Source organism: Varroa destructor, unplaced genomic scaffold (genome assembly GCF_002443255.2).
Source record: "Varroa destructor unplaced genomic scaffold, Vdes_3.0 BEIS01000004.1, whole genome shotgun sequence".
In the NCBI taxonomy this organism is placed as follows: domain Eukaryota; kingdom Metazoa; phylum Arthropoda; class Arachnida; order Mesostigmata; family Varroidae; genus Varroa; species Varroa destructor.
In genome coordinates this window covers 2727332-2799420 of record NW_019211457.1, presented here as the reverse complement: position 1 = coordinate 2799420, position 72089 = coordinate 2727332, and the positions used below count along the sequence as shown (strand labels likewise).

At 40.1% G+C, this 72089-nt stretch overlaps 2 protein-coding genes and 2 long non-coding RNA genes across 8 annotated transcripts; 3 read left to right on the top strand and 1 right to left on the bottom strand.

Moving 5' to 3' along the window:
- Positions 1-21030: 21030 nt before the first annotated feature.
- Positions 21031-28040, bottom strand: LOC147755740 (uncharacterized). Its single transcript, XR_015326498.1, has 2 exons — positions 22883-28040; positions 21031-21736 (listed from the first exon to the last, which is right to left on the bottom strand). It is a non-coding gene; the product is annotated as an uncharacterized LOC147755740 (long non-coding RNA).
- A 10048-nt stretch (positions 28041-38088) lies between these two features.
- Positions 38089-45621, top strand: LOC147755739 (uncharacterized). Its single transcript, XR_015326499.1, has 3 exons — positions 38089-38557; positions 44745-44915; positions 45086-45621. It is a non-coding gene; the product is annotated as an uncharacterized LOC147755739 (long non-coding RNA).
- Positions 45622-48271: 2650 nt separating this feature from the next.
- Positions 48272-52246, top strand: LOC111249499 (uncharacterized). Of its 3 annotated transcripts, none has more exons than XM_022803431.2 (5): positions 48272-48435; positions 49672-50035; positions 50413-50612; positions 51154-51373; positions 52011-52246. In XM_022803431.2, exons 1-5 carry the CDS (start codon positions 48422-48424, stop codon positions 52203-52205), a joined length of 993 nt encoding a protein of 330 aa, XP_022659166.1. In that variant the 5' UTR covers positions 48272-48421; the 3' UTR covers positions 52206-52246. The 3 variants fall into 3 exon arrangements, with proteins under 3 accessions (XP_022659166.1, XP_022659167.1, XP_086843354.1); XM_022803432.2 differs by having other exon boundaries at positions 48278-48435; positions 49743-50035; XM_086987228.1 differs by lacking the exon at positions 48272-48435 and adding an exon at positions 48823-49111.
- A 2521-nt stretch (positions 52247-54767) lies between these two features.
- Positions 54768-57978, top strand: LOC111249581 (uncharacterized). 3 transcript variants are annotated; one of them, XR_002672988.2, is made up of 5 exons: positions 54768-54940; positions 55873-55974; positions 56241-56300; positions 57015-57203; positions 57800-57978. XR_002672988.2 is itself a non-coding variant. In XM_022803598.2 (5 exons), the coding sequence occupies exons 1-4, from the start codon at positions 54894-54896 to the stop codon at positions 57112-57114; spliced, it is 309 nt and encodes a 102-aa protein (XP_022659333.1). In that variant the 5' UTR covers positions 54768-54893; the 3' UTR covers positions 57115-57145; positions 57800-57978. The 3 variants fall into 3 exon arrangements, 2 of the variants coding, with proteins under 2 accessions (XP_022659333.1, XP_022659332.1); XM_022803598.2 differs by having other exon boundaries at positions 57015-57145; XM_022803597.2 differs by having other exon boundaries at positions 54772-54940; positions 57015-57148.
- Positions 57979-72089: the final 14111 nt, after the last annotated feature.

The following is a 72089-nucleotide window of genomic DNA, read 5'->3' as shown; positions in this document are numbered from 1 at the left end:
GCGCACACAATAAATAGTATAGTATTTGTAAAGATGGAAGTTGAGTCAAACTTTAGTTCCCTCTATTACTATACTGAATGTATTTGCTATTGCTAGTAGCTATTGCTGTTCGTTCGACTTCTGAGACGTGTTCTTTTATCTAGACTTTTTAGGCGCCTTTTTATGGGAATGTCTTATCTTCTATAGGGAAAAGTTGAAGGGGCTAAGGTGAACTGCATCTTAGCAGAATTCGTTTTAGCGGGAGTTTTTGTCTTGGCAAAATAGCATTTAAATGCTTACATAAAGATCTGCATGGTAAGATAGTTGTTGATGTCTATAAAAAATTTTCCACGAGCTAAATTTAAATGCTGTACATGTTCCTTACTTAGATTTGTTAGATCGAGTTGAGAATACCCCTTAAAGGGTCAAACCATAACATGGTGCTTCCTCTAAAAGGGTTTTCCTTGCTGACAATGCTAGGTAGATCTCGACGAGTTAAACAAACATACGATACAGGCTCTTATATCTAAAATTAACTATTTTGAAATGGAAATGGTGAACACCTGACTTGTGGCCAGTTTTGACAAAACGAAGAAAATCTCTCGTACAGCAGCGTTGAACCAATCTTTGAGCAAAGCCTCTAGATGTCATGAAAAGGATGCGAAGGCCTTTTATCGTTTTGTTAGCGGGGAAAATTTCTAAAATGTCAGATTTTTGATACCAAATTAGATATTCTTAAATTTAAAAGTGACATTTTAGAGTAGGAAGAACAAGCAGATTATTCGTACTCTTCTCTGGAAACTCAGACGATCTTCAGACTTCGGTACGTTCAGCGGTCCTGAAATTAGGTTACGAATAACACAACAGCCTTTCCGGATTCAACGAAATGGATCTAGTAATAACGTATATTTGATTTATACGTTACTGTACATATATGTGTAAAAACCGAAAACTATAAACGTTGATTATTATACATTATTCCAGATGCATCATACGAGAAGACGTTACTATGCATATTATACGCGTAAAGATGTATATATTTGCATCGTCACTTAAGAAAATCATATATCACTATACAGAATTATAAAAGAAATGCCAAAAAACTCGCAAAACTCCGGTGACATAGGACCACGGTAAATAGTTTGACCTGTTCAGCAAGAGGCAACGTATACTAGGTATATTAGTCGAAGGCCAACTGAATCCGTAAATATTTACTCGTCAGTAACAAAATTTTTAAAACGCAATATCACGAAAAGTATATGGACGTAAAACGCTCTACGGTAATTATCGTAATTGCTGCAATGTTGACGTATACAGGGTACTAAACATATTAGACTGTCTGCATGTCATTTTCATATTGTTGGACGTAAATGCACTGCAATTTATAAAGAGAACTGAGCCTAGACGACAAAACAGACCACTTCTGGTTTATAACATAGGGTTTGCCGATCAATACACAGTTAAAGTTAAGCAAGGGTACATGTGTAAGTTGTTCTCCAGGCGCAATTCTGCGAGAGACTCAGATAAAATGCATACTATTATTGCTTCTTGTATTATTGAGTCTGACTGAACAGCACCTTTAGTTACACCAAGCTGGGTTTCTAGAACGTCAAAAAAAATTATATGCACGTATATAAATAAATCACCATTAATTTAGAAGTAGTATCAGAACGGTTATAACGGTTACTCAATGTTTGTTACGGGTCGAAAACGTCGGAAACGAATATTGAGCTTACGCCAATGAATCACTTAACTCTCCAACGACCTCGATAAAATTTTGCTATAGGTACGTTGTTTTCGTTAATGTGAGACTCAGGCCCGAATGCGCTTGTTTCGAGTCAACTTCAGTTAATCATATGGGACAGGAGGTTTTCCGAAATTACTAACGTTGGATTTTTAGTGTAGTTCAATATTCAGCGAAGCTTTTCCGGAAAGCTAGCGTCTGCACGGAAAGTGGTACACTGTAGAGAAGGTAGATTTTAATGACCCACCAGGACGCAATAAGGCATCGACGAAAATGGTTACTAAATATTTCAGCTGCGAGCGGTGACGAATCAAGACGTCCCGCAGTCCGACCACCGTACCGAGCGCCTATTACTGCCCATCTCCGGCATCGGGAAATATCTCCGGCTTCAGTCCTCACTCGTTCTCAGCGTCCTGCTATAAAAACATCTACGTTTATATCCAACGTCTCTAGGTATGTATTCGTGGAACTGAGCAGTACCCTCGGCCTCGACGAAAGAACGACCGATAGGAAATCGTTAAGAAATGCGCGACCCCCTAATTCTTTCCCCAGCGGACAGAGCGAGGGATATGGACTCGCACCTCACAAAGGCAGTCATAGAGTACGAAATGTCATAATTTGCAGTCTTCGACGCACCCGTCATGCTATGATCAATTAGCGTACGTGATAGAAGGTGATCGGCTGGCGAGTATGCTCATGCTAGAGTATGTACGTGTGACATTCTGTGAGTGTTCTTTGTGAAATATATGTACGTTTTGCAAGCTAAAAGAATAACTATGTTTCTTCTTTATTTTAATCCATAATATTTGCGACCTTTCAGCAGAACCTACGGTTATACGATGATAATAGTAGACGATAAATTTGTTCGAAAGGAGTTTTGCTGAGCAAGTAAGTGGCATCTAGTTGATTCAGCGATTACTGAACAATCAATGAATAGGGTCTTTACCAATATGATCAGGATAGTGTTCCTATGAATTGGTTGTTAGACGATGGCGAATCTCGAAGCTTCACAAAACAATATTTATGAACAGATTTAAGTTTGTAACAACATTAACACTTTTTAGTACACTTAGCGCCAAAAAGCTAAAAGATATATATATTCCTGATAGGTGCTTCGGATTTTCACGTGCGGTACCGCCAGGACGAATTGTCTCAAACAGCCTAATATATAATCTGCTTCGCTCGCTTTTACTTAATTGACCTACGATACACAAAAATTTTTTGATCCAGCTTGATCTCTTGCAATATATATATATAAAGTGAAGGTCACTTGACGACAGCTTGAGTAAAATGTATTGAAATTAAGTGTAAAAAAGAAAGTGAACACTTTCAAACTGTCAAATAATTTTCTTCAAGTTAGGTGACTTTTACCCCACCTTGTACATGTATGCTGTACTTGCACGATTTAGTGTTAAATAGCGAAAATCAGGCCAAAAGATTCCCTAGGCATTCAAGGTCAGTCGCATGAAGGCATGCGAAAGCAGATTACCGTACGCCACGGTGAAAACGGCCATCGCTGTTGGGCTCAAAGCGATCGGGTTAGCAGGCCACGCAATAGCCAGCTGACGCTGTACCTTTGACTGGCAAGATGAACACGCGCTTAACTGAGACGGAAAACTTCCCCCCCCCCCCCCCGGTGTTGGCTGGTAGAACACGCTATCTTGCCCTCAATCAAATATACCCTATGGCGGGAAGTTCCAAGTATTCTTTTTAATCTCATCATCTTTCGAAAAGACCTTTGACTTCTTTGTTTTTCAAGCTGCAAAGCGATAACGCATCGGCCCGCAAGGCTGTTCCCTCTAGCGAGTGGACATAGTGTCCTTCGCTGCGACGCGCTCCGAGAGACGGTACGCAAACGCAACTTTCCTTTGCATTATATTCCTCGGTTTTCAAGTGTGCTACCAAAAGATAAAGCGTATTCTTCTGCGGTGAAAAGGAAAGTTGGCTTTAATTCATGAATCACTTTCAATAATTGGCTGTGGTAAGGGGACGAATTTTCTTCGTTATATAACTTGGAGAATTTTTTAACTTCGGCCCACGTATCATATCGTCTTGTGAACATTGCTCTGTTGGGACCTCATTCAACCGCTAATTTATAAGCCTATCTATTCTACTTCGCGTTGATGCTTCAAACATTGATATGTTAGATATAGAAAAAGCGCATATGTAACAAACATGGTCACAGATCAAAATCCATTTACACCAGCTTCACTGAAGTGTACACGTTCGTCGATGTCACATAAAACGCTAAAAGTTCAACAAGAAGTTATTCAGCATGAAGTTTTGTAAAAGCGAGTAATCATAAATAATGTGCGGGTGCGAAGATTGAACGCGAACGGAACTCATCTATTTATGCTACGTCACGTAGTCAATTGGTGTATCCGGACACGTATGCCTACCTACCTTTGCCCCATCCCTCAAACAGACCATTAGTCGTATTTATACACAGTCTCAGTTCAAATCGGCTAAAGGATAGAAGTCGGATCGCTTTGTATTGGCAGCGACTGCGAACGTTTGGCTCGAAAGCGAAAGGCAAATTTCCCATTCCTCCGCTTAGTTTCCTATGCCGCTTATCGCATCATCGGCCGCTCTCTTTCAGAGCGTTCTTTGCCGACGCATATCATCCTCAACGGCGCTCCCACGCCACCCAAACCCAAAGCATAAATGTGTGTGCTCCAGAATTGCTGAACGCGTACGTACGTGCGGCTTCATTCGGCGTTTTCCCGTATTCGGGTGTACTTCAGTATAGATGTTGTGTATCTAAAAGTAAATGTTCGAGCGTCTGACTACCCTGAACTAGAAGGCGAACCGTTTCAGCAGTGTTCCTTTTTGTTTCCGAACAGATCAATAAGACCAGGAACCACTGGGCCAATTGTATAATCCTGCGGGGATCCTTTAAGTTATTCCCTGCACGAGGTGAATTGAATTTGTGATAATTTTTTGTAATAAATTATAAATAAATTTGTAATCCCGTTCGTCCGGTCGCCATCAGTGTAAGAACTGAGGTACCGACAAAGTAAACATAAACCATCAAGAAGACACATGTGAGGATAAGTAACGGCCATAAGTAGAAAGAGGCTCGGACTCAGGTATACGCTTCCTGTATTCACTGAATAAAATTTACGAGTTTCAAACTTTTCACTCATGCCGAGAGAGAGAGAGAGAGAGAGAGAGAGAGACTAAGGCAAAAAGTGGAACGTGATGGCGATTCACATAAAAATATTATGTATATTTAGATTTTCTGGAAGGGTTTATCGCAGCCTAGCTTTTTGCTTGTGGTGATTGACTTGAGGTCGTCTAGGAACAGCCTGAAAATGGCGGAAAAAAATTCGGGTATAGGCACCAACAATTCTATTCGTGAATAAACAGGTGTTCGTATTGATCTATTGGGGAAAATAAGCCTTATAGAAGCTGCGTCAGGGAAACGTTTTGACACAGAGATAGAAAATAAATTTAATCGACTATCGAATATCTGAATGACCACTAAAATCTGAATGCGTTCCTGTTGCGTTGGTCTGCATCAATCGTTTCGCGGGCGGACATTGAGGGAGTCTCTTGGACGGGATTAATCTATTTTGAAACGGCTAACCTAACATAGGTCACACCTGTACATATATAATCTACAATGTGTATGTGTTAGTTAGGTATAATTATTTAAAAATAATATAATAATATAAATAATTTAATAATAAAATAGGTACAAACATGTCTGCGTAGTTAATGCTTTTCCCCTTTCGATATCCACACGTTACTGACCTGTGTAAATACTTATTCGCTGATTAAAATTACAAAGCAGCCTATCAGCGTTCGAGTTTATAAAGCGATAGACATTAAAGGTAGACCTAGATTTTGATTAGGAGGTACCCGTGAAGACGAACTGTGTACTACACGTTAAGCTGACGACTTGTTCGGTAAAGGAACAGGCATATATGCTTGTGAATACCATGGTAATGAGCGCTAGACGGTTACCCCATCAACGAGAAAGCCATTAATTACAATTTGTTGCGTACTGATCCCAATCAGGCCGTGTCAAAACGGCCCATTCTCAAAAGTGTTATCGTTTTTATAGTTGAATGTTCGAGCCTCTTTCAATAACTGTTTGACAACGTTGAAATATATATATATATATATATATATATATATATATATATATATATATTTCAACATGTTCGTGAAGATACCAGGGGTACCAGGTGTCAGGAAGGATGTCATCGAAGTGTGAGATTAGCCCCATCATTCTGTTCACGAGAACTTTAAAGCCTGCTAAAACAGTTTTCAATGCAGCAGGAATGAAATTGTTTCGACATTAGACTAATATATCCGATCTTCGGCGATTCTCTGTTATGTTGACCATAATAAACGCTGGTAAAATTCATTTGTATCTTCACGTACGATAGTCGCAGCTGTTCGTGGTGTTATGCAACTCGAGAAAAAGTTACATCGAAGTTGAAAGGTCTCTCTGTAAAAGCTCGACGCTTTTTCTAGGTAATAATGAACTATCTGAAGATACTGTTGACAAAAGCAGCCTAGTAGAATCATTACTTGTGGCTAGGATTTTCCATCTATATTGTATCAATTCTCCATTCTTGTCCGCCCCCAATATATGTTAAACATCTATTAAATAATGCTAATACCGAGTAACTGCTAAACATCGCCTATTGTTGATTTACACTACTCGTTTATATAGTACTAAATAAACAATTTATGTCTGCTTATATTTTACGAGCTCTAGCAGCTTGTTTCCCCTTGGTTTGTTCGTTTATTCAGCGGTAGTTTAACCGTTTACTCGTTAGGCTACTGGGCTAGACTGACGACGCGCCCCCTGACGCCCATGCCCCCCTGTTCAAAGTAAACGGCTGGCGTCCGCGTAATCAATTCGCTTTGTCAGAATGTCGCCAACGCAACTGAGTCTGAACAAGCATCGAAAAGGTAACGTGCTCAGAATATCTGAAGTAGAACCAAATTAGGATTTTCGAACTAACCAAAGTACCTTCAATAAAATAAGAATTGTGCACGTCATTTTTGCTAACAATTGTTTAGTTCAGGGACTATAGATAAGGAACAGTAATATTTATATTGGCACTACCTAGAAAAGGACAGAAATAGATTATTTTCTTACCGTTTTGTAGATATTCTATTATTACTATTGTTATTATAGGAGAAGCGCCGCCAACATGTTTAAGTTTGTTGAAACTTCAACATGTCACCAAGTAGACCTTCCGTAAGCTGAAACAGTTGTGTTTCTGTTGTACAAACACATCTTGGGACCAGCAGTACTGCTGATTTTATTATTATTGCTTATTGCTCAATGTATAACATTGTAAACCGGGCGTCGTTCCCAATATTTACAAGCCGGTGAGATTTAGAATAACACTTATTTATGGAATATAGACTGTACCCCTTCCGAAAATATACTCAGACGCCAACGCTTTAATACGCTACATAAAAAGTACCATTGCGATACGGCCAAACGAAGAGTGTTTGAGCGAGAGACTAAGAAGTGAATATGAATTCACTTAAAAAAGCTGCTTGGTGAAGGTAAAACTCAACGTGTTCGTTCATTTGTTATTAAGTGGTAACTGCACACCATTTAGAAACATTGCCAATGATATTTCACAACAGCCTTTTGGCCTCTACTGTATTTATATATAAAAGGACTAACATTGGAGGTTGTACGCATGACATTTGCAAATACGTAAAACGCAACGACGCAGGATACATCAGGTTATGTTGACGTATTCAGATGACGAATTCACTTAAACGGCCAATTCAAAAGGCAAAATATTACACAAAGGCTGAAATAACTATAATAATCGGCATTTTCTCTCTAGTAGAAGCCGAGTTGAAGCTTCCATGTTGTTTGCTCAACGGTACGCATCGTTCGCCTTTTGCATCCGCAGCTATTTCTCATCTCATTGACTGCGCCTCGTATATTTTATATAACATCTCGTGTAACCTTCGATGGATGCTTTTCACGAAATACTCTTGTGATTGTCGTTCTCTGTGGCTGAGAGGTCGCCCAACTTAGACCGACAACAATCATAAAGCTTTTGTGGAAAACACCTTCCGCATCTTGCTCTCTTTTACCATATCCCGAATTTCCTTATGTGTTTAATTAATAATTCTTAAAGTGTGCGCATGCGCTTGCGCGTTGTTGATCTTTGTGCTCAGTAGCGGCTAAAATATGAGAAAACGTGACTGATAACATCCTCTTGCCCTCTTTTTATTTATGAAAAATGTTTATTATCTGTTCACCGGCAGTTCACGAGTAGCTTTTCTAGACAGCGAATACCAAATTGCCGCGTAAGTTGGCCAACTTCCTTTTGAGGCCTTTTGCAGACCCCTCTACCACCGCCCGCTCTCCCGGTTTTCATACGTCCTTGCTCCCACACAAGTCTCGTCTGTGTGATGCCACACCGCGGTACACCGTTAGAGCTATCACTGTCGAAACTCAGCTGTCAAGGTCGACCATATACCTTGGCTAGTGCCAGCTCAAGCAGAAGCGAGTCAAACATATGTAGTCCTGCATTTTTTTGCTGTAGGTGTCCGCCTCTGTGAGTACACGCACAGAACCTATGTGAATATATTCACAAAAGAATACTTTGTTCTAGAAAGGAATCTTTTTTCTTCATGTCTCTCGCTATATTCATCTTTCTTCGCTTTATTTTTTTTCTCTGTTTCCTTTCTCCTTCATTTTTCTCTCAGACCGACACGCTAGAGGATATCAGCTCTGCCTCGATCGTCCTGTCATTCTCCCATCGCTTCGTTGATTTTCAAAACCAAGCGCGACAATGAGAGTAGACGACTGGGCCAAAGATGGGGTGCACATGCTGAGACTTACTAGCCCTACAGTTCGGTACGCGATCCTGCAGCCTATCTTTTGGCAGGAATTGTTGCGGCGGCTGGTCCAATTGCTAGCGGTGTCGGTCTGGACAGCTCATAGCGGAAACAACAACTATAAAGGCAGCTGTTGTGAACGACTTTGAGCGAGGGCGATACACGTATCGTATGGATGGGCATTCGCGTACGAAAAGCAGGGGTGACGAACACATTGACTAAAATGCAGCCCTCTGCCACACTCGAATCTTTGGCATATTTCCACGCTGAACCGTTGTTGTCTATCTACAATGTACTGTGGACGAGCCTTGCAAGCATGAATTTAGCAAAAAAAAAAAAAGAAAGATCCCTTGTCTAGGTTCAGTCTGCTAACCGATTAGTGTTTCAACCATTATTGCTATTAGTATCCTGAATATGCAGGAACTATCCATCCAGAAATGTGTCAGTAGCATACGCTTTAGCCAACAAACACCAAAAAGACTCAAAGTTACTTGAATGGTGAAGGAATGCGAAAAAAAAATAGTTTGCGCCATATATGCGCATATTCTTTTGACTTACGCCGGCTGAGAAGGAGTTTCATTATATCAGAAATGTCCTTTTTGGGGAGTACCAACTAAGGTACGGGGTGGGGGGGGGGGGATGACGTAAGGACCAGTCGGAGAAATAATTATGAGTAACACTCAGCCTGATGTTGCCTGTATAGGTGCGGTCATGCAGGATGGAAGCAAATTAGCTAGATTACGTGAGGCTCGTATAGAAAAGCTGTGGGCGTTGCGTACTCGTCATATGTGTTACGTACAAGGTTTCAGGTTTTAGACGTAAAGATATAGCATTGCGCTGATGGCGGGGTAGCTTAGATGATTCAAACTGTGTAGCATCGCTTGTATGTAGATGGGAGACAATGGTGGAAACGGAGCTAGTTTATTGTTGATAGTTTTGTAAGCCATATTTGGCGGGGTTTGGATCGCCAGATAGGTTCGAGATAATCTTTTTAAGATATTGCGAGTACAGCCATTCATATTCAGATAAAGCGAACTTCTCCGCGGAGGGACAATGCCAAGTAATATGATGATACATAGGTATGTAGTTGCTTTATTTACTATTTTACGCTAATTCTTACCCAATGTATTCTAATAACTGGTAATTCCATTCGAAACTGCAAGAATGACAAGGAATATTGAGAGGATCTGCCCAAACAGTATACACCTTTAAATGCGTTTCTGCAGATAATAGTCTATGCGTTCTTAATTAGCTGGTTAGACATGTTACATATATTTATATCTATGAAACAGTTACTAATTGTGTTCATTAACCAAACAGGTACAGTGTATATAGGCAGATGAAACGAAGACTTTTCATCCGTCTCTGTCACCTTACAAGATCCCATTCCAAAGGTCAGCGATGACTTCAATCGCCTCTTCACCCATCGTTCCAGAGGTGTACATGTGACAAACTGCACGATCAACTGCCCCTGATGCTTTTTGTATTTCCCAGCATTTATGGCGCTTTTCTGCGTTCGCCGCGGCTCCCGAGACTATTATCGAGTATCTTAAATTTGTCGCTGTTTTTTGCAGAACACAGACTACACCCCATCCTACGTAACGGGCTTGCTGCTGGGTCTGCGAAGCGATGCTGTCCGGTCAATATGTAGAGCCCTTAATATAGTACCACCGCTCCAGCTAAGAAGACACGCAGCCGCTGATAAAAGCATAACTAAGCGATGACCCTCGCTATTCTTGCAGCATCGTCTGTGTCCCCCTGTGGAGATAACAAAAGCTGTATAAAGGGGACATTAATGAAGGTGGTTGATTGTAACGATATGTTCGAAGCTGGAAGCATTGCGAATTTAGTTTTTATTTAATTTCGTGTACGCATATGACAGGTTATTTACCATTCCTTGGAATGGAAACTGGTTTCAACAGTGGTCTGGGCGGTTACATTGTGTGTTTCCTAGGAATTAATTTTGCTCTATTTGGATGGTATTGGCATCAAGCTGATGTTCTATTGTTTACTCAGATGCAATGTCTTACTTAACGCAGCTGCTCCTAACGCTCCTTTCCTAATCACTTAGCCACCTCGATATCTGACGCTATTTCGGTGAAGCGTACGGCTTTAGTGGAGCGTTTCAGGCCTATGCTGATCCCAGATTGACTTTCGACTCGGTGTTCTGCAGTTCTTGTGCCAATACTTCCTCCACAGACAGGCATAATAACCTGAGTATATGCCGTTTCGAGAGCTGAATTATTAAGCAGTGTTTCAGGACGCTGACTGAGGAGCGAGTCTGTCCTGTGCGAGTTGTCCTAAGTGGGAATGGTAATCTTCAGAACGTGTATCGTAATCAAGATGTCAAAAGACTACGCAGGTATAAGGCTTGATGTGTATCCATCAGGCACAGGCTGAAAATCACGCTCTTTAGCCCGGCAAATTTTGTAACACTTCCTCAAACGGAACTGTGTTCTTAAGGGTGTCAGTTCCTTCTCGATGGGTACGGCTGCAAATGCTAATGCTTGTGATAATGATACTGTAACCGACTTGAACATAAGGCGGTTGCTTTCATCAGTATGTGAGATTTAGAATAAGGGTCGATTTGGCAGAGAGCTGCTTTACACTCTTGGTGCCCTGCAGTGCAATCTCGGCCAAATTTGCCGACTATTTATCGCGGAAGCACCACACTTCACTCTCAGGCATCGCTAAAAGTCCGCACATGGCTATGGGAAAAGCTATAAATCCAATAAGGTCGCCCCATTGAAACTCCGATGGTGATAGCATTCGTTAAAACTTCACAGCCTTAGAAAAGGTTTGTTAAGTAATCGTACGTCTAATAAACCATCAGATACATAAGTGGTACCCTTGGCTATACCTCCTCGAATAGGTGATTACGCGAAGCACAGCTGAATGCATTTGCAGAATTCACACTTCGTTCAAAATTCAAGTGACTTTCGCCCATTTTTTTTTCTGAGGTCTGCCTGGGTCCCTTACGCGGATATTTGATATAGTCCTCAGGCTGGCTGTGTACCAGGCCCACCACGGTTTCAGGAGCCTTCCTCATAAGGTTTTTGCTTGCTAGGCTTCGCAATGCCAAGCCATATTCGATTCGTTGCATGCAACCCTTCTTCTTTTCAAGGACGAATAGATTGGCATCATAAAATAGCTGGACGGCATGACGTCGAAGGGGCCCATTAATGACAATTTCGTAGAACTCAACTAGTACTTGAAGAAGAGCGTTAAAGCCTTTATCTCTTGTCTGTTCGTTGCTGGGGGAGGCATAATCTGTCAGGGCCTTTGTGGAGTCCGTTCGGGAATGAAAGACGAGGACTTTCCAAGGCTCTGCGAGGATATTTGAATGTGACCTGCTTCGGGCTGTACGACTGTCGCAGAGTCTTTCTAGGCCTGATCGGATTAGAATGAAAATTATATAGTCTTTGATTCTACGGAACGGATTTGGTAGGACGATAGTATAGAAACAAAGTTCTCGATAAGGATGCTGCTTATCCCAATGGTGTATTCGTCGATCGTAATCATTAGCAATTAACGCGGCATCATTTATGAGAAATGTAGGCGAGTAAAATGACGAACTCGGCGTTCAGTGTGTGTTATTGGCGCAATTTGTGAGGTCCGTACAAATCTTGAACAAAAGCTGTCAAAGTCTAGGTAGTCGTAACCACTGGGTAATGCACCGTGGAGATATTATGATTTTGTTATGGCCGATTGAAGGTCGTAATATTGAAATAGTCTAGTCTAGCAGTATCGAATATTGTCATCATTGCTATTAAAGTATTCGTTCGGAAACTAGTCCTTCCTCTAGTCTATATGCCCAGTTGCAAAACCCACCATTCGCTGTATTCAAGCTCAAAAACTTGGCAAATGCCATCAATCAACCTACAGACTACAGTAATTTACGGTTTCGAAAGCTATGGAGGCTCAAGCATTGTATCAACACACCTGAACCGCCCTCGCAATGGCTTTTTCTAATCAAATCGGATTTTTCTGATAACAACACCGCAGAACTGTAGATGTGTAAATCAGGCCGGAAAGCCTACAAGCATAAAGGAATGTTCGTGTCATAATCAAATGCTTGAACTCGACTCTCACTAGAGTTGTTTTCGAAATATCAGCCATTACCTGTAACTTGGTCTAATTTAGATTAATTAATTAATTACTAGTTAAGTACAGCCAACAGAATTCTAAGGATTAAGTAGTACTGAACTAATTAGGATTGGCTCATTTTACGCCACACGGAGGCATCCATGGATGAGCTGAGCTTTGTAAAATTGAGTATAATTTTTCTGTGTCCTGGTCCATTGGTACGTGTAAAGGGTTCTCCCGTGAAGTCGTTTCATCCAATTTACTAGCCATGGCTAGTTTGATTTGCTCATTTTAGGACAATTTCTCTTTGGCGCGCCGTAGTTCTCTTAGCATCGCACGCCGTCAATTTTCATTTCTTGACGCTCTACATTCGTCCGGTTGGTTAACGGCATTCATTTATTCAGTCTACGGTTTATTACCACCCGGTGTACTAGCTTACAGCACGTCGCGCCCTTGGACGGTCAATTTTTTTTTTATCTTGGCCATGTCGTCGTTGAACGAATTTGTCATGTATTGTTCGTCTGCAAATTTTAAGATGGTCGTTACAGAGATAGAATGAAACCCGGAGCAACATCAGCTCATCAGACTCATGACTTCCGCTGGTGAGAGGAACGTTACTTTGCCCCCTCTACTTCGCGCTTTTTCGTTTTCGAACGAACAGTCAGCAGCATGGGCACTTAAATAATAAGCGCACAACCAATGTAACGCCTTCGACGATAGAGACGTAAAAAAACCTCGCTCGACGCCGAGTGTGGGCCGTTAGGCAGGCGGCTGTCTCGACTAGTAAAACGTCTCCAAGAATTTCAGCATACAGAGAGGTCTAAAAAAAGGCCAGCTTCGCGTAAACAAAACGGCGGAATCAGGTCCGCTATGCAATGACAACTGAGCCTAATGGAATACATACTTCTCATAGAGAGGTGACTTGGATCCTGCTAAATTGTACGGATTAGACAATGCAAAAAACAAGCCGGCAAAAACGAGGAATAGTAAGAACGGTACACATATGTAATGACTATGTACGGTAGAATAACGAGTTGAAAATGAACGGACTTGAAAGTAAACTCTGTGCTATAGAACGGCTCTAATGAGAGTTTTTTTTGCCTTCAAGTCAGACGATGAATATTTTTGCGTTTTGTATCCCTATTTTACTTAATCCAACTTTTACCTTACCGCCCGCTGAAGACTTGTTATATATCAACTAGCGCACTGCAGCAGAACATGCTGGCAAAGCATACCGATGCTATTAACGTACCTGAGGTAAGTTACTATCTAAAGTTGTGCTAATCTATATTTCTATTGTTCCAGCTGTCATGAATTGCAAAAATAGAATACTAAATAGTGTTGCAATATAAAGACAAATAGCTCAAAAAGGCTTAAGCAGTAAATATTATGTTCATGTAAAAGAAGGTTACAATCAGGTCAGGGCATAGTGCGTTATGTTACAGTGTGTATATATATTGCCAGCACTGTAAAGTCTGGCATTGATGTGGCTATTGCATCTTGTTTTGCTGCATGTGGCCATAAGTGTTCCACCATGTTGAAATTTGTCTATTTTTGTCCGGTTGGCAAATATGGATAAACGATTATGTTACCGTGACCTTATCTCCAGCGGCATATGTGTCATATGGGCCACCTGATTTTGGTTTTTGAAAAAAGTAATTGTTTTGCAGCCTCAAATCATATCTATAATAGATCGATCGCAACATTAATACTAAGGTTAACTACAAAGTAAGTTACAAATATGTATGCGCATTTCTACGTTTAATTAATCTGCATTTCTAGTACGTAATTTGCTATATATATATATATATATATATACAACAGCTTTGCATTATATTTATATTATATTACAAAAATTCTCTTTATGCCTTATTCATACGATAGTCCACTGTATCTAATTATTGAAGTAACGGCATCTTCTATTCTGTTTTCTTCGCTCATACTACCTATAGGGAAGTCAGTATCCGTGATAAGTGGGCCTGGACAATATCCAAATATCGTTGGTCTCTGGCGAGCGAACAGTATAGGACGACTTCACGAACGACTACCTGTAGGCCCAGAATTATGTGCCAACCAAGTAGATAGCTTTGATCTTATTCTGTAGACAAATTTCATATGACCGGTTTGTTCCCGAGCAGTGTACGTTAGAGAGTTTACATACATACATATATATATATATATATATATATATATATATAAAGGGTACGGCACCTGCATTAGGACGTTTTCTTATGCTTTATTTTTAAGGCTGCATCTAAATAGAAACAGATATTTCAACAGAAATTTCTTATGTATGCTGGACGTATCATTTTTGATCATGTACACCTATAATTAATTTGTGCCCCTTTCAAATGTTCCCTTTGCAATTCTGTGAATGCCTTCTTAGTATCACAAGTCAGCGAGTCGACGCTAACATACCGATTCTCGCTCAGTAAGGCTCCATATACAGTAATTCAACGGGTCACAATCTGGACTGTTCCATGGTTACATGGGTTAATCCCAGAACAGGCTTAGATTTTAAGGCAACCGGTCCTGCGCTAATCCGTTTGTATTAGTCTGTGAGAGAAGTATAGTTTTCCGTTAAACACTTCAGCTGTCCGCGGTTGTACGACAATTTGTAGAACATGCAGATAAAAGTTTTTAGTGATGCGTTCGCCTCTCTTGAAAAAAAGGTCTGATGGCATAACGTTTGTTTCACCGAACGTTTGTTTTCAGAATTTTGACTGAAAATTTGCTCCTACCCATACTAGGCACATTTTCTGAACCGTGATAATTTCTGCGGTTCATATTATCGCCAAAGACGTACGATTTCTCGTCAAAAAAAAAGACCTGCTGTTTTATTGTTGAGAGAACTGAGTAGCAAACAACGTCGGTGAAATTTTTTGACTACACTGCTCTCAGAGTGCATCATTTTAGGACATACGACCTGCGACTGAGGTTTTTATGAACAAATGTAACATTGTATCTTCACTCTATTTTGCCTACCAGTGCCCTGATCGTGATAGAAGGATCACTGGAAATTGATTTTTGCATGGCAGGGATTAACCTAACCGTTTCCACTCTTTTTTTTTTTCTCTGTCGTGGACTTTCCGCTGTGCCATAGTGGAACCTACTTCTGCCTTTTCTGCAACCGCATAATGATTTGGGATGCTGTACACTGCCGATTTAGGGAGACCTGAAAAGTTTATAACCTCGACGGAAGTTCGGCCAGCTCTTGGGGATCGGATCATAGCGGATTTTCGCTTAAATCCTGAAAATGATAAAAGTACTGTTTGGCGTCAGCAGTTTGTTTCTTCTTTTTGTAGAAAGGATCTGATCTGATCTTTGGGGTAACAGATGGATTCATATCTTTATGACACACAGCCCGCTTATTTACCAGAGAGCGTTTACTTGAAATTTAATATCTCTTAAACTTTCACGATCTTTTAAATGCATACAGGTCATAAATTTTTACTGGGCTTTTTCATTGTCTAGATTTCAAAAGGTAAGGCTATGTAGGAAGTTCTATTGAACGATAACGAAGCAAGGTAGCCAACCCATCATTCAATCACAGTTGTTTGCCCCGAAGCTACATATTCAATGGCAAACTGTAAGCAAGCTCCATTTCATCAAAAGCATTACATTAAGGTATATTATATAGTCACCTCTATGAACCAGTATGAGATGGCCATACGGACTAGTACATCTAGAAAATATATTAAATTAAATACCTGCACAAGTAAGCATATAGCAGTCTAGTAGACATGCGTCAATGTGTACATTAAACTAAAAGCGTGCTTAGCCACGCTTAGTGTAGCATTCTCAGCTTATCCCATGTGAGCTAGACGTTGGAGGCCCCTCTTTTTAGATAAAGCATGAAAACTTGCCCTTGCTAGGAGTTCGACTGGCATAGATTTTGCAGGACTTATCGAGCGTTTTTCCAACGGACCTAACAAACGACATGGCAGTCGTGCAAGCAGCCATTACCGACAGTATTATTTTTTTTTTTATATTCCCTTAATCCCATATTATATCCCTAATGCCTTACTTTTCCGCCTACGCAATTGCGGTAGTAGTTTCTGCCGAGGCTGATATTTGTACTACTATGGTAGTATGCTTGTCAACTGCGACTACCATAACAGTCCACTCAAAAAGACGCGCATCAGGCACCCAGGTTATGCCACCTTATGCCCATAGCAGTTATATAAGTTTTAGTGCAATCGAATTGGCTTTGCAAAACTGTGCACACATTATCACTGTTCCTGCTCACTTCTCGAACAAAATTCTTCGACGTGTCGATACTTGGGCCATTCAAAACGTAGTTTCATATACTGTAGCAGAAGTTCGTATCGACCTGTGCTAGATATATCATAATCTTTGACCTATTTAACTTGACCGTAAATGATTTTACAGCCTTTCCCCAAGAAAAAAAAAAAGAGCTTTGTTAAGGTCTGACTTCCTTTCATGTAATCTTACCTTGATTTATGTAATGTAAAGGACTATAGAGGCCAACGACACAAATGTCTTCAATTAATATTTAATCGGAAATGGGTGAGTTATCGTGAGCCCCTTTTTATCACATAAGAGAATAGTTTTCTACAAATTTACTGATATAATTTTTTTTCCCCTACAATTTACAAATAGAAAATATTTCCTACAACTAGAAAAAAAATTCAAAAGAACTTTACACCCTTCTATATATATTGTGGGCCTGGTGATAACCGGATCGACTATTGTGTTGTTTCTACTAGACCAGTAAAAGCGACTGACCCCTGAGTAATGATGTTTCTGCTATCTTCTATGATAAGTTAGTCACGAGGAAGGTCCACGCACAAATGAGGACCCAACTTGGCCTTACTAACAGCAGCCTGCCAACATGAGCCAACCTTATAAACCAATCAGCTATAACACGTCAGCCTGGTGAACCTTGCAGGCCAAATAATGTTTGTCGACTGGTATGGGGTCTTCATGCAGACAAACGTTACAGCGAGATTTACGATGGCGTGCGCCATGCAAACGCACGTACATATGCATGTGGGGTAATGTCTTATGACGACGTTAAAATGAGCGGTCACCTGAGGAAGCCGTGTATTACATGCGTGTATGGTTACACCACAGATCAGTAGAGAATCCTGGATGTTGTCAATGGATATAGTCCATGTTATGTATGACACTGAGGCCGTCAACGACGTTCGCAACGAACTTCAGGTGCGATTTGTTTGATTTCGAGAGAGAATATTGTATTGCAAATCACTTGCTAGCATAGTAGCGTTCACAACGCTTGTTTTCTGCTTCTGCTGAATATATATATATATATATATATATGTATATTTAATAGTAAAGATCTGTACATACATAAATAGTAAATAAATCCATATTAGTTCTGTTCCAAATGATAGCCATTTCGAAAAAAAAAAAATACTTTGGGAAGTTGGAAATTGGACCGAAGCAGTCAACGAATATCTCAACGGGTCATCACAATTGATAGCCAGTCAGCTCTTCCAATCGTGTCAAGAAATCTCAAGTGAAATATGTAAAACGTTCCAGATCGTAGCATAAATTGCTCACGAAGGATGATAAAAGCTTTGCCGTTCCTACAGCCCCGTGCTGTCTGGTGTTGTAGTTGTGAAGCTCAAACGACAGCTTTCTGGACCCGACATCACGGAAATATGTGTTTCTCTCGTGCAGTATTAACATCACTGTCGGTGTATTTTTGAGTTTAACAAATTAACACAAGTAAACAAATGGACAGTTATGCAAACATCTCATGCTTATAAAATTGTAATAATTTCTTCTCTAACTGAAAATCGTGCAACTTTGAAGGGTGCAAAAGTTAGACGATTGAAGCGAGTTCGGGGAAACATTACTAATACCAATCAACGCGTACATGTATTCACGTTGGCCAGCGAAAGACGCAAGACATCTGATCATTTTTCCCTAGCCTGTAATAGTCTGTAATTTCAAACGATACAAAACCTGCCCTGAAATCCTAATTAAATTTTCCAACTAAAAGGAGCTATTAGATAGGCGGGCCTAACAGAATCGACCTTCTACACTTCGATATATATATATATATTGACGACCTGTTTATCGAGCTTGAGCTTCAGCAGCCGCGTAAAACCTCCTTTTCACCGCGGAATTTTCAACGACGATCCCCTACATTCGAATTGATCCGAATCTCATTCATTGGTTTACACATTGTAAATTCTCCATTAGTCCCTTCTCTTTTCTCCCAGTGGAAGTGCGACTCGTTGATGTTCTAGGAGGGGAATCGATCACTGTCGTTGCTGCTCGCTGCCATTCTTCCTGTGGCGCATGGAGGTTTCCGCGCGAAATGCGACGCGCTGTAGCCGCTGCTCGAAAGTCGTTAACGTCCCCACGCTACTACCACTGCTATTGGTACTTCGATTTTTTTGTTGTGTGTCAGCCCACCGAGTGGCTTGCTTGGCCTGACATGTTCGTTACTTGTTCAAACGAGCGATAAAGAGAGTGATAACGGCGTGAATTCGACAGGCCTTTCTTGCTTTTTTGGCGCTGTCTCTGTAATGCAGACCCGTAGAAGTTAGCACCAACCGACCGAAACTGGTCTTTATAGTTCCCTGAGGTCGTCGCCGACGCCAGGCCACTTTACCTGATACACGAACGCTAGTAAGCAGCTAGGCGCGCACGTAACAGCTCTTGGCAAAAAGGCTGCGCCTTTTACTGGCCTTATCCCTGGCCTGCAGGCCGGTCCTAGCCGGTTCTGCCCCGTAGTCCCGCCTCCAACGTGAACAGAAGCAACTGTTTCTTGCTGTTTCTACAGCTCCGATGTACGTGTTGCTGCTGTTCAATGCTCCCCAGTTCTTCCTTTTGTGTAGCACTGCTTTTTCTTCGCCGTCGCCCATTCGTCGTCAGCGCTCAGGCAAAGTGCTACATTCGTGGCACCCGTAAACCATGGACAAGGCCTGAAACCAGTAGGGCCACTGTTCGCCTGAGCCTGCTACATCTACGGAAAGTTTGTGGTATTCGATTCTACACAGCCAAACAGCTAAGACAGTCCATGAAAATAAGTTGCAAGAGCAAAAGGAAGGATGAATTGCGTGTAATGAGCGTGCTTAATCGTGAAATGCTATTGTGTCTTAACGTGCGGTTTTTGCTTCGGAATACGTTTCTGTAACGGTACACAATGAGTGTACTTCGAACGCTTTGACTGAGTTTTTGCACAGGACCAAGCGGATCAAGTAAGGACGCTAACAGGAATTAGATTTGCCACGGAAGTTCACCGTCACAAGGTCTTCCCACGTGCATTTCCTTGAAGAGAACTGAAATTATGTTTTAAATACGTGGCCTATTCCACTATTGCATCCTTGCAGGCGGAAAGAAGTAGGGAAGAAATTCGAAAAAATGGTTGCGAATTGGAAGGCCTTGCTAGAATATACCAACCCAGATACGAAGTCTTGTAGACGCTGCTGGTACACAAAGAAGAAATAGAACCCAACTCTGAAAAAGACATGTTACAGGAATTTACAGGTGTCACCGATACGGTTTTTGCTTTCTGGTTGTAGCGTCGACGCAGAAAGGAAAATAAGTATGTAAGAAGAAAGTCATCCGAAGCATGTGTTAGAGTTTACGTGTCAAATTCATTCTGGAGAAATACATTTATAAAATAAGACATGGTAGGCATCCTGGTAGAACTATCAATCACCTGCACAGTCCGGGTAGTCGAAAGAAGGCGAAAAGAAAAAGTGCCACCGTACAAGGGGAGGGTGGGGGGGGGTAGTCGAAATATTATCCGAGTACGTAGTACTGAAATTTCCCTTCCACATTTAACATATGATTACCTTTCACTATATGTTTTGGACCGTTTTTTCAGGAAGTTTTTTAGGACGTTTTTCGTATTTGATTGCACTACCCCTTTAGACCGTTTCAAAAACGGTTAGCTAGATTGACTAGTTGCTGGTTCTCATCTTTTTTAATCGCATTCTGCCTATCTGGTTCCTGGGCTATCTTACATGGCCAGGATCCGGATCCCTCTTAACAACAGCGGTGTCTTCAAACCCCCATATCCCCTGATAGATACTGAGAGATCGACGCCCGGCTTTCTGGAAAACAGCTGAGTACGGAAAGCGACAGACACGTCCGAGACTTCTCTCGCTGCCGTATACACAGATACTTGCTCCATTACTTAATTAATCTTTTTTTGCTCCTCATTAATAACTATCGCTCTTCATTAACTAATGATAATTATTCAATAAATAATTCTAATTCAGACGATCAGAATGGAGAACGCAACAGGTACATTTTGGCCCTTGTACGTGTATGTGCATATCGCATTTTGGTCAGAACAGATAGGAGTGTTTCTTAATAGTCACTTAATTGGCCTTAATAGTCATAAACCACCGTTTTAACTAAGAGTATCGTCAAAATTTGTGACAAGAAAATGCAGTGTTTTATTTGTATTGTTGTTACATAATTGTTTTAAGCTTTTTTTCGTTTCTTCTCTCGGTTTCTATATCATTTCATAATAACGGAGAAAATTGCCAGTCGATAGCAACGCAAAACAGAGAATTCATAGAGTTTGATACAATTGTAAACGTTGACGTTATTTTGTCAATATTAATATTATAGTATACTAACGGTCACATCTATTCTTGCTGGAACGACGTTAGCGTACTTGGGAAGAGCCACCGATTCGCGAAACAGCCCACCATGATTATGGTATACAATACGTGCTATTTTACGAGTATTGTTTATGTTATTATTGTTTTATTTACGAGTATTGTTTATGGAAAAAAACGGCCAGAATTAATGTCGACCCTTGATTGTGGTAGAAGAAAACACAGGCTCCATGGAACACGTACAACAAAAAGGTCTTTGCTTCTTGATACAGGGCAGATGTTTCGTCAAGCTGATTGGCAGCGGCTTGAATTGTTTACTGAGTAAAGGTATATTGACGTTTACTCAATAAGTTAAATTTTTCTCTGATGAACAAAAAGTCATCGGCATTTCCTTGCAGATGTGAGTACATACTTCCACGAAACCTTCTTCATGATGTCCTGCTAATCCCTACGTATAAGGGAAAAGTCAAGCTCTTCTATAGATCCTTACGGATTATATTGATGTCCTGTCCCGCTGAAAATATCGGCAAATAGAATTGTTATTGGAGTACAACAGTATGAATAAGCAAGCAACCAATTCTATAAACAATGTATTATTACTTGACGCTGCAGCAGACAGGTACTTTCAGCTAGATTATGGCAGTCCTACAGTCTGGCTTAATATATGCGTAGCACCCCTCCCATTAGTCGCTATTAGATAGACTGTTATGGAGGCGCTAGTTCTAAGGGGTTTTTCATGTCACAAGAAAAATGCATCTATTAAACACCGTGTACATCGGCACTGGGCCTAAAAAATCTCTCAACGATCGACAAACATAATTAAGGATTACCGAACAAATTATTGACAAGACAAATTATTCTTCGATATTAATGAACAGTATATTTTTTTCTACTACCACAGTGATTATATTTCTGTCCACATAATGTCAATAGGTAAAAATATCTAAGTTAAACAGGATTATTCTTGCTAGGAGATGTCTGCGAGCATAAACCCTTCATTATCTGTCCAGCCAATTTGGACAAGCATAATAAACTTCCCCGCTAAAATGTCATCGTCCATACATGTGAGTATTGAAAGTGTGATGAACTTTGCAATCGATGTATGTTGAGCTATCGTTAAAGACTAGAGCGAGGGCATAAATCGTGGACGCTAAATGGCTTTATCTAGGCTTCTACGACCACTACGGCGATAATTCTTTAATCGAAGAGTATTGATAGAACAGCGAGGCGTAGAGGTTCGAAATAAGCACAGCTGAGGACTACATGTAGGGTTATATATGTATGTAACTATGCGCGACCATATGTATAACCGTTCACTACCAGAGGGTCCTTCTACATCGATTACATTTACTTCATCGTTTCTAATATGTAACCTCTTGATTCGTAACTAGAACCCATACAGTCGTTAGCCTTAGCGAAGGCTTGCCCAGGCTTATGTGCTCTGCAACTAACCAATTATAAATGGCACCTCTAAATTACAAAATGGTAGTGGGGAGCGAACACCGCTATAGTGTAACAATGTACTACGATACAAAATTAACGCGCCTGCAGATACCATTAACGTGACGTCTTTTATGAACTATATTGCAGCGGATTATACGAAAAGCCTGGTTGTATAACAAGTTTTTAGTGATCATAACATATGTCCATGAATACTTACACGGCAAAGTAACGCAGCCATTGCAAAAATGGCGTAGTCTGGCTGTTACTTCGGCTCGTCTCGTCCAGCTGCGTCCTTCTTCCGTTTTATGATACCTTATTTATTCAGCTATGCGCTCAGCGCTCCCATCAGATTTTTTCGATAGATACACTCACACTCTCATTTATCCCACTCTCAGTACTTCTTCTAATCGAGATTTCACCAAGTCTTTTTTAAGTCTTTTGAATTTGTAATCTACAAAGCCGTGCAGCCATCTTCAATCAGCGTCGTTGCCTAAAACTTTCTCTCTGTTTATTGATAACACTTATTTTCATGGGTGACCGTATGAAGGATCAGCAAGCCGTAAATCTCCGCATGTACCGGAGCACAATAGAGCTAAAGGGAGCAAAGAGCGGCCTTGGAATTCTTACGGGTTGAGCAAATCTTTTGTTTGTTGGCCTCGAGGCTGCGAGGCATGGGTAAAGCAAACGAGACGGATGAACAGATGTTTTTGTCGTGTATGACAAAGCCGCTTTGTAAATATATTTTCAATTAGCTCGATGCAGTTCGGATCTTCCATGTCCCATCTTCCTCAGGAACCATTCGAGCAATATGGCCGAGTGTAGGGCCTTTGATTGCAGTATTACCAATGGTCAACGGAAATGCCCACTATTGATTTGTATTAGATATTGAGGGCAAGTTCTCAGTAGTCTGGAACCACTTTGAAAAATATACGTCTTATTTTTATTCATTATGCGCACCTGTTATCAGCTAGATCGTACATAGAATTTAGAAAATACAAACATACGACGTAACCGTAAAAACATGATATTAAAATAAGCATAGTTTATCATGTATCGTTTATATCTTGCTTAACATAGGCGACAAAGCTGTTTGGATAATTTACAGCCGCAACTGTTTCCGGGATCGTGATAATTAGGACTCAGAGAGATAATGTCGTGGAGGCGTACACAGGTACTAAATGATACACTTAAGGTCAGTGGGCAAAAAACGGAAAATCAATACTTTGAACAGAAAGTTGAAGTTAGATCAGTAGTTAGGTTTAGGTAGCTTATGTAGAACAAAGCAAAAAAAAAAAAAGAGATGTATCGAATTTATAAGCCGATTAGTCTGTGCGTATGCTCCTCGATCCTTGTGCATTTTCTGGGAGCCCCACTGAGCCGCCCCAGGTGTGCTATGTTCCAATCGAACCATCTGCATTCCATGTGACCCAAGATATGGAAAATATCTGGTATTCTTTGGAATCTATAGGTGGAAAGTTCCTTTTCGAGAACGCGCTGATCAACTCCGCAAGAACAGTTACGCACTTCTTTTCCTATTTGGAAGAGTGAAGGGCAGTGCTATGAAATACACATTCGGATAATTCTTAGTCAACGGCACAGCGGCTATCACGTCGGATCAGGCGCAACATCAATAGAGCCAGCAAACGCAAGCCCCCTGTACGGGCATTCTAGCAGACTCAAAAACAATGACAGCAGCAAGCGACGTACACCTGAAGACGGCCGCATTCTCCATCACAATCATTCATCGACTAAGCAGTGTTAAAATCTTCGCCCTAGGTGCACGCAAGGCGTATTCAAGGCGTAACACGGTAATACATGTTGCCTATAAGATTAGTGATAAAGCTGATCCGACAATCGTTCCAGCAGACAAATGGCGTAGTATATGCTTAATGCTAGTATCAGCAAAACAGTTCTATAAAACGTTTGGATATTTGTACACTACAAATGAACGAGTGGGTCTTGTGACGTCCCTATTTTATCAAGTCATAAAGCTGAAAAGTAAGCATCGAACTTACAAGCGAAACAGACGCATATCGCGCCAGTGATGCTGGCTGACCATAAAGTACAAGACTTCTTTGAGATATTCTCTGATGGCCTGACCCCTCTTGCGCAACAAAAAACAGCGCTAGCGTTGAACGAAGCCACTTGGTGCAGCCCTTTGAGTTGGCGCTCAATGATACTGTTTCAAAGAAACATCAGTGACTTTTCGTCGTCGAAAATGTAAAGCAAACAAATATACTAACAGCATTAATAAGCCAGTTCCTGTGTTTTTACAAGCTGGTTATCATAAATGCCTGGAATTTGAAAAATATCAGCAAGATGGAGAACTTTTTGAAGACGTTGATGTCTTCCAACCCGGATAAAAAGCGTATGTGCTCTCTATTTTTGCAGTTAGGCAGGACTGCATAACTGTCTATTTGCAAGATTGATATTATTGCGAAAAAAACAGGTACAGAGAATTTTGGCTTCTTCGCTCTCCATAGCGCTCCACAGGGTGCATTCGTTGAAAATGAACAACATCGCTATGACAAATGATTGGCCGGGAAGATTGCCAGGAAAATTAAGACTTTCTTAGACGTGAGAATTCTGACAGCCCAGAGTTGCAGCACCCAGAACGTCCTTACATAAAAGCCACCTCGACCGGACGGTCGAGAACTTCGTTAAATAGGTTCTAATAGCGCTAACAACTATAAGGCTGGCTCCAGTATGCGACATCTTGAGTCACTGCAACCGCTCGCGAGGACGATCACGGAGCTTGCTGTGAGGCTCAACCTTGAAAAGACGCTAAGAATTCCACAGTGGAACTATGAGAATGCTGCAACTCTGGTACTCCACTTTCCGGAAGCTTTGGACAGTACAGACATTTCCGCGCTAACGCAGACTTGGGCAACTAGCCTTTTTAACTTATTGCATTTCTATTCTATGCACTGTCGTGCAATAAAAAGAAATGGACTAGACCCTCCCCCTACCCCAGTAGAGGCATCGAGGCATCTTCGTTTTCTACAGTTATAAGATAGGCAACCTTACGCCGTGCCTAATGAAGAAAAATATCGTTATTTTACGTGGCCAGGGACTAAGTCTGGTAGCAGCCCGGCTTCAGCACCTGCCTTGACCAGCCGGAATCGAGCCGCACCACGGCCCCTCTAGGCACGCTAGTGAATTTTAGTTGCTGGGTCCCCAATCAATTCCCAATTCAAAAGATGCAGAAAAAACATCGATCCTTTCACGATAAACGTAACTAGAGAAAGGGTAACGGTTTTGGATAAAACCCATTCTCTGTCAGAGAGCACAAGTATTCCTGCTGACATACCAATGGCAACAGACCTCACTATTTAAGTTGCACCTGCACGAAGTTTTAAGCGCCAAGTTCCGCCGCAACGCTTAGAGGTAAACAACCTCCTGGAACGTACCTACGATGTTCTCCCAATCTCTAACGCGATGAATGCTGAAACTTATGCGCGGCGTCTGGTTGAAATTTTCTAGTCTATAGTACAGACTTTCCATCTCCCTGAAGGCGTGAGGTTCAAGAATACTTTGCCTAGTGGGCCCAGGTGGCCCTCAGGCTTATGGCCGAGGTACAGCCGGAGTTCTACTTTTTAGCGTTCGTTTTTAAGACCATCTATTGAGAAATATAATTCATTACAAATGCAGCAGTATTCTGAAAAACTGGAAATCCGTTGGATCGCCGATGCAGAGCATGACCATGGTAATGGCTTACGCACCATGCCAGCTTGCCCAGTTAGCTACTTGGCCCTCATAGATCATCTCTCGGAAAGGTTTGCATTAAGGGATATAATAACATACACAGTGCTCTTTTCGCTGCAGCATGGGAAGAGAGCCCATCAATACAACACAGTCCCCTTTAGCAAGACTTCATAGTGAGGAAACTAAAAGTAGCCGCCGCATCTGCAACGACAACCTCAGATGCACCGTCGTTTTAGCACCATGGTGGACGGCATTATTAAATAATTTTTTGTATATTGATATATTTCCACCGCAGCGGAGAAATGCTACCCTGTTAGTAATCTGTAAAGAAAAAAGCAACTTGAAGGCGCCGTCTTCATGGAGGAGAATAGCAAACAAAAGTGTTTGCGATGAGCTGTTCTCTGGCTTGCAGTCTAAGAGACCGAAAAGCTACTTATGCCATTGCAACAGAGTAGGGTGGATTCCGCTAAGAACGCTACACAGGAACAACGTGCAGGATCCTGATGGCCGACGCCAAGACAGTATTGGCCACGACAGGCAATCCTCTGTATGCGATGTTTGTCGATTTCGAAGCAGCCTTCTGCTCGGCGCCCAAAGAAGAGATCATGTTCCCGCTGGCTGAGATGGGCGTTCTTAGAAATGTGCTCTACTTCTTGTTGCGGTTCTCCAGAAGAAGAGCGTAATTATTGATGACGACACAGACAACTGACCCGGTTCAGGAAGACAACCTGAGTGCACTCTTATTCTCGATCTTGCTAAAAAGCCTCCTTGGATCAATAATAAGGCCAAGAAAGTCAGCTGAAGTCATTGAGTATGTAGACGAGTTAGTGTTATACGGGTCGAAAAGGTTCTAAATGCAGCGAGCCCTAGCCCGACTCCACGCGGCACTTAGGAGGTTGACTCTAAATCTGACATGGATGGAGCCGAACAACTTAGAAGGGGAAATACACTGACACTTTTTATTTCATAGGTTTTTTCTTGCCTATTTTAACAGTACTTGGGGCAGCTTTTTCCTGTAAATGGCAGAACTTTCATTGCGCACGCAAGGATGCAATAAAACAGTGTTGGCCGCATAGGCGATCAGATCGGTTCATCGCTTATCCTTGGCGATCGCTCTCAGCTTGTTCCATTTCAAAGTAGCTACAACGTATGCGATACGCGCCATTTAGGAAAATTTTGAACAGTAAAAAATCTCAAACAGCTGAATCGTTCCTCTGTAAAATAAAACCTCTTTCCTTAAAAAAAACAGTGGGTCGAAGTCGTGACACGGAATCGTCTCGCGTATCTCCTAGCCGGGCTTTTCGAGAACTTACGTTGTCGCTTCGAGGTGTCAGCAACAGAAGCCGTTAAGACAAGTTTCAGGAACCGGGAGAAAAAAACCCAAACTCTTTGTCTCGTATGTGATGAGAAACAACGAGGGGGGCGGGGGGGGGGGGACCGGTTAAACAGACATGTCGTTACTTGCTTTGCCGCGCATTAATTCCACCATAGACCTTGTAAGGAAGCAGGCTTTCACGATCCCAGAGATACAAATGTTACAGATTCGAAAGAAGTTGTGCTGCACATGATACCGTTCATTGTCCCGTGGTACTATCATTGAGACACTTGGCAAATCTCTCAAATTAGTTTTGTAAATACAGCGGGATTCGTTTAACCCTTATATGTGTGTTTCAAATGATTCAACAAAAACCTGACATATATACATATATATATATATATATATGATCGCTATCTAAGTTTGGAAACACTATCTGGGTAATGGTGGCGCCTTTAACATTACGGTACTATGTTTGAAAATATATGCAATGGCTTCTAAGAAAATTAAGAAAATGCATGAAAAGTATTATAGAAAGATGTATGTAACTCGTAGTTCGTTCTCTATTAACAATGACGGCTTCTAATCAAATAAGGTAAAGCTGAAGGTTAGGCACGGGACGGCATACATCTGCAGATAGCTTTATTTTAGACAGCTGTGAAGTATATTACATTATTAGGTTTATATATCCGTGTGCTAAAAACAATAGAGTAACCCCAATGTATTTATAAAAACAGTACTTATAACTAAAACTCGCAAGTCGATAATCTCGAACACGAGACCACAGATTCACTGCTATGTTCCGTCTTCCCATATCGAAATCTAAACCTTGTTCATTATCACACGGATCATCAGACAATTCAAAAAATATCATTGCATAACACGTTACAATTGCAGTAGACGCACTGATACGGAAATAAGGCATTTCTGCAAAGCAAAATGGCCATCTATATAAACGGAGTGCTTTAAGCAAACCTGCCCTTTACCATCGCCATTTTTTCATAGAGCATATACAGCCTCTGATTCTACCATTGATCAAAAACAACGAAATACGCTATTGATTATTCCAATCTTGTTATTGCAAAAACGTCGAACACACATCGTTGCTTCTGTCCAAACTAAGTGTTATCTATGAATTAAAAGTGGCATTTAATCAACTATCTTTTTATAGGCCTTCAGCCGAAGCTCTCGTTCGCTTGCACAGCCTCGTAAAATCATTGTGGAACGACACTGCACAATTCTGGGCTATGTTACTAGCGTTAAACCTCAGTCTGCTAAAGAATATGTTGTGGTTGCTATTTGTTCGAGTTCGAGAAAGGACGCGTTTAAGTGACGAAGTGCCTCAGGTGCCGCTTCTTCGATTGAAAATAGTCACGTTTTGTCCTAATACAGGACGACACCTTAGTTAGGGCTTGTGCCACACGGGAAGTTTATGAATGATTTGAAAGCGGACCTTTTTCAGGAGAGTCCGGATGAACTTCGTTACAATGTTCTGATAACGAACGCATGCCTCACAAGATTCGCTCTATAACTGTCAGAGGAGTACCATGAAATTAACAATAAGGTAATTTTTATGACAGGTTCTTATTTTCGAAATATAAAGTAGGCTAGAAGAGATAGACGCGAGCGGGTAGCCGCATCCTAAGCTTAAATAGTTTAGGCAGGTACAACATAATCTACTGAAAGCCATACAGTGACATATTATCGATTTAGATCTTAACCCTAGAAAGCCAAACAAGGGTGTAAAAACTACGCGTCAGTAAGCAGGCTGGCTTTAGTAAGTTTTTGCGTGTGCGTGTGTTTTCGACAATTGGGAAGTTCCATTATACTCATACATCTCTTGGTTGTCGTAGGCCTCCGCGGACGCCGTTCCTCATCTTAGGAGGTCTCTGAGATCGCAAAGCTAAGCCGGACAGCGATGGAACATTAATTAGTAATAAGTGGTCCCTAGCAGAACGCTGTGCTATTGCGGCTGTGAACATTGGATCGCTAACTTCTATGTAGGGAAAAAGGCTTGCGTTCCACTTATTTTTCTGTCTGTCATTCTCAAAATAACACGGGAAATGGATCTATAATTAGGAGCCGGCTGGATGAGTCTATATGGCCGTATGCTCATGCATGTATATGTACAGGGAACGGTCGAGCTCTGTTCCACTTTTTCCCTTGTGTGGACTCTTGACGGGAGCCACAAGTTGGTTAATTAGTGCACAGCTTAGTGGCTTGTCACGTCGAGGGGTGACGGCGCTGTTCATAAGCTGACCTATGAGCTAGATAAAAGCAGGTGTCACTAGGCGTGCCGCTAGATCTCGTGACCGGGTCAACCAGGGGAGTTAAGTTGCTGTCGGCTGAGCCTGAAACCTTATGGTAATTTCGTACTCTAGCTTGCGACTCACGGGTGTTAGGCCCGTCGAGGCGGCACTAACAGTAGCCGGCGTCCCTTAAGGACAGAATCAAGGAGAATTTTTTTTATAGAGAGGGATTCGGAATGCATTAGTGTACGCTAGCAGGTTCGCATAATCCGTAGGATCCCGAGCCACTGTGGTCCTCTTTCCTAGACGGATGAATATGGTTCGTCGATATCACATCTACTCCGTTTAATCTATACCTTGCCTGTTTCAGCGGCGGTTGTCTGCCAACCTGTTATAAGTTATTTAATACTGTATCTCATTTATTAGTGCTACGGTTGAATAGGAGGCTACTTATTACGGAATTATTTTGGTTTGGTTTCTCAGTACGGTAAACGCGTTTTCTTCCAATTGGTAGACTAAGGTCCTCTCCGTTTGTTCATTTCAATGCATCTGGTTCGAAAGATACGTCATTTGTATGGACAAGCTCTGCCTAATTCTGATCTGTTATTCAGTAAGTCTGCATCAACCTGGGCTGCTCTAAGTTCTCCCGCACGTTTCGCCAAATCACCGAAGTTACCTAACATATTGTACTATCGCTCTTCTCTTAAGGTATTTCACATTTAATCTATTTAAGTTCTTGCGAAAGGGTCTTTTACTCTGGAGCAATCTGCCTGTTGACCGTTCCTTAAACCTTTGATTTATGCACAGTGCTGAGTTTCGTTAGATGCTTTTCTAGGAATGCCTCATTTTTTCCGGTCCTCGCTGCAGAGGTAAAATAGACCGGTGAACCGGACGGGATGATAGATGCCGCCGCTGATATAGAAAGCCTGGTTTAAGCATCTTACGAATCTTGAGTGTTTAGTATGATTCTTGCAAGTTCGTTACCCTCAACGTTTTCGCCTCAGCTGTTCTCATCTTTGGTTTGTCTCATCTGCTTGTTGATATAGGCCTTTAGGTACCTAACCACGTAAGCAACTTTTCCGTTTAGAAACAGTTTGACCTCTGACCTTACTTGAACCCCGTTGAGCCAAAATTTCAAGGGCTCCGGCGTACAAGTGTACAATAGTCGCCGGATCGTAAGCATGTGTGACCAGTTCTAAAATCTGTTAAAAGATTTTTCAGTTCTTAGACACCGGCATAGGCCAAGCTTTATAATTAAAGACTTAGCTTAAGCTTGTGATTACTTCGGAAAAAGATTTCTAGTTAACGTCCCTAGAATTGTTTTAAGGTAAACTATTAAGGACGCTCTTAACGGTCAAAAAAACGATCAGGAACAAGTATTTACTCTCTGGCGGGGAAGTTCTAGCGCTTTTTGCCCCTTACGCAGATTCCTTAAATACTATTATGAGCGAACATTATGAGCCAAGACTGATGGCAGCAGATCGTACTATTCGACAAAATCCCATCGTCTTATTTGTATTATTGACCTTATGCTGTTTTCTAGTGAATCCAAGAGGCATACATGCCCGTTAAAGTTCCCTGCTTTCAGAATCGACTCCACCTGGACTTTTTCCGCTTCATCGAAAATGTTCTTTTTATTCTTGCTCTCATCACAACTTCGGCCACCATTACGGGAAACTCCTCAAACAATGCCACCCGACTCTTGCGTTTTGCTCTTGCACACTGTTCTAATCTTATTAATCGTCCATGAGAATATTTTTTAAGGTTTTTACGAGAATCTCGTCCTGTCGAGAATCTGATGTTCTGAGGTAAGTATTCTGATGGTTTTCTCACCTTTCGCGTGTGTTAATATTGATTCGCTTTTTTCCCCGCCCTAAAAGCCCTAGTCTTTGACATCTCAAACAGGTTAGTATCGTCACGTGTTTTGTCACTAGGTGTTAAGCCCATATATTCAGGAGACGTTTGGCAGTCCCCGGCTGAACGGGAAGGGCATATAGCCAATCGCTTATAGCGGGCCAGTAGCCTGTGAATCCTTTTTGCTCTTGTGGTTTTCTCCGACGCCTGGCCATTTGTCCAGAGTGATCGTAACCTTTTGGTTCGTCGTGCCTGGCATTAGATTGCAGATGGTAAGCTTCCAGGGACGTGGAATAAGTGTGTAGGTCTTAGTCTGTCGTTCCTTCATCAAAGCAAGAAGCTATTTCAACGACTGTGTTTTGATCACCACCGTTTCCCCATTCCTGACTTATTCAGCCCTAAACACAGCAATGTAATGCTTTTAGGGGTTGGCTTTTTGCTCTAGTTTTTTCTTCAAAACTCCCGCATAGGTGTCGTTCTTTCTTTCTTTTCTTTTTTTTAACAGTGTTAGATATTCTTCAGGCTGAAAAATCTACCGTTATAAATGTCTTCGTTTCTTGTTTTCAACTTCTTTTATTGGTCGTGACCGTAAACTAAAGCGTTCAAGCATTTTTGCCACGGACTGTTTTCCTACTGTCTCTGCCACTTTACTGAATTTAAAAACCGTTCTCGTTCCTTTCTCCTTTTTATCAGCCAGGCGACCTTTAGAAGCTCTCCGATCAAACGGAAGTTTATCACGTACAAAACCCCTTTAGTTAGTAGAATAGCAATCAGCATGTGGGTGCTGAGCTCTTTGCTTTTATTTCGTGAGCGATCTTGCCGTTTCTACTAGCCGCCTTTTCCCTGGAGCCACGAAACTCGATTGTCATACTTCTTCATGCCATTTTGACTCTGGCCGCTCCTTCCTGGAAGACGAAAAAGAACGGTGGCAAGGGCCCTGCACACCAGAGCTGCCTGCCAGAGCTGAAGTAACACTGCCAAACTCGCTAGGATGGAAGAGAGCTCGGAAGATAAAAAAAGCGCATGAGTATTAATGACATGACATCAGCTGGAACAGAGAAGCTGCTACAGTTGCGCAATCCCTCTAAGGGCTGAGTAAGGCCTGGCCTGAGGGTGGCACTAAAAGGCAAATTAGGGGGAAAGTCAAATGATGAAGCGTTTTGAGATCGTTCTCAGCAACCAGTCTCACATACACATAGTGTTCTAGAGAGAACACGACGATAGTTTGAGGGCACGAGATCCTGAACTCAAAAATAGATAAAGGAAATTGCATGAAATGAGGTAAAAAAAAAAGGCTTCAATATAAGAGAATTTGCCGAGATTGACATCTAGTTCCCTTTTAGCACTAAGTTTTTGATACTCTTGGCGAATTCGCATGCGTTTATTGTTATTTATTGTTTATTGTTGAAACAGGATCTGCACAAGTCTATGGGGCTAGATATTATTATGTTTTACTCTTTTACAATAAAAATACGTTCCTATATTGGTTACAAGCAAAGTACGAAATTATTCACCGACGAATCGTTAATAATGGACTTCACTAGGTATATATTTAAATGAATGAATTTTAGGGCTGAAGAAGCACAGAGTTAGATGATACGGCCTCGCTAATGCTGGTAGGAGCACTCATTTATCATGGTTTTAATTTTGCGGCATAGTATTTTGTTGGAAAGAAGCCAGGCATAACAAAATAAGCTAAGCGTGCGTACAAACCAAACCTGCTTTGCAGAGTGTATCCAATTCGAAATTTGGTTTCCAATTCTCGAATCATTCTATTATGTACCAATAAGATCCATTTTATTTAAGAGGTAAGATAATGGCACATTTTTGCTAAAACAGAGTTTTTGTTATTCACAGCTGTGTCACCTCAGCACACATTTGGTGCGTGGGTTATCACTGGGCCACAACTGGGCATTTCAACCCGGAATCCTCGCTTGTAAGTTGATGACCAGTCTATTGAATACGTGATCATGCGGCCTGCAGTCCTTTTATCTGCGGTGCTCTCTTTAGAGGCCACCGCCTTCGCCACGTTCGTTTCAAAGGGTTTTTTGGAGGGACGGAGTGATTTCATGATGTTAAACCATTTGCTAGCGACTCACGGACACGTTCAAAGCGTCCTGCGTCATAATCTAGTCTTGCAGTGCTAAGTACATTGCACCAACAGCAATTAGCAGCGAAGCAAAAACCAATACGCGGACGTATTGCAATGCCAAACACACGGTTTATGCAATTCGTAAGCATACGTATGTAGTGATAGGAGGTTACTAATTCAAATGTTTAACTTTGAATAATTTATTAAGCAAATAATGCCGACAAATTTTCAAAAGAATATACGCTTAAAATTGTGTGCACATCTTTTACATCTCTGTACTTTCAAACTGACTTAAATAAATGAATATTTTAAGAAAAAAAAAATGGCAAACGAAGTAAGTAAAGTTGTTTCGACGCTGATTGTCAGCGTGAACTGCCTCACAGTTCCCGGGTCTGGGATATCACTACGCAAGCTGTGAGGTACGCAGTTCGACTTCGCAGCTGTTGGAATAACCTCGATAAGACTAAAACGCCGGGTCCGGGACTGAGTCGCAATTGTTGCTCCGCCTATGCGCAGATGATAGCAATGTGTGCGCCTTGTACTTGGCTTCTTGGAAATGATAGATGTGGTACTTTTGCCATCACATTACAGTTCTTCAGAATAGTTTTTTGGATATAAAAATGAAGTTTTCCAGAGTTTTCACTATCAAGTTCTCGCTCCTGGCTAAACCTTCTTATTAAATAATCAAAGTTCATAGATTCATTTTCATTTATCATATTTCATTTATGATATTTGGGGCATATACAGATAGATGTATGCCTAAACTTTCATGTTTTATATACAATTATATTTTGTATTCTACCTACTGTATGCTAAGAAATATTATATACTCAACCCTTACTCAAAACTTACTATATATTTCCTAACTGAAAAATACCTTTTCGCTTTGTTTTCCTTTTTTTTCCGAATGTCTGCATGTAATATTATATTTATGTTTCTATAATAAGATCTTCTACTATATTTAAATTTGCTAAAGCCATACCATTCCGCTCAAAATTGGTGCAGCTTCGGGCATATAGAAATAGATGCACGTGTACAATACGTTCTTGCCTGATTCGTATTGCCTATATAAACACGCAAAGTGCTATATGATGCTTTCTATAATAATGCTTTCATGTTAAACGTTGCACCCGTGAATGTTTACATTGCCTAAAATAATCATATAACCGACGGAGTTTTGCAATTATTTGAATTTATACCAGTCTGTTTCCTGTAGATCTCTCTAGCTGATGCTAGCGAGCGACAGAAAAAAGGCCGATTTCCAGACGTCACTACGCTATATATTCTTTATTTATTAGTATACGACTCTTCGCACATGATCTCCTTTGTACAATGTATAGAGAAAGGCGCCGATCTTCTTTGGTTGATTTTAAGTGAACCCTCCTTAAAAGCAATAAGCAAATACTGCCTATTTATTTAGTTTAAATGCTACTTTGACACGAAGAACTGGCCCCTGCCTTTGTTTCTAGACAGTACCTAATCTCTGTCACATATAAGGTAGGCCGTGGTTTTAACTTCAACATCCTTTTAGTTTTCTACCTCAACTGGCGTAGCTTGACTCTGCATATACAGAAACCAACGTATGAATACAAGTTAACGATAGTAGCTACGCGAGAACTTCATGCGAACAACTAAACTTGCAAATGCGGTCTTACACTAAAGAAATACGTGTGTTTAATGTTAAGAAACATCTCTATACACAACTAAAAACAAACACATTCATAGTTCAAGTAAATAGGATCTACTTGGACTTCGAACATACTTCTACCCTAGCATGTACCATAGATGACTATTTCATGTAATTGAGCGTTATTTCAAGTTTTTTCAGCACGCAACGAAGTGTGTCTACGACCGGTTTCGAACCTGAATCATCTCACCTGCTATCCCTAAGCTCGGTAAGCATATACGTTGTCACCACACAATCACTGGCCGTATGTTAATAAAGACGTTGTAGATTAACTACTAATATTGTTCGTTTTGTCATTTTTTCTTTACCTCACTAACCAATCAAAGAAAATGTGATCTGTTTTCGAAGTTTTCAATTAACTGCAAACGGGATTAGTTCTAGATTATGTCTAGATATAATTTTGCTATGATACGAGCTACTAGAAACTGTCTGTAGATGAAAGCGAATGGGAAAATACGGGTGTCTTCGTGCCCAACGCGACAGTTAAAACTGTGTATAACAAGGCGCTCGGCTGTATTCCCTCCCCTCAGCCCAAATGCCGCCTTCTTTCTATTTACTTTAGTTCTCCGAAAATGTTACTATATTTGATATTTTATCGTATAATTTACGACGCGACACCGCCACCGTAAGCCGCGTTACTTCAATAATGACCTTCTGACGGTTATCGACAGTGAATAATTTTTTATTATATAACAGAACAGGAATTGAAAAGACACTTTAGCTTTCCAGTAATTCTAAAGCAGCTTGTCTGCAGGAGAGTTGACGGCTTCTACGTCATCGGTTCGCCAAGTGACGCCGACGTCAAAGACAACATTTCTAGCAAGCCTGTAAAGGGTGAAAGGGGGTGGATATCGATAATTTTGAGCTGAGTACACACCCCGTGTCATGCAAATATGTTAAAACTTTTAACCTGATAATACCCGCCTCCTATTTACGTAGTTTATCACGTCCGTCGAACAAACGATATGAATATTGAGCCAAGGAATATCTGAAATAAAGGCGCTAGAGATAAGACCTCACTGAAGAAACAGCCTAATAGGCGTAACCTTAGCGAGTCTTCCCTTTCGTTCTTATTATATTCGTAACTCCACGCGAGATTGTGGAAGCTGTTCTACTTCGGGCGTACAGAAACGAACCTTATACTCTAGTGGCAACCTTGAATAACTTAAGAACGTCGAAATTATCTTCCAAAAAACAGTAAAAAGAATAATTTGTTTTCTCTATAGGTATCAGAACACGCTATTATAGTACCGTACTTGCCTGTGGTATTAACTTTATTAGGTGGACAAAACAGCCTTCAATAGCTATGGTAGACGTAAGGGTCGTATGCGTTTCTCAAAAAATGCAATCTGAAGAGCCGAGCGGCTACCCGCATCTTATGTATTTGGTTACAAAATACCCAACGGGAAAGTCCGATTCTGAGTGCTGAATTAATCGGCAAGAACAATCTTCATTTAGCGACAGCAACACGCAGGTAGTTAACTGCTACGGTCAAACTGAATCTCTTCATGAGCGTTCAGTCACGAATTTATATTCTTTTTATGTGCGTATATACATATATATATGACTGAACATGAGTGCAAGCACCTTTGGCAAAGTCTTGGCATAGTTAACCGCATCACCAAAGGTGCCTCGAAAGCCAACAGAATTCCTGCAATACGAGTTTCTGTCTACGGAGGAATTCCGCGCGCGTCAAAGGTACCCGAAGTAACACAAAGATCATTTACTCACCTACTGCATCATCATCTTTGTCATCACAGCCTTTCCATGTGGCCTTTTTTGAAGCAGCGGCATCCCATAAACTCACACATACAGATTCTGACAGAGTCAGGCATGAAGCTTGGCGGATAATACCATTTGTACCTGGGGCTGGCTTTGTGAGAAGGTGGTTCCGGCTGGGATCCGACCAACGTATGAGGTGTAGCTATGGAGCCTGTTCCAGGTATAATATTTGAAAGATAAAGGTACACGTCACAGCATTCGAGGTACTTACGCGATATTCTAATATAGGTAAATTTTCCAAAGCAGAGATCGTGAGGGATATTATTCACAAACAGACTAAACCTAGAATACACCCTAGAGTATTATCGTCATTACCATCCGGCAAGACAGCGTATTCTTGTCTCATCATAATATTATAGAGACTTTGAAAGCTAAAAAAAAAAAATAGGAGAAAGACGTGTGACCAGTTAAAAACTAATCGCCTATACATATAATATAAAATTATGCCTGCATTCTTCGTTGACTGTCAGTTTCAAAATCCCGCACTATGGTGGGATCACAGCGTTTGACATCTGTACGAAACTTCACTTCCTACTAAAATTCGCGTCAAATACAGAAAAGTCGTCGATACTAATACTTTCTCAACTGTGAAGTCTCTCTTCGAGATAAATAGAGACGAAGAAGAAATAGGTTGGCAACCAATTCCGCGCTTTCTGCGGTGGAATCCGATGATGTCGGCCGATGCGTGAAAATGGATGAACCTTTGGATCAAGATGGCTGCCTCAGACCGTCTGCTCCACATTTGTCCGGCGTGGACATATACCTTTGGCGAATGGGCGCCAAGTAAAGTCTAACAACGCATTTTATCTTCAGTTGAGTTGTGTCCCACCTTGTCCTTCCGCTGAAGTTCCATTGACACATTAGCCGTTAAATTTATTAGGTTAGTGCTCTATATATATAACAGGAAGTCGACGGCACAAGGAGGCTCCAACTAACTTGAATCATTAACCCAGCTTTCTAAACGGTCGCGTCGTTTGGCTGAAAGTGGTTTTCAATGATTGAATTTGTACCAGCACGTTCTCATCATTATATTGAATTTCAGTGTTGAAAGTGATTAAGGACGGTTAAGAAGAAATTATAGGTGCAACATTCAATAGAGGAAGCGAGGTCAAGGTTTTCGAGGAAACCGCGTTCAGCGTCGGAGACCTGTATCGATGGTGGTGTTTGTATTAGCGACCGAACGCCTTCTGATTTAAATTCCTTGTCAGGTAGGGTAAACGGGCTGAAAAAAGTGAACTGAAACAGAGCAGATCTCTACCTTTAATTGTCCCAAACAGGTATTTTAAATGTAGCAGCTATTTGACATAAAATACAAGCAGGTTAAAGAGTCATTGTTCTTCGGTAGGTTATATGGTAAAATTCGTGCGTATCTTCAGTTCCATTACCTGTTTCGAACAGACGACAGCTTTCAAGTGATCCTATGAATAGGGAAACGATTTGTTCATTGATCGAGGAATGTTTGCAAAACGACTTTTGAATTAATTAGTAATTAATTAATAATAAATATTATAAGTATTACTGGAACATGATCAATAGATTGTTGTTTACAAATACGGAGATTTCCGATACCTGAGCGAAACATCGCTTGCTTTCCTACGTACGTTTCATGCTCTCTAGTGTTTCCCTATTTTTGTTTTAAAGGTACAGCTCTTCCAACTAATACGGTAATTTTTTTTTGGCTCTGTGCAATTAGCTCAAAAATATTGATAAAATGAAAACTCAAACAGATAAGTGTAGCTACAATTGTATCATGGTTATGGTTCTGCTAGCAATGTCATAATCGATGAACATATTTTTTAGGCATTTCCTGCTTGTATCTGACATTCGCGTCTCCGATGACTGCTAGTGCTTGACTTGATATTGCGCTGATTCAGCAGATTGCTCAAAGATCCTCTTCCGATACGCTTTGCCCATTCTACCGAAGTCGATGGTATTAGCTGATTTGAGGCTACTGAAGAGGTCTTGGGGCTTTGTGATACGAGCGGACTATTGCCGCATTCCATGTCTCTTATATAAACAGCCAACACGTATACATGGCGTTACGAGATAATTTTTATTTTATTGTACATATTGTCTATGGTTGATATATTTATGGAAGGACCATATTTGCCTTTTCGACTCATTTTAGCTCAATTTAAATCACCGAAAACAACAAACGCATAGCAAAAATCATAGCCCTATTCGACGCACAGTAATTAGTTGTTTACGTATCTATGATAGCCTTTCGTTGGAGCATTATTTACGGCAGACGCTACAACCAATAGAGCTAGTATATAGTGAGAATATTTTGCTTCGCATTTATTTACTACTGTTTTAAAATATGATGCTTAATAAATCGCATTCGTATTTTGCTTTATTATCGGCCAATAATATGTTACGATAAGAGAAACGCACTAAACTACATTTCAAAAGTTGAATAAAATAGAAAGAGAAAAGGGACCAAGTAAGACTATTTTTCGCATATGATCTGGTTGTATTGTCAAAAACTATAGCCTTTTTTTTTGTCAACTTTATCTGCAGCGGTTTGCTTCAAAGGAAGGCAGTCCTGCTATGTAACGAAACCACTCGTAATTGTCACCTTACTCGTAATTGTAAACCTTGTGGTACACTCGGAACAACTTCGAAAGCGCTGAACGAATCCAGTAGGCGTATTTCATTAGTTGACATCGTAGGTTCACGTTTGAAGATTAGAGTACGTTTGATTGCGCCCTATTCGTGCTCTAATTCGAAATTATTCCAAAGGAGTACGTCTGCTTAAGTCAATGCGCCAACTCGATATTAAATCTTCGTTTTTTTTAGCAATATTGAATCAGCATCAGTGCAAATTCTTCGTTACTCTTGTCGTACGCGATGGCAAAATTTTTCAGAAGGCAAAAGCTCCTTATGGTATTCTATAATACACTTAAGAACGAGTGAAAAAATAACGCGAGACAGTAAAATCGAATGCACTCTCTGCCGAACAGCTGCTGGTGCGGGCGACAAATTTAACGTAAACTCAATTATATCGACGACCTTGTCGTCTCTCTGATACCCAACCCAATACGGGTATGCAGACAAACAAGCCAAAACAGACCTCGGCGTTGCGTTCGTTAGCTAATACGAACAAATCACGGGCCGAAGAGGAGGCAAAGAAACTGAGCACAAAGGATAAACTGGATGGGGCGCATGACTCTTCGATGTTTGTGCGTATCATAGAAAATCGGCGTAAATTTTCAGCTCGATCGCGGTATGCAGAAGAGCGTAGCTGTGTCGAACGAATCAGAAGATAAATAACAGAAAAAAAATCATAACTATAATAACATGAACGTCTGTGTTAGTCTCGCCAGAGAAAAGGGAGAATAAATCCAAGGTATGATACTTTGGCACACTTAATATGACTACCGCATACTTCAAGTTTCTCTTTTAGAACAACATCGAAGATCAGTTTAGGTAATTCACCCTATTTTCGTTAGGAAATCCTATGAGATACGGTTAAGCTTTACGGTAACGGATGTCATTATGCGTGCAACAACTGAAGTCATAAAAAAAAGTCAAATGAACGTCAAAAATTGTAGGAACATTGAAGCGATTCCTGCGTATGCAAACATATGAAACTTCAAGTTAAAAGTTAAAGGCCGCATTAGTCCGAGTATTACTTAATAAGTCAGTGAAGAGCATTGTAATAAGTTAACGATCGATGGCATTTGGAGGGCTTCGCGCGGAACTATCTGTTAATTTCAAAAGTGCATTTTCTTTTATACTGACACAACAGACAATACTTTTCCCTTTGTATTTTCATAGTTTTTTATTTTTTCGAAGCAAATTCGAATTGTGCCTAGGAAAACGGCAACAAGCGGCTGCATGCCCACATACGTCATTTTGCAAGACATAACACTCAGCCACCGCCTCCGTCGTGCAAAAAACAATGTTAAACCTTTTGTTTGTTTGGGATTCGAAGGAATGTTTGGCGATCATCAACGGTTCATATTAAATTGCTGCTAACTTTGTTGGTGCTGGGTCAAGTACTTCAAGTAGAATATTTGCCCTCCTGTCCAATATTCATCCTCTCAATTTTCCCGCCACATGCAAGCAAAGGTATGTCAGTAGAGATAGTTGTTACCTCTGCATCATTGTATATTATCGCAGTCTATGCAGGAAACACTTTGCATCTTGATGGAAAAGCAGGCTTCCATGGGACGGCTACAGACGGATCCCCAAAGACCCCAAATTTCCAGTTGTTGATCACCACCCCAGGATCGACTGCCAAAGGACGGGTGGTGAAGGCAGGTACGACATACCGTAACCATCGATGAAACGACTGGTGGCGAAAGGCAACCAGCGACGTTTGTGTCCTCGAGAAATGGAATCTATTTAGGTTTTCTGTGGTAGAGTCTCAGTGGAGTTGTGATGACCATGTGTTTGCCTGCTCAACTTGAGGACGCGCGAGGCGATCTAGATCTGCGATCGGGCGTAGACGCACGGTGCATTTCGCGCTGGCAAGAGCCAGCCGCCTGATCTTAAATTAAGGCAGCATTAGATGATAGTACTATAATTATTAATGTATGTTCTGTGACTGTTTCCACGATTGTTTGATCGTGTTAGTACAAGCCATTTTTTTTTGCGTTTATATGTTATGTCCACTCAATCGCAATATTTAGAAAGTCTGCCTGTAGTAATGATGTGGCCTACAATGTGAATACTTTCAACAAGTAGTACGTTGAAAAATGAAATTTTATTTCTTTTTAATTGCTATGAAAATCTTCATAGGCCGCTTCGATGGCTGTGCTGTTCGAGGCGTACAATGAAATATATCGTTCATCTACATCTATTATATACAAGTGTTCCACATGCTCAAATGGTGGACGGAATTCATGGTGTTGTATTAATAATTTACAAAATTTTAATTATAATAATATATATTAACGAATTTACAAGTATGGAATCGTATCGATTAGTATCTGTTCAACCAGAATAGCAGTTGCTGATCGATTTCTGCATTTTCTCCGGGTGCCGCCACCGTCATGCGCTACAGAGCTCGAGTGACTACTTTAACTACCTCTGCTTACGAGCGCATTGCTTAGAAACAAAAAATCACAATTCCTATAGACACACTTTTTCAATTTCAATGGTATCTTCCCGGCTCATTCGAATAGATTAGGAGCTGGCTACGATGACTTGTCCTGCATAGAACCTAAACATATGTCAATAGATCGTCGGCAATCATTTTATTGTAAAGAAAAATAAGAACAAGGAATGCCATCCAGGCACAGAAGCCTGCGCAAACTTCTGCGCTGGGCGTCATTTAAAACCTTTCCGTTTTAGCCCTGAGGAAACCTCAACCAAGGAATCTTATTAGATCCTATAGTGCCACGGATTTTCCCTAATTTCTTTCACCTCATACTCTGAGCTGGCATCTCATTACCTGTTAGATGTACAGTCGCGCAACGAATGCGGAAGAGGCAATGCACGGAAAGCTCCGCACCGAAATAGCTCCTACGGCACTAGATGCAATCATCCAAAAACATCATAGATAGCAGCCGCGACAGTTAGTACATCATGAAAACAAATTTAGCTGAAACTACTTGCGCACCATAGAAGATCAAATAGTGATTCACTGTAGTGGAATTATCTGTGTATGCGGAAATTTGTGTACTTAATCCAACTGCGAAAAACAGATTGATAGAATATACGCCACTCATGTAAATGGAATATTTACAATTGGTCTGACAGATCCAAATGAAAATCTTCGAATTCCCTAAAATACGTATCCATAGGAAGCTAGGCCAAGCGTATTAGCCGCCTGCGTAGCAAAGCATTTTATGGGGCGTTTTTTTAATATGGGTGTCTGCAGTTCACCCGTTGCTAAACAAACATTTCACTATGTCTTACTCTACTAATTGCTAACGACGATTGTTTTTCTTCGTCCCGATCAAAATAAGCCTGATGAAAGCTTGCGACTGTGAGTATCAAAGTAGTCTGGCACATATATCTGTGGTGTCAGGATTGCGCCGTGTGCCTTCGCTATACCGTATATTTATTCTATAATGTTTTATATATCCACACTCCTGCCTAAGCCGCTCACAGGATATCGCTCTAATCCTGTTCGTGTTGAATACGGTAGCACTGTTTTCTACAGAAGATATTTTCCTTCCATTGCGTACGGTAAAGCGGATATAATACCACGATAGTAAAAATTCACCGTTTGATCTATCTGTACAGTTGTACGTTATGCGTTTATACACATCCAGCTTACACCATGCGCACATTGATATATGCTGCGTATTGTTCTTTGGCCAAAATAAGGTCGACCTACTCGTTTTGCCTTAATTCATATTATATGGTGCGAATTTTACGAAGAGATTAGACGAAGCTGTGGCTTTTGCCTGTCGCCGTTTTGTTTTACCGATTTGACAATATTCATTTACTGATATTTATGCCAGCCTGACGTAAGGTATAGGAAAAACCAACGGCAATCCCTCTTTACGTATTTTGTCACATTCAACCCTCTCATATATAGTGCAGCTAGCAATTGCACTTCTACTGAACCAATGGGACACCATTATTATTGTGCTTATTAAGTGATCTAGATCTATTTGCTATACATTGATCCGAATAACTCTGTGATCTAGCGATCGAGCCTGCAATTAATTCATTGTTATCTACTTTCTGTGAAACTTCGTTGTTTTATAGAGTTTCAGGATATTTTTTTAGCCTTCAATTTTTATCTTTTCCTACCTTTCGACTTTTACGTAGAGAAATTATGAAAAGAATAGTGTTTGATATGCAGTTTTTGCGCGAATGATCGGTTCGCGCAGAAATCTGTTATAAATAAGCTCCGGTAAAAACTTAGGCGGTGTAACCCGCACAGAACAACTCAGACAAAGAGCGCGCCAAAATTAAACGACTTAAGAAATTGTAGCATTTGATGAACAGCATCTGAGAAACACATCTGAAAATAATTTAACATTATGATAATCTGTCAGACGCTAAAATTTTTCATCTGCTCTGCCAAAGCGACACGTGTTTTAAAAAATTGCATAATTTCAATTCGAAAGAAATTTTCTAATTTCTAAGCAAAGGTTTTTTTTTGTTAAATTGAGTTACTCTGTAGTGTAAATATGACGAATTCGTTATTGGTGGTAGGAGTACCTACACGTAGTTACAGTAAACATGAGCCATTGTATGTATGTCTGATGCATGCGCCTAACTCTTTTTCACTTATATCTGAAAAGACCCAAAAGATCTGCAGCAAAGCTGATTTTTCCTGCGGTCGATTATCTCGCTGTTCTTCATAGTCGATGTTTCACTGCTTGATGACCTCATTATAGAGCTTCTCGTTGAGGCACTAGCGATGCGTCGGCTATGGCACTGTGGGGCTTACCATTAAGTTTTCCCCTTCTGCTGTATTCGTTTTAGCTCTTTGTGAAATCGCTCATCAGCATGATAATCCTATCTAACGGATGGCCCGTATTGAGTTAACGCGTATCGCTCTCGTCACATGGTAGGAGCTAGTTCACTGCTCAGGATCGGAGCAGCTTGACTTGAAGACTGAGAAATCCGAAAGCCTTTGTTTTGACTTGAGAGCAGGTAGGATTTTTTTGTGTAGTTACATATGTAAGAACGGGACATGCCATTAAATCTAATGTCTGTTGAAATTTAACTGTGATTTACTGAGCCACTATGATAGTTTGACATCTTCGCATTATTATTTGTTACAATATAAGCTGATATAATTTAACGAAACATCCCAAATTTAGGTCCGGTGCTGGCATTACTCATTGCTTTAGACACCTAACCCCCAACAGGGTATGAAGTGTCTATACATCAAGCTTTGGATCACCTGATGTATCCTTCTGTCCAGCAGGCAACCATATTAGCAGCAGTGACATAATACCAGGGCAGGAGAAGTAGAAAAGACAGTATTTCAATTCAATAAACGATTCTCGCTCTGTCATTGTTAAACCACATGATATCTATAAGCATGTTTAAATACACTTTTGCCGGAGTGACTTAAAAGGAATCCAACAAGTGTTTCTGCAGCAAAAATAAACTAATTAAAATTATATTTATTGTTTTACGTGTCTGAAAGGTGAGAAAATACAAGAAAGCTACGAATAATGTTCTATGTTTTAGTCACCTATCGCAAGAAGTAGGATAACACCCTCCTCAAGGACTAAAGCTAGATTTAATACATGGTTACAAAAGGCATGTTCGGCTCACTGGCCCTTTGAAGTCTGCAAAACTTTCGAAATCAACAAAAGGTCTTCAAACGAGGCCGAATCAAACATGAGGGGCTTGCTATCGCTGCTTTTTCGCTTCTACGTGCAGGCTAAATGTAGTTTCTAAAGTAATATAGGACTCAAGTCAGATTAACTAAGTAACTCATAGCTAATACTTTTAATATTTCGTCCGCTGCAGCATGGGATGCCAATAACAACATTCCGTAAGCACAGTATACAAGCCTATGATAAAATTTAGGCATGTAACGGATAGTCTGAAAACGCTAAATCGGAACATTTTTTATTTCTTTCGATTAGTATTTGTGATGCGATGTAGACTTGGCTGAAACAAAATCGATGGCGTTCGTTTAAGAACGTATATAATACCATGGTTATAAGTTTATAAGCACTATATTAAGATATAGTGCTTAATGGAGGTTCCACAGGTGAAACTTGGAGCATTTCTACTATATATATATATATATATATATATGTATATATATATATCCTAGTTTATTAGTTACCACCTAAAAAACTTCAAATTAGGAATTAAATAGCGAATATCTAACTTGGTAGTTATTATCATAATCGCTAAATTGTGATCTCATACAATCATGTGTAGCGTTTTAGATGGAATAACTCGGGAACAATCGAAAACAAAGCGTGGCACTGTCCTTCTTTATATATAGGATTATAATGGTACGCTGTATCGACTGTTAGGCAAGGGCTGCTTAGCTACAATCGGGTAATGACAGTTGTGATCGACGACTTCCGCCGTGCCAGGTGTTAATCCGAAGTAGTACTAGAGGTCTACCGGTCTATGTGGGGTAGACAGTGGGGGTGTAATTGACTAAAGCCTGGGTTTAGCCGTAATGGGATATCGTAATATCTTGGATGTATTAAACCACTAGTAGAAACGCAAGTGGAAATTCTGAAACCACGCTGCGAGCAGCCTCATTTCCGTCTATGCTTGCGTAAAAAATGTTCCGCCTTTACAAAAAAAACAAAGGTTGTGTTGTAGGTAATAGATCGTGCCCAGTAAAAGTACGGGTTAAAGCGAATAAAAATAGAAATAAAAAAGCGAAGGTGAAGACCGCTCGCAATGCTGATCCAAAAAATCCCCTCCGAACATCGTTCGTTTACACTGAGTAAACACATGTATTAGGACTGAGTTCACCCGTGAAGCTGTTAGGTTATGGTCTAAGAAAGTTAGCGTTAGGCGGCGTAGTTAATTGTACTGAAATTTCCAGCCGATTTGTTATAGACATATATGTAAAAGGTGAAAATAAGCTTATATGTATTGAGATATTTTTCTCGAAAAAGAAAAAATCTGGTAGAAAAAATCGTATAAAAAAATTACTAGAACTACCCATATGTATTGAACGATCATACTACCTATCTTTTTTTTTAACAAAAGAGCCTGGTAACGCCCGAACGTAGTATTTATTTTCATATTATTATTTTATTATTAGTTTAATATGCCCCTTTTAATAGTCTATAGTCTGACATATTATCAGGCTGCAATGTTGTTGCAACCTGATAATGCAGTGCGTGCCGTTACATTAATTGTTGAAAAGAAAGAATATGAATGTGTTCTTAAACGGGTCCCTTTTTTGGTTAGATCCACGTTAAAACTCGAACAATCAGATAAGGGATTTCGTAAGAAATGTCGACTTATATTTTAGCTGGTTGTCTTAAAAATACGCGCGTGGTAGAGATAACTATTGAATTTGGCCTTTGCGTAGGCATCTGTATCAATCTCGAACAATTCATCCCAGTTGAATTAGGTATAACGATCATCTTATGAGTGATGACGCCACATGCAGAAAAGGGGAGACATTATTCGGAAGTTCGTTGGCATACCCATGAATATGTGACCACTGCTGGTTCAAATATCAGCGTTGGTAAATGGTTTCTGTGGTACATTGTTACCTTGCCGATTCACAGATTTCTTGGAGAAAAGCCTAGATATATCCAACAGGATTCGTCCAACGTAATGCCTGGTAAACCATGCAGAAAAGTTGACCCTTTGCTGGAACCTGTATGATTGGCGTTGGGGTCAGAATGCCCCATTTTTATCTAGTAGTAGGCTATTCAGGTCCGGCGTAAACTATACAGGAGTTGTGTCATCGAAACCTGGTATTGAACCTTTAAATATCTGTATAATTTAACACATGGCATTCGCCTGATGATTTCTATTGGGCATATAATAAGCGAATTACACAGCTCATTTCACACTGGCGGCGAGCTCACGGCAGAAATCTTCATTGAGGTTTTTAAGACATTTTCGGTGTTTCCATTAGTTCTCGAGTTCAAGCACTATCGAATCTCTAAGCACTAACGTTACCTATATACAATTACTGCAGATATATGTAATATTTGAAACATATGCTGATGCATCTATGGTGGAGATTGAACTTAGACTAAGTATTCAGAATTTTACGTCCGGAACTTCCGTATCCATGGCTTGAGACGCCGCCTCCCCACTAACGAATTGCTTTAGTTTACTTACAATTGCCTCTAAAGACGTAAGTGAAAGGCACTTTGTGGCTCCGAGTGTAATGCCTCCAGAGAACTTGTTACGAGCCGGCAATCGGTACTTTCTGCGGACTTCGAAATGTTTCATACGGGGATTCTCCCCGCTGCCGTTGGAATATACGGACGCGATAAAACTATGGCCTAACCTTATGTTTGGTGTAATTTTAATCTACACGATTATTTAAAATTCGCGCCTTTCGGTTGTCGCTGATTCGGCACCTGATCCGCTATTATAACGAAACTCCAGAGTATTTTGAAAATTCTTTTCAGTGATATTGAGTTCTGATAAATACAATTTACTTTCTCAAGGCAAACCAGCCGAGATTGTGTAAGGAAATGAACAAAAATGGGTAAGTTGAGAATAATGAATTTTAAAGAAAATGCGTAACCGCAGGTAGTAGCTCTGCCTCCCCGAACTTTGATAATCGTTTTGTATTACTCATAATTTCTAAGCATAGGTTGGCAATAAATCGTTTGTCGAAAAACTAATTCGTGTATATACACAAAGCATCGCGTTGTATTCCAGAAAAAACCTGTAAATTGAAGTTTCTCATCGAAGGAAATTGGTATTTTCCCAGTTCCGCGAGTTTTGACGATGAGCGATACAAAGACTCACTGAAAGAATAGGCAGGATACGCATTACACAATTTTACTGCCGATCACAGCAGGGTTCTGGCCGGTAGTAGCATGGATACCATTGTGTCATATTGCTTTTTTTGCTTGCTTTGCACCTTGCTGACTGTCTACGAATCGATATTATTCTGCTTTAGTTGTCTCGTTCAATTAGAAAATAGATAAAACGACAGATTGATTTCAAGTAACACACGAACGACTGTGTATATGAGACGGATGTATATTCAAAATATAAACACTGTATTCGAGTTTCGTAGACGATCAAAATTGTAGAGATCTACATTATTATCTTAAACGTCCAAACGTCACAGGATCGTTCATAATGAATCGTCCGCTTTTAACCGACACGCTCATCTATGCAAGGTGTACACCTGAAATATCAAGCTGTATGAGGTAACAGGTCATAGGTTTATTTTCGGAACTGAAGTTTTGACAACGCTTCGACAAGCTCTTATATATATATATATATATTTATATTCTGATACAGGTGTATCGGTAATTGTGAAGATGAACTTGACTATTGAAAATCTTTTATCATTTTTTTTTTTCATCATCAAAACTGGCATTTCCGTTTACGGGTTGCATGGCATCTACATTGGCAACAACTAAATATAATTGCTGAAACAGCTAATTATATTTACTAAAGGGCTTTAATTGTTCAGCATAAACTTATTTGCTTCGCTGGTATAATGCTTTAATATACCGGCGGCTCTTGGGAGCCTGGGCATGTGCGACGCGCATGTGCCGTCGGTGCTAAATGTGAGGGTCGCAAGCTCGCCAAATCTCAATTGACTCTTTCCAACCCCCTAAAGGTCGGAACTGCGCTAGCTTTAGCTTGATACAGATATCTATGATATTTGACTTCCATAAGGCTTGCTGCTGAAGATAGACAATGTGAAGTAAACGAACGAATGTAATGCGTCTCACGATTATGATTTCTTGTTATTTTGCAGCAACATTGCAAACATATATGTTCGTTGCAATACGCTAGTTATAACAGCGGCCATAACGATTTCATTGGCAGTTACGGTGTTTGGAAACGACACTCAGTCTCGACAAACAGAAAATCATTCGCCACAGCTGGCATCAGCGAAGAATGCCAGTATCGTTCAAGTCAAGATAGGGCTATCTCCAGCATCGGAGGCTGTTAATTGTACTACAGAGAGGTCGCATATTCAAGATGAACGCTTAATTTCGGTTTTTCCTTGTAAATCGAAAATAAAAAAACATGACCATTTAGCTTTTTCGGTGAGCACGGACCTGGAGAGTCGCAAAAAAGATGTTTTATACGCGAACAACTCGAACATACATTACAAGGTATATTTCTGCTGACATTTAGATAATGAAATGTTACATAGATTCAATTGGGAAGACACAATATCGTAGATTTCCGCCGCCAATGACCACAACATATATTATCTACCCCTATAAACGTAATTTAATTTTCTGTGCTCCGTGAATTTTTATAGCAGCACGTTTGTTTTTATTACCTAAACCTCTGCGCGAATATCCCTATTCCGCATATCGGGCAATCATCTAGTCGCGAGTTATCACACGACCTATGTCGCGGGTTTTAGTGACGGTGTCCGCGGTATCAGCGGGTGCGACAGGCGAACTACTTTCTCCCTATTTATGGAAACTTATTTAGTGCAATTTGTCTTCGCATTGATTCGTTCCGTTACATTTTATTGCAGATGGAAGCCAATCTATCGGTGGAGCACGTTTTTCTCGAGTGGCGCAAAGACACGCAGGTGTACCTCGGTATAATGCTAAATTTTATCGATTCCAACATGACATTTGTCTTCAACTACGTGAATTGCACGCGTAGATTTCAACCTATCTGGATGTTACCTCGGCCACTTTGTGGGCCTGACGGCCACAGAGAAGTCGCAGCGTTAGTATTCTCTATTTTATCTCGAATTTAGCAGAGGGACCGTCGTTCTACGATAGCGGATCTTAAGTGCGTTGAGTATTACGTGTCGGCGCGTTGTTATCTTGTAGCATTAGTAGTAATGATAGTAATCATAATAACAACAATGAACTTAAACTTGTGCACGTAAAGACAACCCTTTCGCATAAATACCATATAAACATTGTCTTTTCAATTTCATATAAATCTACGAGCTCTTTCATAGTGCTAATCAAATTTAGATCAGCTGAGTAAACTAAAGCGGTATGGGTGAAAAATGTAATTAAACTTCAGAAGTTTACGGGCTGCTTGGTAGCTAAAATTCATCAACGCTTTAAACAAAGAGCTTCCGGGTATTTGCCATATTTTGGTGCCTTTGAACGAAGAGTAGATCATCCTGGGTAGAGACTCAGGCGCACCGAGACCGTCATTAGCACACGCAGATCATAATGCGAAGCATAAATTACAATCTACAAGCACAATAGTGGAAAACAAAAGATTGACTTTTGAAAAACTCGTTTTACAGATTTCGACATCGTCTACCTAAGTATCTCCTTGAAGGTAAAATCGTGGGTAATTTCAGCTGTTCGAATAGCTCGTTGAATATCGGTGGAAACGAGCAACTCCACGTGAGCAAGATCAGGTTTCGCCTAGACGTAGATTTAACGTCAAAACGTCTAACACTTGAAACCTGCCCACCCGACGACTGGCAAAGTATCAACTGTAACACTGCATTCAACCGAACGGTATGCAATAGTATATTATATAGCGATATAATGCAATAGTAATTAAACATACAGGATCAGAGATTTTTTGTCGTCTTTATACCTGTAAGTTGCGTTGTTATAAAATCTTATACAAAAAAAAAAGCATCGGTATCAAAAAAATTTAGCATAGCAGAATGTTATTGCTTCACAGTCCAGTAAGGTTTGTTATTCAATGTCCATAGATTATAAACAGTTTATAGGGGTTGACGGCACTAATCGCAATCCCGAACTGAAAAATAAGAGGAGGTACATCATTTCACTGAACGGGTCAACTGGCCTTTCTTTTCACGTCACAATAACTCTAGATTTTGATCTGCAGTTTTGTAGGAGGAACATCTTGAATATGCCGAATAAATAAATGTATGCCCATAGAGATGCTATAAGTGAGTCACTTGCATGATTTGCCTGATATTCTTTACGTCTATTTTTTTGCCCACTTTGGGAACATCTTATGTCAACAGATTTGTGACTAGCACGCGAGTTTTTCATTTGCCCCTCACTCATTTTGTGAAATTTACATCCTTGTCGTATTCGCGTCGATATTTTCAGTTTTTTTTTTTACCCGTTTGATGTGGCCGTTACTTAGCTCGTTTGTGATTTATGACACTGTCTACAGGTGAAGATAAACACTGCCCAATTGGACTTCCGCAACATCAGGACCCTTTTCTTTGGTAGTTGGCCTGGTCAGCATTTGATGGACCTACGGACCTTCGCTGGCGATTCATCGATACTAACCTGGTGTGAAGAAGAAAGAAAAGGCACCGAACACGATACGTGGCCGAAGAAGAGTCGTCGTCATGACGATCTTTAACGAATATATACTTTGAATAAATCAATTCAAGGAACGTTTAAGATAGCAAATCTATTATGCATGGGTAAAAATGAAGTAGTGGGGGTCGTCCTACTTCATAGAACCGCTAGGACACATATCGAAAATCGCAGGATCATCTTATGTAATATGTGAAGTTCTTCAACGCTTTCGACTCACTCAATATTCACTCAGCACATTCAACATTGACGAATTATTAGCCTCATTATCTCCGGCTGACTTAGATACGCGACGAGAATTTCACCAGTAAGAGAAATTTCAAAACCCAATTGAGTAAATGAAAGCTGAAAAACTCCTTAACTGTGTTACTATAGGATAATAATTAAAATACATAACTGCCTCGAGAACACGGTAGTCTTAAAAGAACGAAAGGAATTTTAGAAAACACACTTTTTATACCGGTTTTTCGCTCTGGCTACATAAGGGATCGCCTTAGTATCTCAAGACGGATCACGACGAAACATGATTGATTGCCTGCAGATCAACGCGTAGTAGATCGGCTGTACTGGTAGCCTTACCTTAAACTTACGACCCATAAGGTTAAGGGATGATACTTATAATGACAGAACAAAAGGTTCACGCGAACCAATATTCAATGGTCTTCGTAAGCGTTCCACCAGGACTCAGGACACTGAAAAAAGCATTCCCAGAATCAGGTAGTCCACATCCCCTGCAAGCGCACTTTGTATTTTCACGGCAGATTGATGCCCTCAGGTAAAATTGTATTATCGGTTGCAAATAGAATGGTCAGTAGAGTCATCTTTTTATACAATATACACTTTATACGGATAAAAATGTACACTTTTCAGAAAATGCTGGGTTACCTTTAAACAGCGTGTTCTAGGTAAGTACAGGTTGTAAATGATTTTGCTTTACTTAACACTCCATTGAGTTCACTGTAGTATTATCCCATGTAATGGTGTCTTTAACTGAGTGCTGGCAGAGCAGCACTTCTCACAACAAAATTTCTTCAGCCTACTTCTTGCACAACGTCAATTTTTATGAACGAGTCATCTCTTACTATTGAACATGAGTAAAACGGTAATGAAAAGTGGGAAACAAGAAAAAAAAAAGCTACTTATTCTGTATGATGTGTTGATTGCATGAAGTCATATCCCTGAGGTAGTGTAAGCCAAACGTGTTGGCCTTCTGACGTGAGAAATGACTGAGAGGTGATCTGGATTCGAATCTGGGCGTAGACACGTTTTCATTCTCCAGTGAAAATCTGAAGAGGAATGGAATTGGCGGCACATTACCTGCTCAATACTTACAGATTTGCTTGTATTAAGGCCCACTGGTCCAACAAATTCTTGAAGCTGTACTAAATAACGGTATAGAAGCTCATTGAAACCGTTGCGAGTCGGCTATAAAAAGAGTTTCGCATCAGACCGACGCACCGTTGCATAACAAAATGAAAATTTTCGCAGTGTAAAAGGCCGACAGCACAACCATTGCAGTTATACGTATAAAGATAGCTTATGAATTGTAAGTAGCACGCATCGTAGACTCTTTAGTCGAGCACAAGCTTCGTTTGAAGACAGCCGTAATTCTAAACTGAAGTAGGATAAACAAGTAAATAACCCGCTTTGAAGTAACACTTTGTTACTATTTTAGAGTTCTTTTTTTTTTTTCATAAGTCGTTTGAATTGGATTGAGATGCTAATGAACGCTGAAAGCGTTAATTGTGTAACGAATTCTAGAATGGCATAGGCAGAACTTTAAATTGGCATGAACATGGTGTTTTATTGCGCGACTTACACTCTGAACTTTGGTTAAAGTTCAGAATTTGTTCTACGCTGATATATGAAAATTGGTTTTCGTCTCTATTAATATACTCTATGGGGCTCCAGCTAATTTTATCGAATCGGTTGTTGATTATATAGCTCAGTTACTTGATTGAGAGTAGGCAATTTTTCAGACATCGTATTTCGAGAAGCTAATATGAAGTAGCTGATCCTGATACAGAAGGTTTTTAAAGCCTTAAAAAGCAAAAAGTATATAGAAGATCTATCAGAGAAAATAGTGCTTTCTATACAAGTGCGAAGTTGGTAATTTCGATTTGTTATAAAAAAAAAAACCGTTGAAGGCTTAAATGCCTCCTAATAAAATGAATAAATCGTTTCGTCCAATTGTACCTGGCAGTGTTCTATCTTGCTTGATATTACTGTGCCTGAAGAGGATCTATTAGGCTCTGTAGTATACCTCCGAACAAATAAAAAGCCTCGATAGACAAAAAAAGGAAGTCTTAAAGCCATGTTATACTAATGCCGTTCCGGCGTGTACGTAGAAAATATTTTAGGTTGCGTTTGAGAGGTTTACCTAATATTAACGTAATAAGTTTGGGTTCCCATACAACGTACATTAATGTATGCTTCTACATTCGAATCAACAAAGTGTTATTTTCAGATGTCGACTGTTCCTCTACGACGAATTTTTCTAGGTATTGATTATCCATGTTGCCTGGTAATAGGTTATGTTGCCTCCTCCTTTTATAATTTTTCTAGCTGACCTCGTCATTAGCCTTCCCACGACGACACCGTCGCCAACGTCGACAGGTTTGAACTTGGCGCGCTTTTCTCTGTGTGCTAATTTCCGTACTCTGCCGTGTGGCTACAACGAAACCCTGCTTGGAGTCAAAGCTTGGTTTGTGTGCAAAAAGTAAATCCCGTGATGACTGGCCTAAAAGTTGCAAAGGGAGGGTCAAAGACATACACAAGGTGGGTCAATTGAGGGTGCGAAATTTTCAAGGCTATTTGTCAATATGTATGAGAATCCATCTATGGGTGCTATTAGCACAAAATTGATGGTGATTTCACGCTCTGACTGCAGTTATTGATAATAGACTATATTCGGTAAGTTTCCTTCATGGTGTTTTATCTAGTAATGTAACTGTTGTATCAGTTAGGGAAGCCGAGCTCTGATAAAATGAAAATTAAGCTTTACCCGACTGCATGCTGCCTCAAGATTCCGCTATTGCTTTTGCTTTGGTAAAGAAATTTAATGCTCAGGATTTAGGCCCGATAGTCGGCTAAGTCGTTCTAGCATGTAATGAGGTAGAGTAGAACCTAAACGGTCTTTAAATTTGGTAGGTAAGCATATTGCCACCGCAGAATTGCGGGGACTGCTAAGAAATATTACTGATACACCTTACCAAAAAATAGCGTTATTTGGTGTACATTCGTGTGTCACGCATTAGCCGATAGTTTTTTTTTTCTATAGGACTGCGAATGAAATGCAAGATGTCAACTTACTCTTGAACTATGTGACCGACATTCTTGCTGAGGTAACACCTTCAACATTTAAAGCCATGTATTGTAGCGCTAATATTTTTAGATGTTTTGGTAATGGATTGGCCCCATTTGTTGCACTGCGTTTTATATCGAATCAGATAGGAGTGCTTTATAGGTATAGGCAATAATGAGTGTTGATGCTTAATTGGACGCTGACGTAACGTTTTATTTATTTTTTTTTTATTGTACAATAATATTTTTGAGTCTGTCAATTATACGAATAAAAATCCTTTTTTAAGTTATGCACGGATTGTAGACCGTTAGATCAAGAACAATTGTTTTTTTAGTCAGTTCTTTGAGCGTGTGTCGATTATCATATTATCGTGATATTAACTTAGTTGCGCACGTTTTGATTTCAGCGTTAAGGTGCCAAAGAAGAAATCGTTTGAAACTGTACCGTTGAACTATGAAAACGAGACCGTTACACAATATCTCACTGCGAAATCAGAGCCCGACACATGGTAAATCGACTTTTAGCTACGATAGGATAATTATTATGTAATCAAGGGTTTTTCCTATCGTTATACGTTCAATGTTGTTGCGTACAAAATTGTATGCCGCTCTTGTGACATTCATTGTTGTAGCATGTGAAGATTCTATTGAAGGGATGGCAGGCATATTGTTTTGTAGCAAAGTTTAATATCCAACATAATTCTAAAATTGCATTAAATAATGAAGGTAGATAAATTCGACCAATATTAATTACTAAGGAACGAACACTTAACAGTTGCAGAGAAAGTCCCGGTTACACTCGCTATAGAGAACGTGAGCCTCCGCGTCTAGATGAGTAAGTGTCTGAAAACGTTTTTATTTTATGTCTAGAAGATCTTGCCAAATGTCTGTCACTGGGCGAATGCATATAGATATGACGACAGATTCAGAGCCCATCCAATCAAAGACACAAAAAAGTTACAGGCATCTTCAGATCGTTTTATTTAATTACTACTCAATTCAAATATTGCGGTTGACAGCTAAAAAACTTGTAGCTTGGTTTCGTGTATCATCATTATCATCTGTGAGGGTATCTATAATAAGCTAAAATACAAAATATATTTTAGAGATAAAAGAGTATACCTGCCATGTTAGTCGTTGTTCCACAATGGCTTGCCTAATGCCTGATACAAATCTATTGTTAGTAGATGACAACTCACTGAATCAACCTAGAGCATAGATTAAATTTTTTAAAATTAAAAAATTAATAATATTGCTCGACCATTCCAATAAGATTACGGTAGGAGATCGATTAAAACTTTTCTACAATGTGGTCATATGTCCAGTAATTAAAAAGGAGTTCAAGAAAAAAAATTCATTTACCCATAAGGCACCGATGTGCGAAATCCTTGGATTAATTAATACTATCTACGATATAACCTTTGGCGTTCGATAGCGGAACCCCTTATAATTACTGGTAATGGTTCTACATATTACTATATATTTTTTGTGAAAATACTAGAATTATAAAAAATGATATACAGTCTAATCCTTTGGCGCCCTATTTTAGGAGATGGGCCGTAATCCTTGCGGTTATCTTCCTAGGAGCAGTTGTCACAGGAATCATGCTGGTTGCCTATTATCAGCCGTACCTAGGCATAAAGGAATGACAAGCCTGTTTCATCACGCTACGGCCGAAATGTGGTCAGGAACGCGTCGATTTTTGTTAGAATGAACGGGCGTGGGAGATTTTGAATTTGTATGAAACACAATTTGTGACATGAATGTCCGTCAGATATAGTAACGATAACTATTCAGTGGCGTTTTTCTCGTGTTGTTCGTAGCAGTTTTTTTTTTTGGTTTATTTCCTGTCATTAATCGTAAAAACAATGCGCTAATAATGTTTTTCGTCAAGCTGTTTGACATAGCCAGTTATAGACGACTTACAACACTCAAAGATGCCTTAAAATCTGTGTAATAAACCCGCGTTCCACTATTCAAACCTACTTTTTAAGTCAGCCGCAGGCTTCTCTCTAATGACCCTGAACTAAGGATGTATACATGACCTGTTCGTCAGTTTTATGTACATATAGCAATTGTATGCAGGGTGAAGAGGAAGTCTCTTGACAGTCTTTGATTTTCATTTGTATAACATACATATGCGTCTATTATTTGTCAAGAAACTTTGATGAAAGTCCGACAAACACTGCTGCCCCACGCTATGTGTATTGCTGTATTTTTAAATGATCAAAGGATTAGCTTGTTGCGAGAACTCGTCGACTTGACATCTTTACTTTTGGTTCCACGATCGTAGTCCACAAAACAGGTTTTTATTGAAAAACGTTCATTCTGCAGGTGCGAGTAGCCGTCATTAAAATACCCGACTTTCACCTGGGAGATTTCCCTGGTAAAGCCAGTTTGTTGGAGCTAACAGGATATGGGCGCTACTCAAGCACGATCCCTGCAAGTCTTCTAAGCGACAATACGTTATGAAATAAATTTGAAATTAACCTATTCAGGATTTGGAACAAGACTATCGTTCACATCCTTTATTCTAAATACACCATTCAGTCGATATTGATATTGTAGTCTAAGAGCAAACATTGAACTTTTATAGATATTAATCGAACGCAGGCTTTGTCGGACAGCAGGACGTCCACGGATATATATTTGATGCATTAGATTACTTCGATGATTTGTGAACAATGCTAGGAACGGTAAGGTTGTTCGCATTTACTTAACGTTTTTAGTGAAGGAAATCCTTCTCTCAGTAATACAGTGAAAGTACGATGGACTTACTTTCGATAATTTTGAAAACCGAATTGGTTTGAAAACCTTCAGAAACACCAACGTTTATTGGATAAATATACAGGACGCCTTACATTCCTGGATGCCTGGCATCCAAGCTCAAGGATCACCAGCTCGAAACCGCGTGGAGACATACTTTGTTTCCAGTTGGAAGCGAGTCGTCTGAAGCAGTGGTTATTGGCAGTTCCGGACGTAAAATTCGGGCAACAGTCGTTTTGGCCCAAAGATCGCATATTTCAGCTTTGCTTCTGTTCGCGATGACACGATAGTAGAACAAGGTCATCGATCATTTTAACAAAGAAAAAAAAGAGAAAAATTCTGACAGTAAGTTTTCCAACCCAGAGGTCCTCGCTGAAATGACAACCTTAAATTTGTCCCTATTTTATATCAACAGGTCTGTTGATCGCGACATAGACTTCGCATCGATTAAAACGGTGTTTTTAGGCTACTGGAGGGAAGGCGATTTTCTCGATTCTGATTTACAAGACGTCACAACATAATGTTAGCTTGAAAATAAAAAGAACCCCATTGAGGGCATCAGCCATTTCAACCAAAAAGGCATATGGTGACGTTTTGTTGCGGAGTCGCCCGTGCTTGCTCCTGCGTTTTCTTCAACTTTGTATACAGGTAGATAGTAGATTGCCCATATTTGGCTTTCCATGAAATTGATTATCAATTTATACATTCGTATATTCTAGGCAACGTTTTACCTGACACTTCAGCAAATACATGCTTTTAATTGTCACTGCTCGTCAATATGGTCCAAAGGTTTTCTTTATTTAATCACACATACAATGCAGTATGCACATCAGAGTAGTAACGAGGCTGGAACTGACGATTACTGGCACTTCGACCAAAAGTTAAGCTACTCCAACCAAGGATAATTATTATTCAGGGAGCGCAAAAAAAAATCAAGTTAATCATTTATTGCCTAATCAAAAAGTGCGGACAATTCACTAAGAGCTCGCGTCCAGGAATAATTATTGTTAGAAATATATTACAAAACTTGTAGAATATGGTAGGATTTGAGCAAAGCTGGTTAACTGTTCTGTTGAATAACTGACCATGGCGAGTCCAGTGCTGTGTGTTGTTTTAGTCACATAGACCCAACATTAGTCTTCTATTCTGTAGGTAAAAGGTTAGGCATAGCCCAAAATCCAGGAGAACTTTAGTTAGGTAATTGAAAATTTCACCTCAAGTTCATCGAAAGGCAGGGCACGTGACCTGATAATCGGGGTTACAGGTCCATAGACAGACGAAAAGAAAAAATCATGGAGATAAATCATATGGTTACAGATGCCTGAACAAGCGAAATATTCGACGACCACTCCGTGTAGCAGGTGTTGGTCAATACACCTTTAATTATAGTTACATCGAATATCAAGTTAAGTCAAAATCCGACGGGCCCGATAGATCTAAAAGTGAAATCGGAATTGCGTTCATAATGTATTGCTTTTTCGCTAGCGTAGTATATTATATAAACGATCCGCTTTCACACTCAGGGTATTATTATAGGCCGTTTTTGCCTACAAGCAAAACATGGATCCACCCATTTCTGTGCTCAACGTTCTCAATTTTCCGATACTGACAAGGAATTAAGGAAGCTACCGTTTTCCCTTAAAAAGTTGCCTCTACGTGTTGTTCATAAGAAAATTCTGCACGTTTGGTACGAAAGTAAACACCTCTACCAAACAGTATGGAATAGGCCCGTTTCACGCCAACCTCATACAGATTCTCGATAAGGGTTTCCGTGATACCTTAATGGGTAACACATTTGCGTGCTATTTTTAGGGACACGTCGTAATCAAGGTTCGAATTCGAGCATAGACATACTTTGTTCCGTGCGGAAAACTAGTCATTTATTGGAATCCCTAACGGGGATGCCGGACGTAAAACTCGGATAGATAGATCTACATAAGTATATCGTGTGCTGCGAACCAAACATCTGCGGGACTTTTGGACTAACACGATTATCCAGAGTGTAAATCATTAGAGCTTATCGTTTATGGCAAGGCATTCGTCGAATATCGCACGAGGCAACGAAAAATAATATTGGAACATAAGCATTGCCTGAGGTTCACACGCAATTGTGACTACTTTCTTTTGGCGACATAGATAACGACGTAACGATGGCATGGACGAAAACCACCAACACCAAATGTGTATCCTAAATGTTAAATAAAAAGTTGAAGGTTTTCTAGCGAAGTACGTCTCTGGTAGGACAGCTTCTATGTCTATATCTATCTTCGGATTCATGCAGGCTATTTCATTTTTTACCAACAGAATAGCTCGGTCGGAAAAGTCAGCTGGCGTTGTTTATAATAAATAAATACTTTACTATAAATAATGTAGTGTGCTACACAGCGATTTCGTGCCTCGAACCAGCAACCCCAGTTGGCTTTTGTGATATTTCAAGATCTCAGCAAAAGTAGGCAGTACCACGCAATGAGTTCAGCCAAGAAAGAATGACACTTCGTTCTGTCTCGAGAGTAAAACTTGCGAAATATACCAACTACGACTTCTTCTGGAAGACTATGCCACTTTGATTGGATTAACACCGCAAAACAAAGATATAATGATGAGCAAGAAAAGTTAATTAAGTGTGCAGAGTTTATAATTTGAACGAAGTCGTGTTACAGCGAAGCGCCACTTTTATTACATTTCTGTATTACACTGTATTGGGATGAGGACAGTGAGGTTTTGTTTGCAGCTAAAAACAAGGCAGCCCAAATGATCATGAATCAGACAAGTCTGAGCGCATTTTTCTTACGTCCTGGAAGGGTGAACTGGATTGCGCCCAGTAAAGAATCGAAATTTCACTTTTTAGCATCTGTTATATGGAATTTCACAAATGGCAATTGGCCATGTTTGGAACCTCTGTTTAGGGCATTACATAGGTATTGCTCGACTCAGATAAGCCAAGTTACTCCGTTCCTTCCAACCATAGTCGGACCGTTAATATTATAATGCATTCCTGCTCATATAGTCATAATAAAATTCCATTACTCAGCGGCGAGAAGCACCGGCCATATGCTTCGTTCATCTGCTATAATGCCCGAAGTATGCATTTGCACAATTATTTCAATCCAATGTCATTGCATTTTTATTAGAAAATAATCGTTTACATATAAGTTCGATGCATTGAGTAAGTTCTTACGTGCCTCTCTCGGCAGACTTCACCGTTGTTCTGAGCTCTATCTTTGTGTGCGGTAATACCGATTGGGGTCATTAAATGGTCTTAGAGAAAAGCACGACATTAGAGGGCCTGTTTCCTCGACTAATTACGAAAACCACTCGTTCAAAATTTTGATCTATAGAGTAATCGCTAATTTCAAGAACGTCGACCACAAATCTGCACAAGACGCAGATTGCGGAATCGTAATAGCAAACTATGAAGTTTGTGCTAATTCATTGCGAGAAATGTGCATATTTTGAAACACCTTTAGATGACTTTTGCTTTAGTAGATTGCATTGTGATTATATAATTGAAAATAGGAATAAAAAGCATGTATCCTACTTTAATTTTGTCTGAAATAGAAGTTTCGTAGCTAATCTATGAAAAAAAGAGGACAAACGACAAAAAAGGATATATATATATATATCTATAATAGAATAAAGTTCCAATTGCCTATCCTGTACTGGATGTACTTGTCCATATTCTGAGTTTCAATACGTTCAACTTCAGTCCAGTACGTGTGTACGGTTGAATATTTTGTACTGGAGTATTTTATTATCTGGGCTGTTAATTTATAGGTTTACATTCTATTTTGTAAATACATAAGTTTTGTTTATATCTATTCAAATTTTTACTGTGAAAAATTACTATCACACAATGCGTCCCGAATTAATGTAATAGCATGTCAAAAAAGGTATGTAAAAAATATATGTAAAACATAATGTTTAATTCTTTCAGATTGTGATCAGCGTGTTAGTATCAGTGAGTGTCATTAGTAACGGTAAATCTACTGTGTATTTCATCTTCAGCATACAATCAAGTGCCAACAATGGCATACATCTTTAAATTGGGGGTCTTCAAGCCTGGTTGGGGACTCTATCATGCTAGGGTAGCAATTTATTAACATCGCTACCAATGACGATACAGTCTGTAGCAACTTTACGATACAAACATACTCCACTAATATTTAAGGGGGTTTATATTCATTTCAGATACCGTGAGAGGTTTCACTAGGAATCGCACGTGGGTATAGAAATTCGAAAATCTCAACGCACAGTTTCGACCAGGCACATTGAGGGTAAGCCAGTCGAAATCAGTGGTGTCCACGTAATCTCTAAATATAACCACGGTTTCCAATTTGTAGCCCTTAGGGTTTGTAACAAAATTGGGCCCCTATGCCAAATGGTTAAAGAGGCATCGCTCTATATTCAATAGGGATCAACTGGCAAAAAATCGATCTAGGCGTGCCGCAGTGTTACAACCGAAACCTCTAGCACATAGGTTTACAAGTCGGAACACTTTCTCTATCTATCAGCTGTGGACAGAAACAAACTCGGATTTATCGGAATCTGTCAATATTGATGAATACAAATAGAGAATAAAGATGTCAATGAAATTTAGTTGTGTAAATTATTAGTTTCACCAAACAGTTCAACCAAAGAAAACCTGAGACACAACGATCTTACTTAGGACTTATATGGTAGCCGGACCTGCGCACAGGAGCAAAACAAAATGTAACCTCTACGTTCGGCCTAAGCGAGCCATTTTGCACTTTATAAGTTGGATTACAGTTCGGTATGTAATCCAGACATATTTGACTCGTTTGCTCGTTTCTTTCCTTCTATTTTATTTCTATATCTATTCTTTCTGTAGCAGACATAGAGACAACCACGGCAATGTTCCAGCACAAAATTGTGATGTTTACGTAATGTAACGGTGCCCTCCAAGGCTGAGTTATACATGTTATTCACATTATTTCATAACGGTGACGTATGAATACCGCTACGGTGCTCTGTTCGCCATTCCTACCCTAACAGGGTTCATGCGAGGGGAGTTTAACTTAGTTGAAACTCACCATGTTACATTGCCGCATCGCATTTTCGGGCTTGTGGGCCAGTGAGGCTGCCATAGGACACTCTTAAGAACTTCATTGACGTGAGGATCGAGCTGCTGGATTACGTGTCACTCAGGACAAGACAGATGAAATTGCGGCCCTAAACACGCACCAATGAATGTTGACAAAAAATTGGCTGTAACAGTCTACACAAAGCTGGTGACAATAAAATGAGTTGAATGTAATTTTATAACAATTCATTCGTGAAGGCACTCGCGGTATGTATCCTACTGTTTCTGACTTCGAAAATACCAATATGAAAGTATGCACATTCTACTCGGTTTGTACTTCGCATTGGAAGGAACGTCCGAATAACCTTGTTCGGCAGTACCCACAATGGATTAAAAGCTTCTTCCATAATCCAGTTGGAGGATGATCATTCGCGCAGCATAAGTTAAACACCTTTGTTTACGCAGTAGAAAATTTTCAAGTATGTTTCTCGAATTGGGGTTGGCAGTTTTCAGCTGTATACGCGTCTCTAGTTTAAGACCTTGGCTAATCCAGGGCTCGTGCTCCTATAGTGTTATGCGGCAATGAACGCTGTTCCTTCCTGTGAACAATCTTTATAATAAACTCAGCTCCGAATGAATTGAACGACTCTTATTATCGCAAGTAAAGATAATTGATAAAGATACTGTAGAACAAAAACCGGTACTTTTCTAAAGACGATCGGTAGTGTTCCGCATGGAACTTTAGCCGCACCTGTGCCTAGTTCCAAACAGTTCTACAGGTACGACCTCGAAAATAATGTATTTACCGCTGTATAGGTGTGCTAAAGGGGAGCTCCCTTGGTTGGATGTATACGCTTTCAAACAGAATAATAGCTTTGCTATATAGATGCCACCGGTCAGTGCGGCTATCGCATCTTACACTTTTACGCGTTTAGTACGAGTTATCGAACGGAGCCCTAGGCTGGGTTACAAAAATGAAAAAAATCCGTTTTCTTAAAATGTATTTCGCTTCGCCAGTTGATTTGCACGCCGGTCGGTGGTTTAAAATTGTCACGTCACTTGACTGGAGGCCCATTGTTATATGAGTGCAAATTTTATAGCAAATATAAAAAATACATGGCTATTTTCAATACAGGCCTTCATTAAATACATAAAATGTAACTACGCTTTCCTTCAACTGGTTCTCTTCTTGGAACGGAAAGATATTAAGCAAATAGTACGAATTTAATCTATTACGCAGAAGTGTGCTAAACGGCCTAAGTAGCGTTAAATGGCTCGTTTCAATTGACTGAAACCGCTGGTTATAGCCCTACCGTCAACGTGGTGTTATGTGTTATTAAAAATCCGCGTGGTGACGATAAAAAGATCTACACGATAGCGTAGAAACGCCAAATATAAACGTCTAGCTTTCCGAAGCTGTTTCTTTTGGCGATTATTTAAGAAAAACATTTTTAGACGAGCATTTTTTTAAATTCTGTAACGACCAACGATCGCTTGTGAACGTATTCGACTAGAAGATGTTGGCCTTTTTACAGATGTAGCAGTATCTTTATGTGATCGCATTTGTCGCATTTATGGTAATTAAATCTAGAATTCTAAAGGCGTCAAAATCATTGATTTGCTGTCTGCTCAAATTTTTGTTTATGTTGTCGTCCCCTCCATGCAACGTTATAAACCCGACATGTAAAACTCTAGTCACACCAATCTAGACCCGAAAATGCTTAATGATGTCCGTCACTCAGTCGTGATACAACCTGAACCGTACCAGCCTTTGAGTGAGGTGAAACGAACGCTTTTATTTAATGACTAAAGAGCAAGTCACCCTCGATAGACCGGGTAGCAGTAGCAGTAGTTACGTCGTCTATAAATACAGCATCTGTATTGGTTAGTTTGCACGTCCGTGCAAATGGGCGCTCCCCATATCGTCAGTTTTTAGAGCAAGCGAGACAGGAGACAAAAAAAGGGACATTGTCAACTGGCATCTTGCTGTTGCACTGAACGGGGGTGCAATCATGACAGCTCACAGAGTGGCCAAAACATAGGCAGCATAACCTGGAATTGAAACAACGCTAGATTTAATTTGATCAAACTCCCAGACGCATGCCGCAGACGTCTCTCTTCGTTCGCATTTTCAAAAAGCGGCGGATACCATATGCATAGTATGCAATAGATCACGATTTTACGTTACCTTCAATGCATACCAATCGGTGCCTATCGGAAATAGTGCAAAGTATGTCGACAGCAAACTCTTTGAAAATTTTTGGTGATGCAATCAGTATCCCCTCAGTACAAAATCCGACGCAGACTATGTCCACGTGCTTATATCAAAACCAGTTTCTTTCAAATGCATATGATTCTCTGACACTAAATATACGACATGTTGTAGCCATTGTTCTCCAGTTCTGTAATATTTGAGGCCAAGGCAGTAACGATTTTCGCCTAAAGAGCAGGAAAAGCAGGCACTAAGGTCAGGAGTTGATTTACTAGCTCCAAAAAGACATAAAAAACAAAAAAGTAAAGGCCAGCTGGTTCGACACGATAATCATGTATAATTTCATCATACACACTTCATCATATATACTTCTCGTATATATACAATTCGTTTTTTTGAAGTTCCACTTCAATAACGTAGCTTCACGCCCTTCGGCTACCGCCAAGCCCTTTGCACCTTACTAACGTTAGCAGTCTCCACGGCTGTTAATGGGTCGATTAATGGGTTTATTATGTGTGCAGATCGCAGCTGGTCCTAGACTGGGGGCGTGTGGTGTACACATCAGAAGAAATGCTAAGTATTCGACCAGAGCGCAGCCACCACAGTATACGACCACCTAGGGCCATATTAAGTTGGTGGCACGCTCTCTGAGGATTAGACGAATAGTTTTCTTAACCATATTAATAAAAGCGGCGGATTGAACCTTTCGGTGCGTTCTTACAGTCACGGCTAATAAAAATGCTGCAAGTTATATATAATTATAGGTTTCATCGATTATTTTTGATTTAAAACAATTTATTTGTCGACGTATTTGGACGCCTTTGCAACGCTTTTACTATACCATACTATATAATCGTAATAACGATAGCAATACAACAGAAGTAGTGAATTATTCTATTAAAATGCCGGTAGCTTTCACGTTAGTTGTCCATTCTAGTTTCATGTGATGCTAACTTTGATTGATACTTCTGCTGCTTGTTTTAAAATGTGCATCCTCCAGGTTATACTCCATAGACTTGACTAGCTATAATGCAGTAAAGCAATGTGTGCTATAAACAAGATACAAAAAAAGTTTTTGGCCGAAATCTGCAGAAATTTTCCGTCAAATCTTCATAGAGCCAAATGCTGTCACACAGAAAGATTAGCTTGTGTTTCTGTACTTTCTGCTTTGAGCATCTTTGCCTCTGGGGGACCTTTAAAATATCACTTTTGTGACTTTGTTTGACAAGCGGGCTTAATTTATAGTTTGCCCTTGTCATTAACTTATTTCCCTAGCTTTAATGGAACGCTAGAACCCTGTGGATTGCGTATGTTGACGTTTCACTGGGGTTTAACTGGTTTTACGCTATAGTCAAAGACTGAATTTTCATTTCTACTATAAATCTTGTGACGAAATGATCTTTCGTTTGTTGGACGTACGCTTGCTTTTAAATCGAGACCACCACGTACCCTTGGCTTTTGTGTTCAGATACGCGTTACTGCATTATCATGTAGATATAATAAAGCAGTTGGCTCCTTAGTGAGTTGATACGGAATCTTCTTTCCTGCCATTTAATACATTCGCTTGTTTGCATTTAATACATAAGATTTGTTACAGTGGTTGATCCAATTTTAACGTATTAACTAGGTTTAACGTAGACCATGCCAGTTAATCTTTATTCGCTTCTTGCAGCCGTCCAGAGTGTAATTTGTTGCAATTCAGATCGATATCCTCGGTTGTAAGGAGCTGAAGATAAACGCTTTCATAAGCATAGGATTTTTTGCACGTAAAATTAATTAAGTCTATAAGCGAATCCGGCGTACCTAGAAATATAGTTACTTTCAAATTACGTGCGCTAAACTTGGTCGGTAAATAATCTAGCCTTAAAACTTGTAAATAAAAACCAGCTGACTTCGGGAGAGATTCATGTAGTAAAGTCAATGATGTTATTTAAAAAATGTAAATATCAAAATGTACGCTATTTTTCTGTTAGTCGGTCGTCTGCTAGCAAAAAACAAAAATGAAGATAAGTCAACTTGTATTTCAACTTTTTTCTGTCTAAAGTTTAAGTTACAAGCAAGCGGTAACCTAAATATAGGAAAGGTTACTAGCTGTAAAGAATTAAAATTTTTATTTGATGAAAATTGCAGTTTGCCGGAAATTTCACTGAATTCATTCAGAAGGTAAAACATCTTTCAGTATCGCAAATCAACACTCAGTAATCAAGTTTTTGCTCCTCTAAGATTACAGCGCTACGGAAATTAAGCAGAGATTGGTGAAAACAGTAGGCAAGCAGACCTTAAGCGGCAAATAACAAAGATCGGAGTGCTGGAAATCAGCAACGAGGTAAGCAGATTTCGGGCCCCGAAGGACATGCAGGCATTGCCTCAACTGAGGAAAATTTTCACCAAAACAGAGGTGAGAGTCTAGGACCTCTGTCATCCAAAACTAACGTTTTGTATGAAACGTGTTATTGAATTAGAACCCAAATACGCCTGTTGTATATACATGCATTTTGTTCCGCGTGCGAATTGTGAAACAGCAGTCAACAAAAAAACTCGCTTGGAGTATACAATTACTATAGACGAGAAATGGTTCAATATCTACTGCTAGCCGGAAAAGGAGCAGGCGACAATTGGCCTAGGGAGAAATGGAGCTTGATGGCAGTATCAAACTGTAGTATCTGCGATGCACACTAGGGACTCGCCGAAAATGAAACAATGAATCCAGTCCACGATTTCGGGTTTTTTTAAGAGACTCATAGGTCATTGGTACGGCGATTGAAAGCACGCACTCTGGTCGCTTGATGAGAATGCTCTCCAGAGGCTTGAATATGGCTGAGTCCAAATATCATCCTAGCTTGATAGATCAGAAAAGGATAAAGCCTATTTCATCGCTTGCTGCTACGAATTCCATGTCTTTCGAGGTTTCAAGGTAAAAAGGTAATTCGCAAGATTTTTTTTCCTTTTTAAAGTTGTTTTCAGTTTTACTATTGCTAAGTCTTGTTTCAACAGGCAAAGTCCCATCGATAGGAAACGAAGCATGGCTTGACCACAGAGACGTTATACTGTACCAGTTTTATGTACACGTTCGATCGGACTCAGCCTACTCCTTTAGAATAGTGATCATTTCGAAGTGTCTGTAGGCACTCATAAAACAAACAGCGGTACCATTTTCGAACAAAGTTCCTATTAGTCTTCCAAAGCAAGCAGTTTTTGGGGTTGTTTTAAAGGACAACATACACGTATGTCTCTGAAGTCACTGAACATAGGTCTTTTACTGGTAAACTAGCCAACCGTAAGGGATGCTATTAAAACAAGAAGACACTGTAAAACATGTAAACGAGTGGTTAAATGTCTAAGGTCGTTGTAAAAGTACGGTGGACGCCATCAACAGCGAATGGTACGAAGACCAGTTGTTAAGTGATAAAAAACAGTTTCCAACAAACAGCAGATATTAAATGGTTTTAATAACAACTACACCAATTTTCCAGCACTTTGGCGACTAGTGATAATCTTAAAGTTTATTCATATATAATTTTTTCACGTGATCACATGAAGACGTAGATATAAGCGTGTAAAGACAAACCTTAAGTATTATAGTAGATTTAAAATACAATGCCCCATTAAAAAGAACTAGAATTGGGTAACATACGATATGTTTCACTGAAATGCATTATGATTAGAATAAGTATAGTTAGTCCTCTAACCACCCAATACCTCGGTTGTCTTCACTCTCAGTGGACTCGTTCGACCCGTACCTGTAGCCCTTTACTAGTTAATGCAAGTTACGGACTACATGAATACATCTTGCAACGGGTATCATCATAGTACATAATACTACAAGACTATTACACGATTCTATGACGTCTAAAATAGGTCGCCCCATGAAAACGGTGTTATGGATTTTTGGGCTATTAAACACTGCATATATCAACTTATTCATTTAACATATTTGTTTGTTACTTGAATTTCTGTATGTTCAATGAATGCATGTCATAATATACAATATAAAAATTCAATTTTATTCTAAATTAAATCTATTATCTAGGCAATTCTCGCGGCCCTTCGTAGCATACTAAAATGGATAGATGCTCACTAAACGAACAAAAACTCGTTAGCCATCATGCCATACCGGAATAGCGTCATCGTAAGTTATCATTACTTTAATTATATTGTTGTTTACTCGAATATACACACTTGCACCCCACAGAATTTAGGAATCTACCTGTTATGACTAATGCTTGTGATAAGTACGATTCCCATTTAAGCCAACACATGCTACCAGTTTGCAATCTTTCTTCCGTTCTGGCACCATTTTAAATAATGTTATAGCGACATCTCGTCTTTTTGCATCACTTTAGATCTTTTAATCTGCGCAAACTTAGTTCGAATCCTGGCTATACCATTTCACTTTCCTTCTACAAATCCTCAATATGTGAAGTCCCGATAGTAATCTCAATCGAGATTGATATTGTGGTAGAACGTATATAAGCCATTGCTAGCATTTTAGCACCCATGATCAAGCGCCTCCAATATAGCTCACCAGTTTGACCTCGGTTCGTGCAGCTTCTTCAGCCTATTTCATCATTGTTTGCGCCCATCACTCTATACAAGTTAGGTTAGGGCTTTGGACGTAGCTGTTCCAACGAGGCCTGTGGGATGCGGAAATGATAGAGTCGCTTGTAGCTATTATTTGTGAATCACAACGGTGGCTTGCACTTTCTGTGTCTTCGTTTCCGTAGGGGAGGAGGGGGGCCTCACTGAGTATGGAGGCGACTGCCACTGGCGAACCCGCTATAATAATGATTACCTCTGCTGTTATGAGTACAATACCGTTGACTCGGGGCGGGCGGCCAAACAAGCGAGGCTAAACCACGAGTATTCCCAACACACCATCTCGGGTATACTGTCTCACACGGTTTGAAACTTTGGGTGAGTCCAGTCAGCGCCTCGATCAGAGTACTCGGCCGAAGGGAGTAAACTTCATTCGGTGGAAAGCGAGCTTTGTAACTGATAATCATCTTCAAATCATCGTTTACATCTAGCCGAATGGTCGTCCCTGTCGTCGAAACAAGGTCTCTAATTAAAATTTAATTACACATAGCAGGTTACAGCACATATGCTTCTGAGGTTTACAACGGGTATAAACAGGATACGTATAAGCTTCTAAGAGAATACAGATGAGGAGGATAAAATTAGGAAGAAATAGTAAACGCTCTTCGCTAAGCCTGTGGAACTTAGGTGCCACGTAGCAAACATGCTGATCTCGTTGCACTCCATTCCATGACAAACAATAACGGAAAGTATTCTTGTTAAGCGCACATTACGATAAGCGTGTTCGTTTAAAATTCTGTGCAAAAGCAAGAGAAAAAAGCAAGAGCTCATCGGTAATACTGAGTTTCACAATCATGTTGTAGAATGTTGTTCTTGTTAGCAGCTATCAAGCTGTGTCTATATTGTCGCAAGCGGTTTGAAAGAGCTAAGAAATCGAAACAAGAACTCATGCATTTTCCATTGCGTTGTTTTTGGCTACACGTTGGAATCGATAACTTACTAACGCAGAAACTATTCCGGATCAGCAAGTACTCTTTACTTGAAAGTCAATTCCAAAGAGTTTTTTTTTTCTATCTGACTAGTGATTAATCAGGTCTGTGTTAAGAAGTCAATTCACCGACAGTCAGGTCAACTAGGTACGCAACAGTGTCCAGTGACCATGTAACACACTGTTCATCGCCACAGTACGAGCAGAACGAGGAAGAGCAGGATAAAGAAGCAGTGATTTTACAGTAGGTTTAAAAGATAGATTTACAGCTACTCAGGTGTATACTTCTATGTAAAGAAGTATAAGTCGACCTTTTCAAAATTGCCTCTTCTATCTTTTGTACACTTTCTCCGTAAAAAATAAATTTTAAGTTTTGTTCCTTTCATCCTAATGCTCACTTTTTTACCGCATATAATTTGGTTTTAACAAATGTCCGAGCACTACATACAACAACTCACACAAAGCAGAATACAAGCATTACTAGTAAAACTAACCTACAGAGCCTTATCTTTAGTTATCAGAAATAGATGTTTGTAGTATTAATAGTTGATGACTGTCGCTTAAAGCTTGCTTTCGCAAACCTATGACCGCCCGTATGAAGATACACAACATTAGAAGGGTAAGAACACCTTTTTCCTCTTAAAATAGATTGACTACACGCTCATACTACTGCTGCAAAACTGACGGCATGATGAGAACTTGTTAGCACTGCCGGAGTAACGACGACACGTACCGACCGATTGAGTTGGATATTCAGCTAGTCGTTCCCGTTTAAACTGATAGCGAAGGCGACGCCCTGACATATGGCTAGACGTTCAGGTGAAAGGTCGTGAGAGTTTCAACGGAGGCGAGATAAAGTGACGCTGCGGGTTTGAACGACGTCACCGGAGCGCAAGTTTAAGGCCTCTTTTCGAGAACAAAAGAATGGTCCACGGTCGTTTCCCGTCGAGGTCTTTGGTAAACGCTACAAAGTGAGGATTTTGATTGAAGAACAAGAAAGTGTCCAGTGGATAGCTCCTTGCCTGATCATGATGACAAACACCTCCATGCGGATTAGGTAAAAATCCTATTTAGTAAGATC

Coding starts and splice junctions, on each gene's coding strand:
- LOC111249499 (XM_086987228.1), top strand. CDS start 49,041: ATGAATCGTCCGCTTTTAACCGACACGCTCATCTATGCAAGGTGTACA. Junction 50,036..50,412: donor ACTCGAACATACATTACAAG/GTATATTTCTGC, acceptor ATTTTATTGCAG/ATGGAAGCCAATCTATCGGT. Junction 50,613..51,153: donor GGCCACAGAGAAGTCGCAGC/GTTAGTATTCTC, acceptor CTCGTTTTACAG/ATTTCGACATCGTCTACCTA.
- LOC111249581 (XM_022803598.2), top strand. CDS start 54,894: ATGACTGGCCTAAAAGTTGCAAAGGGAGGGTCAAAGACATACACAAG. Junction 54,941..55,872: donor GGGTCAAAGACATACACAAG/GTGGGTCAATTG, acceptor TTTTGATTTCAG/CGTTAAGGTGCCAAAGAAGA. Junction 56,301..57,014: donor GAGCCTCCGCGTCTAGATGA/GTAAGTGTCTGA, acceptor GCCCTATTTTAG/GAGATGGGCCGTAATCCTTG.